The 61,296-nt window shown below is 41.9% G+C and overlaps 2 protein-coding genes across 5 annotated transcripts; both read right to left on the bottom strand.

The window, feature by feature from the left end:
- Window positions 1–8,685: 8,685 nt before the first annotated feature.
- Window positions 8,686–36,641, bottom strand: Exog (exo/endonuclease G). Of its 3 annotated transcripts, XM_015489477.2 has the most exons (7): window positions 36,428–36,641; window positions 36,272–36,304; window positions 34,847–34,996; window positions 31,008–31,147; window positions 28,989–29,065; window positions 26,943–27,057; window positions 8,686–10,915 (listed from the first exon to the last, which is right to left on the bottom strand). In XM_015489477.2, exons 1-7 carry the CDS (start codon window positions 36,624–36,626, stop codon window positions 10,454–10,456), a joined length of 1,176 nt encoding a protein of 391 aa, XP_015344963.2. In that variant the 5' UTR covers window positions 36,627–36,641; the 3' UTR covers window positions 8,686–10,453. The 3 variants fall into 3 exon arrangements, 2 of the variants coding, with proteins under 2 accessions (XP_015344963.2, XP_015344964.2); XM_015489478.2 differs by lacking the exon at window positions 36,272–36,304; XR_007344274.1 differs by lacking the exons at window positions 31,008–31,147; window positions 34,847–34,996; window positions 36,272–36,304; window positions 36,428–36,641 and adding an exon at window positions 14,998–15,150 and having other exon boundaries at window positions 10,778–10,915; window positions 26,943–29,691.
- A 2,922-nt stretch (window positions 36,642–39,563) lies between these two features.
- On the bottom strand, window positions 39,564–55,889 carry Acvr2b (activin A receptor type 2B). 2 transcript variants are annotated; one of them, XM_048794934.1, is made up of 10 exons: window positions 55,146–55,889; window positions 54,701–54,810; window positions 54,389–54,516; window positions 54,162–54,305; window positions 53,283–53,426; window positions 52,814–52,962; window positions 50,940–51,054; window positions 50,123–50,261; window positions 49,907–50,037; window positions 39,564–49,373 (listed from the first exon to the last, which is right to left on the bottom strand). In XM_048794934.1, the coding sequence occupies exons 1-10, from the start codon at window positions 55,379–55,381 to the stop codon at window positions 49,179–49,181; spliced, it is 1,491 nt and encodes a 496-aa protein (XP_048650891.1). In that variant the 5' UTR covers window positions 55,382–55,889; the 3' UTR covers window positions 39,564–49,178. The 2 variants fall into 2 exon arrangements, with proteins under 2 accessions (XP_048650891.1, XP_015344965.1); XM_015489479.2 differs by having other exon boundaries at window positions 54,389–54,540; window positions 55,146–55,887.
- Window positions 55,890–61,296: the final 5,407 nt, after the last annotated feature.

Raw genomic sequence — 61,296 nt, forward strand, 5'->3', positions numbered from 1 at the left:
CAGGGACCAGCTCTGCATACCCACGATCTCAGGGACAGGAAGCTTTGATTTGAAAATCAAAACAGTTAACTAAATGGGGAACAAGGCTACCCACTCACTCCACAGTTGCATGATTAAGCCATTTGACTGTACCTGTTACCTGTGCACAGAAGAGTGAGCTGGGCCAGCATTTAAATCCTCCTGACTGGTCCCTAGAACCTTGAGACTCAGTTGGACAGGAGACCTCCAACAGCAGCCCATCCCCAGCCTCCATGCAGACATTGGCCTGAGTGCTTTCATGCGAGAAGAAGGAACATTTCCAGGTGGAAATCTTCCAAATGTGTCTTCCCCAATCACCTTGTCACCAGATTGTTCTAAGCAAAAACTTTCTCGTAAATTATCTTTGCCTTTGGCTGTTCACACATAAAGGTCACATAGTTGTCTGCCTCTGATAACACACATGTGGCTGGGGAAACGGCCTCAGAGATTCCCACACTGGAACCTCTAGAGGAATTCTGACCAAGAAAGGGGAGATGAGGTCATGACGGAGAGAGAAAGAAAGGAAAGAGAAATCAGGAAGGACCCGGAGAGCTGGAGAAGGGGGCTCTCTATCTTGCTCATCTTGCTCCTTTGCGCTATTTCCATCCCTAAGCTAATATTTTCTTCAGTACCCCCCCCCATTTACATATAAGTAAAGAGATTTTTTAAATGGTCAACAAGAAGCAATAGCACATCAGTATTGATGAACACACCAGCAGCCAAAGCTTGGTTTCTAATTCCATCCTCCATTAAAAAGGAACCAAGACTCATTGGTGAAATGGTTAATTCAGAGCTAGACCAGAGAAAATATCAGATGAGCTTGGAACATCTTGTTGTTCCAGAAAGTGAAGAAAGTGCTCAGGGACTGATGCAGGTATGACAAAGGACACAGGAACTAGTTTGGGCCAACTAGTAAGTTTAGAAGGAAATGATGGAGCAGAAAACCATCAATGGGTGAAAAACATGGTAAAAGTTTGATGAGGAACAATCTTGAAGTGTCCTTCCACAATTATGTATTAGTTACAAAGACAGTTCTTCTCAGCGTGGGATTCTGCAGGTGCTACTAAAAATCAAGCGATTTAAAGGTAACATATCTACCAAGTAGAAAAATCGACATTGCTTGCCTCCTGATGTAATACTCAAAAACAGACATAATCTTTGTAGTAATCTTGCTGGAAATGCATAACCTGAAATTGTAATGTAGAAACATGCAACAGAATTTGAGAGTATCATTCTACAAACTAACTGACCTACACTCTTCAAGAAACACCAAGAAAGGCTGATGAACTTTTTCAGAATGAAAAGGCTAAAGGTATATGACAATGAAATGCAATAGGTAACCCTGAGATTACCTAAAAGAAGACATAAAAGAGGTAAGAGGGATACAACTAATGAAATGTGGATATGTACTGCGAACTAGCCAAAAGTACTAGGTCATGAAGCTGAGATTGTGGCTCAGTGGTAGAGCACTCGCCTAGGACGTGTGAGGCCCCGGGTTTGATCCTCAGCACCACATAAAAATAAATAAATAAAGGTATTGTGTCCGACTACAACTAAAAAAAAAAAGGTACTAGGTCAATCTTACCTTTTTTAATAATGACTGTGGTTCTGTAAGAGATCCTTGTCTTCACCAGTGGACAATGACATATTTCGGGGTTTAAAAAGGCATTTATTCTTAAGTAATTCAGAAAAAAAAATGTGTGCATATGTGTATGGGGACATGGTTTAGTAGTACAGAGCTTGCCTCACACTGCATGAAGCCCTGGGTTCAATCTCTGGCAACACACACACACACAGACACACACACACAAAATGTGTGCATATGTATATGTTGATGTGTGCATATGTATATGTTGATGTGTTATGTTTAGTATAAGCAAAATATAGAGTACACTACTGACATATGTATATGAGGAAAAAGAGAAAATGATAAATGATCAAAATATAAACAATTGGTAAATGTGCATAGAAGATATGTGGGGATTTCTTGCAACATTCTGTAACTTTATCATTATATTAAAATGAAATTTACAAAAATATTAATAAAAAACAAAAGTTAATGGTACTTTTTAGTAGCAGGCACTATTCAAAACCCTTCACAACAATTCTGCTGTTTTATAGATGGGCAAACCGAGGCACACAGCAGTTAAACTACTTGCCCAACTTCCCACATGGTGAGATAGCAGAGCTAGGATTTGATCTCAGGTCAATCCATCTGGCTCTGAAGTCTGTCTCATAGCCAGTGTGATCTGATGCTCTGCGGATGTGGAGAATGGAAACCCCAGACAGAAATGCACAGGGGAAGACAAGCACTCTTCTCTCTCCCCCTCTCTCCTTCTCCCACCCGCCTCTCTCTCTCTCTCTCTCTCTCTCTCTCTCTCTCTCTCTCTCTCTCACACACACACACACACACACACACACACAACTGGTATAGAATGGTTACGGCCTACAAACTCCCCCAAAATCTTCAGATCTGAACAGAGAAGAGAGTCATTCAGAAAGTGAAAGAAGTTCAGAGTTAAGTGCCTTAAGGTTTAGGGACTTGGACTGCAGGGTGATAGGGCCCTGAGCAGACCCTCCATACCAGAGAGTTTCCTGTGGCCTCTGGTTCAGTACCATTTGTCTTCCTTTTCCTTCCCTAGAGTTTCAAGCTTTTTTCCTTTCTTTAAGACTTCTCTGAGCTGGGCACAGTGGCGCAAACCTGTAATCCCAGCAGCTTGGGAGGCTGATATGGGAGGATCATGAGTTCAAAGCCAGCCTCAGCAACAGCAAGGCACTGAAGCAACTCAGTGAGATCCTGTCTCTAAATAAAATACAAAATAGGGCTGGGGATATGGCTCAGTAGTCGAGTGCCCCTGAGTTCAATCCTCAGTACCAAAACAAAACAAAAATTATCTTTGTGCACCCCCCAGGCCACAAACCCAGAAATAAGGGGGCTTGGCCATCTGATGAATAGTAGTTGGGGCCTTCGAAGAAAAAGTGTGGGTAGGCCCAGTCAGAGGAGGAGCCCAAAAGCTGGAGCTGGGGGAGGATGGCTGGAAGCTGATGGCCACAGGGACTTGAGGAGATGGGTAAGGACAAAAGAAGACGAGCTATTGAGATTCATCAGTAATAAGAACAGGTCTGCCAGGAGCAGTGTAATATCAACAACTGGGGAGGCTGAAGCAGGAGGATTGAAAGTTAAGAGGTCAGCCTGGGCAAGTTGGCAGAGACCCTGTCTCAAAAGATAAAGAGACTGGGGATGTGGCTCAGTGGTAAAGCACCCCCGGGTAATTGATCCCTAGCACCAAAACAAAAAGCAGCAGCAGCAGAAGCAGCAGCAGTGGCTGCAGGAACAGGCCTGGGAGGGTGGGGACCATCCTGTTTGGCACTTTGCCAGAGAAGACTGGAGGAGTCCGTTCCCTACCAGATCTCATGGAGTAGGAACTAAGTCTCAGAGCCAGGGCTGAGTGTCAGGAAGGATGCCTAGTTGGTTGGCCCGTCTAATCTGGCAGGCAAATGGGGGTGAGGGGAGAAAGATGCTGACGTCTGAATTCAGAAGTGGAGTGGACCCCCGCCATCACCCTCCCTGCCGAAGGGCCTGTCACAAGGCGGCCGTGGCTCACACCCGCTTATCAGGGCTGGGGTGTGGAGAGGGTGTCTCAGACGGGAGATAGGGCCGGGACAGGCCTGTCCACACTGGCCCTGCTCTGCCTCCCTCATTCACACCTCCTCAGAGGCCCTCGGCCACTCTGCCCCTGTGGCCTCCCGCCTGCCCCACCACGCCTCCTATGCAAACCACCCCAGCAGGCTGCCTTTCTCCAGAGAAGGCTCTGCTCTACGCAATTAAGACACCAAATAGGGAGGGACCCCAGAGATGGTCTAGCCCAACACTTCTCTTTACAGGTAGGGAACTGAGGACTAAGGAGATGCTGCTTACCTCAAATCATGTCACAAGTACCCTTAAGAGCAAGAGCCAGAAGATAGGCTCTGACCCCAGACCAGAAGAACATGCAAGGATCCGAGCCTGGGGACAAGAGTAGAGTCCCAAAGGACATAGTGAAGAAGGATGGCAGGTACATTTATCCCTGAGCAGTGATAGTCTATTTAAGTTTTAGCCTCACGTAGGGAGAAAAGGCACAATCAGGTCATGTTGTCCTGGGCTCCACTCACCTGAGTAAGATCCCCCAGGCCAGGGCTCTTCCATCTCTGCTCCAGACCAGGCCTTCTCCACCTGTGTCTGAATCACAATGGCCGGCAAAGGAATCCAAGGCTCTCTCTGAAGTAAGGTGAGTGAGGGCACAGAGCACATCAATTGGGAGACCAGCAGAAGTCAGCGACCTTTCATGGGTGGTGACATCAAGTGCCCAATCTAATGTTTACCCTCTACCCCTGAAGGGTGTTCTGTTATTTCAACTGACTTTATAATTAGGTCATTTGTGTATATGCTCAGCCCTGCAATGCACTGCTTGGCCTTCCTGGTGGTCTAACAAGAAGACAGCTATACCCAGGTCTCAGAAGTGTGGCAAGGCTCAGCAAACTCAAGGATACTGCCTGCCACTGTTCCCACCCCCATAGCCTTAGAGGACATTTGGGTAGAAGGGATCCCTGACATTACCAGAAACAGAACTTTCATCTTGTGCCTGTGGAGTAACTTGGGCTGGAAGAGAGAGAGGACATACATTCTGAAATTATGGCTGGGGGTGAGGGAGAGGGTGGGGTTTCACACCTGCACACAGTTGGAAGATCTAATTTTAGCTCTGCTTCCCCTAGGCTCAAGCATACAGAAACCCCTGCTCAGCACACTGTCACCTCCTCACTCGCATCCTCCCATAGGGTAGGCTGCCTCAGACCAGACTAGACTACACAGACCGCAGAGCTGATGTAGGAGACACAGGGCAAAGTCCCCTGGAAACCCAGGTATGCTGTCAGCAAAGCTCAGTACCTGGTGTTATCAATCCAAGACACAGACCTGCTGTTCTGCTGCACTCACAGATCTGCCCTCAACCACAGAGCCAGGCCCTGGTCCCCACCATCTCTGGTCCCCCCATAGGGAAAATGAATAGTTAGGACAGGATACACTCCACTTTTCTGACTTGTTGGGTAACTCTAAGACATTTGATCACCTACTATTTGCAGAACCCTATGGAGCCCCAGAGAAGCGCACTGCAGGACTGAGTAACTGCATGAATGACTGAATCATAAAGCAAATTGAAATAACGAGTATCCTTCGGGGGTAGAGGGTAAACATTAAGATTTTTGCTTGAAAACCCTGACAAATTCCTTGAGTTTTCATTTCCTCGCTTGTGAAGTAGAATGAACAGCACCTATCCAAGAGGTGGAATATTACTGGGAAAGTGCTTTACAAACTATAAATGGCTGATATGGTCAATGGAGTGGTAGCAGCATATCAAAGTCTTCGGATTTGGGAAAAGACAGAACTGCTTCAAACTGGTCCATAGCTTAACACCATACTGAGGTCAGGCCCTGTCCTTCAGCCTCTAAGGACAGCATAACCTTCATCAACCACCTGATAATCAACCTCAAGAATGTTTAGTAACTGGCTACCACTTATTAAGAGCTCAGTAAACTGCATATGTTATCTATTCAATCCCCAACCAATCCTTCAGGTCATCTAAACCTGTTCCTGGATGAGGAACCTGATGGAGGAGGAGGAAGTCACTGCCCAAGGCTGCCCCACTGAAGAGGATGATGAGACAGGCACCCAATCCAAGTGTGCCTCCTTACCTGCTGCATGTGTCTAAAGCATTGGCCCAGTCATGCCATGTCGACCTAGAGACGTAGCAGGCACTCTCCCTGTCCTAGAGTGACTCAAGGGCAAATTGTCATGAAGATCCATTTCTATACTCTGTAGTCAACATAGTGTTTTTAAAGAAACAAATTAATTTGGCAGAAATGATCAGAGCACATCATCACATGAAGCTTCTTGGGTGTGGGATGTGGGCTGCCATGTAAGATGAATGTTTTACCAAAGGGATCTTCTTGGGTTCTGTCTCATTCAATGTTTTTAACAAACACACTGGAAGCCTATTTATACAATCTGCAATCTCAAAGCTGAGAGGCACAGCTAACATGTCAGATGGCCAAATCAGGATCATCAAGAATGTGAACTTACTCGAAGATGGGTAGAAAATGCAATAGGAGGACATCTCAACAGTTGGGCATAAGTAATATCCCACATTTGTGTTCCAAAACCTGACTATGTAAGTGCATAATGGGGAATTGATTTGACAGTAGATGCTGTGAAAACGACCTTGAGCAGTTAGCTGGAGTGAATCCCACATGAACCAATGGTATAGTGAGGAGAGCAGAATGTCCCTAAGAAGAGAACTCAATCCTGACCCAATTGCTATCTCCCATCCTGAATGTTTTGCCCAGATGTGACGGCTACATCATGAGGGGACATAAAATCCATGAGCACTTGAGCATGAAGAGAGATGCCCTGACAGCTTCATGAGTTTCCTGTCTCTAAAGAACTATCAGGTGAAGGCAGGTGCCAGCCACTCTGTCAGGCAGTTTAGGCCTGCCATTGATGAGCAGGAGTTAAGTTTTGGCTCAATTTTATGCTCTACTACAGAGAAAATATGGCAGCTTGGGCCCAAAGGGATGAAAAAGTTCTCCCTCAGAGACATTCAGGAGCCCAAAGACCACTTGTCTGACAGGGCCCCTAGTACGGACTGCAGGTGGGGGCAGAGTAGTGAAGAGGCTGGCTCCAAACCCCAGGTGACCATCTGAATCACCAGCGTCACTTGTTTAAAAAATAAATTCTAGCCTCACATCAGATCTTATCAATCAACATCTCAAAAGCATGCTTGGACAATCTGTATTCTTTTGACACCAACCAGGTAGATGGTTCTAGATTAAGAGATGAGTCATGACAATAGAAACTTTGATCAAAACCTACATTTTAAAGAGTCTAAAAGATATTTTGGAACCCAACAGCAAATTTTAATGGCAACTATTTATTAGATGATATTGAATCCTTGGTAATTTTCCTAGATTCGATAATATACTTTAGGAAAATAGGGGAATATTCTTGTTCTTAGGTTAATATAAGGTGAAGTATTAAGAAGTGAAGTGTTAAGCCAGGCACGGTGGCGCATGCCTATAATCCCAGCGGCTTGGGAGGCTGAGACAGGAGGATGGCGAGTTCAAAGGCAGCCTCAGCAAAAGCGAGGCAATAAGCAACTCAGTGAAACCCTGTCTCTAAGTAAAATACAAAATAGGGCTGGGGATGTGGCTCAGTGATCACGCGCCCAAGTTCAATCCCCAAGGGGGGGGAAAATGAACTGTTAAGTCTACAAATTACTTAAAAAAAAAAAACAAACCACAAATTACTTTGAAATGGTTCAAGAAAAAAAAGGAAATAAATGAAACAAAATATTAGGGGAAGGAACAATTGCTGTACTTTTCTTCCAATTTTTCTATATGCTTGAAATTTCTCAAAATAAAGTTGGGGAAAATTAAACTACTTCTAGCTATTCTGGTGTAAGTCAAGCAAAAAATCACTGGAGGAGATAACCCCTGTCTTCCATCTGGCCTGAGAGCCTGCCTACAGGTTGGCGTCTGAAGCTGGCCGTGTACTTTGGGGCTTGTAGAGCTACAGGTTCTATATTGGAGCTGGGCCACAGCCAAAACTGTCTTGCAGTATGCCATTAGGCCACAGTGACCCCTAGAGGTACTCTGGGCACTAAGGGGCAAACCAGTCCCTAGGACACAGTGTTATGTTCAGGACTTCCCAAGAGAACCCAATTCACCACCACAACCCTACATCCCGTAACTACCTGGCGGTTCACTTCAAAATGCAATTCCTTCTGCTTGACTGACCCTCTCTAATAACCTAAGCGTTGATTCCTGAAGATGGGGGTGATGTAGACAAATCTCCAATGATGACATCAAGAAAAGCAGTCCAGATGGAGAGGCAGGGCATGAAGGCTGGCAGGAGCACCCAACGTGAGGCCAGCCCCTCTCAGCTCCACCAGAATGAACCAGAATGAGGGAGAAAGGTAGAGGTGGACCAGAAGGACCTAGAGCAGGAAGGGCCCACCCTGTGAAGGTATAAGAGTGAGCAGGGAACAGAACAATAGGCTCCAGGCACAGAGAGATTTATGGATGGGCTGCTAACAGGAAGTCTGTTTCATGAAGTTGATGTCAGTGACACACATGCACAAGGATAGAGCCAGGGGACACAGGTGACACACATGGCAATGCTCAGGATCATTCCAAGTGTAGGACTGCAAGCTGAGCCCAGCTCTGCAGGAAGCCATTCCCTCCAGATCAGACTGTCTTTCCTGCTGGGCTCTAATCAAAGGCCTAAAGGAGGAACACAAGTTTTCAGTTGTTTTAAGGTGCAGGTGCAGAAATGTTAACAGGTATTCAAGAGGCAGACACACCTGCTCTCCTAACCTTTGCAGCTTGTTGTATAAAATCTACTTTAGGTCAAACAGCGTTCATCCAGAGACCAAAGAGTGTGAAGGTGTCACTGTGAAGGTGATGGAGAAAGATAGGGAGTGAATCCCCTCACCCACAGAGGGAACTTCCTGCAGAAGGGCCTGCCCAGCCTCACAGTTCCTCCACAGCAGCATTCCCCTCTGACCAGGGTCTCTGAGGGTAAAGGGGACAGGAGGCAGAGACCTTAGCTTCATTCTTCACAATGATCAAGTAGCATTTTTCATAGGAAATAAAAACCTAAGACATTAGTTTATTGAGCTAAAATATCAGCATTGTTCACTATCCCAATAGGAGCACAGGAGGTAACTCCAAGGCTGCTGAAGGTCAGGGCAGCACAGAGCAAGGCACAGTGATGGGGAAAGGGAGTCGGGCTCAACTGCAAAGAATCACAACAGGTAGCCAGGACTTATCCCACAGAACTGCCCCTTGGGCTCCTGGAGAAACACCCAGGCCCCACCATCACCTCTCCACTGAGGAGAGAAAGTAACAGAATTTTTTGGTCATAGTGACATTTTGGCTATATATCCTTAAGAAAAGGACTGGCACAAGCTAATGGGGAACAGTGTGATAAAATAAAATGGAATCAATCAGGCTACTGTGTTCTACCCCCCAACTTTTCCTTTTTACTCAAATAAAGGAGCAGAACAAGGCCATTCATTATCTTCTTATCTTTATCTTAAAGCCTTGGCATTTCTATTAGAGACAAACACAAAACACCAAAAATTGTTCTAATACTACTTGGAAAGGCATCAGCAATATGACAGATAAGTTCTTGTTCCCTCAAGATATTTTACTATCTATAACTTATGATAGCCCATAAAAGGATGCTGGGTAAACCCAAATCTAGAGATCTGACTCAGAGTAACAGCCACCCTTCCCTCCAGGGGTAACTGTCTTTGGAGCTTTGCCCCCAAGCTCCACCTGCCCTGTGCCGCTCAGGTCTAGACAAGCAGGCACAGAGGCCAGCACTGGTGATTCAGCACACACTCTTGTTAGGTCCCTTAGTCTTGAGAACAAAAGCTCACCTGGGAAACAAGGAACACATGGACCCAGCTCCACCTGAGCACTAGGAGAGAAGAATGGCATGTCTGGAGCAAGCAAGAGCTTTCAAATACCTACTTTTTCTGTTCCAAAGAGCTAAGGACTATTCACATTAGAGGACATTAAAGTCCCTTTGGCTCATGTAGCATACAAAAACTAGACCCTTCTTACCAAGCAGGCTTTAGGACAAATATCCATGGGAGTGGGCAATGCATTTTTTTTAGTCAAAAAGTCTCCATGTTGGGAAGACTTAAATCCACCAGTCTTCACTTAGCTCTGTGTGGTGATATCTCTGGAAAGGTGAAAACAAGGGTAAGATATGAAGCTCTGTAAGCCTAAATTTCCCCAGATATAAAATGAGGGTAGTGGGGTTTACCCCAGAGGATCACTGTGACACAATATAAGTAAAACACTGAGCTTAGCACAAAGAAGACAGAGGTGGAGGAATATGGGGCATAAGAAAAGAAACAATAAAATTATATATTTGGACAGGATAATAGAGGGTTTCTAAAAGTCTTCTTTAAGACCAACTCAGATCCTTGGGAAAGACAACATACAATACTGAGTTCCAAGATAGCAAAGCAGATATATCAAAGACAATGTATGATTTGGATACATAAAAAAAAAAAAAAAACAATGCCTTCCTTCACACACTGTTCTTCCAGAGAGACATGAATGCAGTATTAACTAGTGGACACAGTCCTGATAACATGACACATGACCAGTTCTCGATCTGGAGATATGACAATGCTCTTAGTAATTAGTTCACAAGTCAAAAAGACAATGACAAAAAAAATTGTAGATTTTTCATCCTTCAGAGGAATTTTCAGTTGTAAATTTAGGATTCCATCATTTCTTTAAAGGAAAGCCACGAAATACATCAGCCTGAAGAATGCATGCCTGCCTCATTTCAGCTGATTAGCACGTCTTCTGAGATTAAAAACTAGGATGGCTTTCCCGTCTGGGTTCCTGACTGCTCCTTCGCTTTGAGTTCTTTTAGCTTCTTCTCATAGCGACTCATGAAGTAATTATCTGGTTCAATTCCTGCATTCTTCAAGTTTTCCATGACCTTTTCCAGTCTGAGCACTGAACGGGCTCCCTCAATCTTTCTTGTGCTCAGGTACAGAGTGAACTCTTGGAAATCCAGAAGCTTACAGGTGTCCACAGAACAGATATTCCTGATATCACTGCTTCTATCCAAACGAGGGAAAAACACCAGTCCCGACAACTTCTCTAGGTCCTGGAGGCTCACTTGGAATTCAGTTAACTGGGGTTGGAAACCAATGGCTTCATTGGGCACCACAAAGGCCCCCAGTGCCAGCGGTTCAGTAGACTCTGGGCTTCTGCGAGCCAGTATCACCTTATAAAGGTGTGAGGGAACTGCCACATTGTCCTCACCAATCACCTAAAAATAAAGTGACCATATTAATGATGCTGATTTGTACTAACAGTTCACAATTTTTTTCTCAATTGGCCTTATAAGCCAATCTAATCACCCCATCCCAATGAATTCATATTCAAGGCAGACATAATAAGTGGCAATAGAGATCCATCAGAGAAAAGAGGAATATGTAACAGATCAATTCTGATCACATTCTTTAAAATAATGCAAACTCAAACATCAGGGGTCACTGTCTTCTCTGAATGTGGGACAAAGGACAAAGACATGCCATGAGTGAGGTCTGAGTTTTTAATGGACAAGAAAAGTCCTCATTTTCTCTTCATCCCATAGAACTTCTGTTGCTCTAAACATTCAAAAGTCAAAACTGTTAGACTGGGTACTCCCAGCACTAGAAATAAAAATGTGGCCTTGGTTTCTCAAACTCATCAGGAAACTAAATAAACCATCTTCAAAAAACAGCCAGACACATCATCTTCAGTATTTCTAGTGTCACCTAGACTGTGGCTCATTTTTCTAATTAAGTAAATTTAAATGCTTTTTCTCTGACTTCTGCACATCTTGGACCATCAAACATGGAACTTCTCCCATACGTTGTTAAACCAAACCCTTGGGAAAGGTATTCACGCAGTGAAAAAGCAAGAGCCAGGATCAGGAGGAGAAAACAACTAGCTATCTGTGGAGGTTGGCCGTATTAATGAAATAACATTATCATGAAACCTTTTCAAATTTCCTTCCAATAGGCTTAAAAGCCTTATCTGTTGTCTAAAAAAGAAAAATTGAACCATCCATTTACTTAATGGTCTCCAATAACATGACATAATCCAACTAAAATATGTTCATGGCATTTCCGCCCCTCCCAGGTCCTTCTCCTTGGTAAGAGTAGTTTTTCCTTCCTGATCAGATATCTCTGCTGGGTATAGGATTCCCTGTTGGGAGCCCAAATACTGCAGAGAGATGAGAACCACAAAGGAGGATTGTTTACTGATTTTCCCAAACTCCTACCTACAAGACACACAGCCTAGGAACTCCAGGACCATCTGCTGTCACATGTGGAGGTCCCATAGCCATGACCTATGGAAGGGTTGAGGGGAACACCCATCCACAGGAATGACTTCTAAAAGCAACTGTCTGAACTTCCTGAAAGTGGTTAGTCAGGCTTCAATGTAGACTGAGGTTTATGAAACTACACAATCTATAGGCACAAAAACCTTTACTCCAAAAAGTAAACTCATGTAGCTGGGAACATAAGCACATATCAAAGCAAAAAATATTCTGAAAATAAACCACAAAGGTTCAAAACCAGCCCACAGATTACCAACACATGCTAATTCAACAATGTCACTCAGAAGCCCTGAGCCTGAAACTGCTGGAGATACAGAAAGAAATAAGATGCAAGTCAATGCAGCTGGCCTGCTCTTAAGAAGTCTACCATTGCCAGGCATGGTGACATATGCCTATAATCCCAGGGATTTGGGAGGCTGAAGCAGGAAGATTATAAATTTGAGGCCAGCCTTGGCAACTCAGTGAGGCCCTAAAAGGGCTGGGGATATGGCTCAGTGGTAAAGTGCCTCTGGGTTCAATCCCCAGTACAAAAAAAAAAAAAAAATGCAGCAGGCTTCCATCTGGACTAGGTGGGGGAAGGGGGGAGGGCACAATATTTGCAGCTTTCCCTGCAACAGAATGTGGCTAGTTGCCAATACTCTGAGGGAGCTCAGGGGAAGCTGGGGACCAGAACTGAGGGCATAGCTACAGCTGAGCCACACTGTTTGCAAGGAGGAAGAAGCTGAAATGGGCTTCAAAAGTTCTGGCCACTACTGGGGATCCAACAGTTAAGCAAATTCTTGGTGCCACCTCGTGGGCATTCCATACCACTGCAGCACAGTTCTCAGACCAAATTAAGAATCCTTCAACACCACCCCCCTTGGCTGTTTCGTGGCCTCATGGACTTCTTGTCTACAAATGGCAATCTTCAAAACAGATTAGCTGATCATGCCTATTTGCTGCCAATAGAGCTTCTATTTAGGTTCATTAAATTCCAGGCAAAAGTAAAGATGTTTGGCATTTTTATGTTTGACAGTTTTACTTCTCTGACAGTTTGCTTCTCTTTCCTTCCCTTCCTTTTTTTCTGTCCTTCCTTTCTTTTTCTGGTGCTGAGGATGGAACCCAGGGCCTCAAGCATACTAAACACACACTGTACCACTGAGATATACCCCCAATCCACTATTACTTTTGAGAATCCTTCTGGACACAGGAATTCCTCCTAGGAACGAGATGTGATCCTTCTAGCCATGACCTTCTCACAATATTCCAAGAGGAATAAAATATTATCCCTAGAAACAAGTAGGAAAATGAAAACTTACCCACTTATTATCTCTTCTATGATTCAATCTGCTGTATTCTCAGAAAACATACATCCTTAAAGCTGTCTAAAACAGGAACTGGTTTAATTTAGAAATCTTTAAAACCCACTGTTTGAATTTAAGATCTTTTAAAAAATCTTAAGATACTTTATCTTTTTTGTACACAACTCAACCTGCATTATTTTTCCCATTTTGGGAAAAATTGGAAAACTTCCAGAAAACATTTCTAGACACTATATGGGTACTGAAGCAAAGGGTTCAGTGGACTGGAAGCCCAGATGTCTGGTCAATTCCTGGGGTTGCCACTAAGCTGCAAGTGATATTCACCTTTTTCTTGTTTCTTCATTTACAAAACAGGCTCACAAGATTGTTGCCATCTTCAAGATCGTTGTGGAGACATACTGACATGTTAGTTAAGAAAAGACTTCAAAACATGCCAGGCCTATGTTAAAAGCTATCTGGCAGTGAATGGCATTCAAAAAATAGGATATCAACAGGGGAAAAAAAAATGTTTTTGCAAGTGGGATAGTGAGAAAACAGGATCAAGCAAAATTAGACCAGTTAAAGGTCAACAGTGGGTTATAGAAAAAGAAATCAAGTTGGGCACAAATGATGCCCCAAACAAAGGACTTCTAGGGCTTACCATGAACCAAGTCTTTAATATCAGTAAATCAGCAACAACCCTTTTCATAAAAGATTTAGGTATAAAAATACTCCACACACACACAAAAAAAAACCCTTTACTGCTATTCAATTACTCAAAAGCACTGAACTCTTGTCAAGACTACAACAAAAATTTGAAATCACCTGGGACTGAATAGAAAATACAATATAATACAACAAACAGCCATAAGCTGGCACTCATTCGTGACCCTAAGTTAGTTTTCTTATATGCTGGCCTGAGCTTGATTTTGTCCAACCAAGAGACAGAAATAACAATTATCACTGCTATCACCAAAACCTCCACTCCAGCCCCCAGAAGAGGACAAAAAGAAACAAAACCCAAACAAAGCCTGCCATATATAAAATTACTGTGCCTTTAATAAAATATTAAGCAGTATCTTGAGAAAAAAATGGTTTTGCTAGAATCAGAAATATTTGGTGATATTCCCCTAGTAAGACAAAAAAAGAAATTCCAAAAATAAAACTGCTAGGACATATCAAGAGACCAGGCCCTTAAAAAGTTATGCCAGTCAAGTGAAAGAAACAAACCATGGTAGTTTGATAAATAGGGAATTCATACCTAAGAGGACAGAAAGAACAAGAAAAGCGAGGCAGTCACAGGAGGCGGAAGGAGGTCACCCCTCTGTTATCTGCAAAGCCTCAGCAGATGCTAGTGAGGCAGCACAAACCCTACAAGACAGAGCACCCCACACTGGGGCACCTGCTCCAGGCAAGGAGGTGGATGGGAGCCTGCTAAATCACAGCAAAACAAGCACCTTTCCCCAGACTGTCAACTGTCCTTGAAGGCTTAGGGTGGGAGTAAGGAAATAACCAGTAAAATAATTTATTTTTGAACTAAAACAAATAGACAAGGAAATGAACAAATGTTTTCCTGAAATATAAAACAGGAGACTTAAAAAAGACTCCTTTATCCCATCATGTGATGGCTTGGGATTCCTGGGGGCATGTTTTCAATTTCCTCCCCCTCTCAACGTTGTTGGTGGACATCTGGGAAGTGCTGCTTGTTACAGTATAGAGATTGTTAAATACTTCTAACATTACCACCACCATCGAGTTGTAAAATCTGCATGCAGCTCACTCTCTTGTCAGGTCATTTATAATGTCCAAGCCAGAATCTTCAGGTATGTTTCACTTGTCTGGAATCAATCTCTTCTTGAAACAGGCACATCAGAGAAAGCACACGGATGACCTCAGCTATAATAAAGGGGGTGATTCTGATTAGAGCCGTCAGATGACTCACTTCAGATAAAATCACTGCTACCAATCTTCCCTTAGGCTCACATTTACTCAAGTTCTGCAATGCTGTGATCCTCTCCTACATATTCCAACAGACATTTCTGCCTGGCTATAAGGAATCCTCCTCATGGCCCATTTTCTGTTCTTATTTTTGCATGTTAGCAAATATTACTTGTAACTGCTCTCCATCTGCACATTTTTTATTACCTGCTGGCCTTAAGTGTTTGTACATGAAGAGCATAGCAGTCCCTGTGGTGTAAACTTTTGAGAGCCTCAAAGAACAATGCTATAAATGATTGGCAACAGTTGTAAAAGTCAGACCTATATTTGAATCCCTTCCCTTTTGTTTTTGGTACCAGGGATCGAACCCAGGGGCAGGCACTTAACCACTAAACCATATCCCCAGATCTTTAGTTTTTATGTTGAGATAGGGTCTTGCTAAATTGCTAAGGGCCTAAGTTGCTGAGGCTGGCCTCAAACTTTCAATCCTGCTGCCTCAGCCTCCTAAGTCACTGGGATTAAAGGCATGCCTCACCACACCAGGCTTGGATCTCCCCTTTACTAGCAATCTTGACTTGGACTTGAACCCTCCTAGCCTCAATTTCCTTATCTATAAAGGATAGCCACTAATTTTTTGTAAGGGTTACAATAAGGACTGAATGAGATTAGCACATATAAAGCTATTTATATACCACCTGGAATACAGGCCCTCGATAAATATCAGTTCTTTTGCTTCACTTCCTTCTAACACATATATGATATATTGCCTGGACAGAAAACAAATCAACACCCCATTTTCATTGGGTTACATTCTTCTAAATTAAGGTTCAGAGGATAGCTATAAGCAAGCAATAAAAACTGAATGGTTAAATAAGAAAACAAAACACTTTCCGAGCATTCTGAACTGCCATACATAATTGCAAGGCATTCTCTTGGAGATAGGAATTCACGAGTCAAATCACAGACTGATTTAGGGCTGTGCAATGCTATGTCACCTTTCCCAGCATTGCTAAAGGACTTTTAAAAGACTCTGCTTATTAAAGAGTAGCCTGAATTTTTTACCTGGGCATTCAGGTCTCTACCAACAGGCCCAACCTTTCATTTTTGTCTCCTGTAAATCAACATTCTTAGTATTTCTCAGCACACACCCTACCTCTTAGTCTCCTCCCCTTTCCTAATCTTCCCTCCTATGCGGGTTTTCCTTAACCAAATTCTCCCAAGTTTATATGATTTGTGTGTGCATACATATAAAATTTGAGCCAAATTATTATTCTTAAAATGACAAAAATTTCAAGACAATTTTCCCAATTAATAACAGACCATATTTTGCTCTCATGCTAACAGATACACTAAGGATACATTAAATTTTTTTAGGTTTAAAATCAGGTTTGGCCAGCCACAATAGCACATACCTGTAATCCCAGCAGCTCAGGAGGCTGAGGCAGGAAGATCAAAAGTTCAAAGCCAACCTCAGCAATTTAGAAAGGCCCTAAACAATTCAGTGAGACCCTGTCTCTAAAAAAATAATGTAAATTTTCACAAAAGCTATATTATTACAGAAAATTTTGTCAATTAAAAAAAACATAAATACATCAAATTATAAGTTGCTTTGATATGCTTCTGAGAAAGATGAAAAACTATGACTCTCTGGGGACATAGATTGTCAACATTAAACTTTATGTATGAAAAAAAAAAAAAAAAAAAAAGAACCCATCTCAATGCAGTTATTTGCTTTCTTAGTGACCAGGGTCTATACATCCTCTTCTCAAAAAACACAGGAACAGGGCTGGGGTTGTGTTTCAGTGGTAGAACGCTTGCCTAGTATGCATGAGGCACCGAGTTCAATTCTCAGCACCATATATAAAATAAATAAAGGTACATCACTGACTGAAAAAATATTTTTAAAAAAAACCACAGGAACACAGAAGACAGGGAAGAAAGACCTTCTTGACAGCCACTAAAGACAAGAGAATTCATGTACTATGCTCTTTGGGGCTCTCTCCACCCACCGTAAAAAAAAAAAAAAAAAACAGGCTAAAAATAAATGTGGTGAACACATATGACAAGCCAAACAGCAGAACGAGCACTCAAGAATCAATTTGTCATTCGAATCTTGGTTTCTAAATATCAATCCCACTAGAAGGAATCAGGGCTCCTTGGAGAAATGGCTGACACCAGAGTTTGGCCAAGATGGGGCTGAAACATAGCCCTAAGCCAAAGGCAGGAAATGCTCTTTTGTGTGTGTGTGTGGTACTGGGCGTGAAATCCAGGGGCACACTACCACTGAGCTACATCTTCAGGAGTTGTTTTCTTTTTTATTTTGAAACAGGGTCTTGCTTACTTGCTGAGGCTGGCCTTAAACTTGGTGATCCTTTTGCCTTAGCCTCTGGAGTTGCTGGTATCACAGGCATGTGGCACACTTAATGTGTCCAGCTCAGAAATAAGAAATGCTTTTGAAAAATGATGAAGCCAAAAAACAAAGGAGACAACTTGAAGGGGCACCTAATGGCCAAATCTGGGCCACCTGAGCACCAAAATCAATAATCACAGCCAAGTGATTAAACTCACTGAATAAAATAAAGAATCCATGCATTCACATTGATAATAAATTAGAAAAGTTCTGATGGTGGAATAGTAATTAATAAATGTAGAATAAATAAGAATTAGGAAATCATCATTTAGGGAATATTTATAGTTAACAACTAATTCAAGCAATAATCATCAATGGATGATAAAACTACTGCGTGAGAGTTTAAAGAGGACTCCCATGGCCTCCAAGTATTCCCACAGATTACTTACTAATTTCAAAGGGGAAAATGGTGTAGAACCCTGATAGATGCCTCTTTACCCAAGTAATTAAAGTTAGCATCATCAATAATAGGACTAACGATATCAGATGCCTTTTCATGTAATGCAATCAGCAGGACACAAGATCACTTCTGTGATATTTGGCCAAAACCATAACTATCATGTGAATACAACTAACAAACCCAAATTGAAGGATATTCTACAAAACATCTCGTCTATGTTCTTAAAAAATGTTCATTAAAAACAGCAGAGTAAGAAACTATTTCAGATTAAAAAAGACTATAAGAGATATAACAACTAAATGGAATGTACAATCTTGGACTGGATTCTAGATCAGAAAAAAAGACTGCATAAAAGAAATTATTGATGCAACTGGTAAAATTTGAATACAGACTATGTATGAGATAATATTCTTACATGTTGAATTTCATGAATTTGATAATTATTCTAAGGTTATGCGAGAAAACAGAATATTTAGGAGCAAAGGGACAAGATATTCATAAGCAATTCTTAAATGTTTCAGAAAATAATAAAAACAGGTAAATGCATATTCATATGGGGAAGGGAAGGACAAATATGTTGAAATGTTAACAACCACAGAATCTAGGTGACAGATACAGGAGAGTTCTTTGTACTGTTCTTACAACACTTCTATAAATATGAAATTATTCCAAATAAAATGTTGAAAATATTAACCTGCTTGTCAAAAAACAAATGAAAAGATTCAAGTGGGTTTCTAAGTTAAGCAACCTGAGCACAGGTTTTTGTGCTTCCTTCTTCCAATTTAAAAATTAACACCCCCCCCCAACACACACACACACAATGGCCACAATGAGGCACAAAATAGAATACACGCATGAAAATGCTAAGTATGGCAGTAGTGTGTTAACAGACTAAGTAAGAACCACCAGTAACTTTGGGAAGATGAAAGTTGGATGTGATGAGACCATTAGATAAAACAAAGAGGAAGGAGCCAAAGCTCAAATTTTTACTGCTCCTGAAGTTAAGTAGCGTTCCACTGCATAAAGGTGTCAAAATCAAGGTGTGTGACTGAAAATTTCATCTGCAGAATTACTGTACAACAAAAGCAATAGCCAGATGGTGCACTTAAAACTTTCCTAGAGAGCGTATCATACCTGCAGATTCCAAAGTCCTGTTGCCAGGATTTTGGAACATTTTCAGACAACCAAGAACTTAGAAAAGTTTACCATCCAGACTTCCAGACAGAATTTGAGGATATACTCTCCCACCACCACCATCACCTGCCTGCCACCACACACACCACTATAAATAAGAAAGAGGAGGAAGAGGAGATTAAGATAAAGTGGACCTAAATAGTGTCACAAAAACAAATGACAAATGTATAGCTGACTTAAAACCAAGACCACCAATGGGCAGGCTTCTGGGACATAACTCTCCCTTGGTTTTCCTCCCACATTCAAAGGTTGTTCCTGCGATTCTCTTACTGGATTCCACTTTTCTTGACTTCTAATGTCCTAGTATTCCAGGGTGCCAATGACCTCAGTCTGTTCTCTCCTACCTATCCTCACTTATTTTCTCATCCTGGCTTTAAATACCATCTGTTGCTGGATGTGGTGTGCACGCCTGTAATCCCAGCAGCTCGGGAGACTAAGGCAGGAGGATCTCGAGTTCAAAGCCAGCCTCAGCGAGGGTGAGGCGCTAAGCAACTCTGTGAGACCCTATAAAATACAAAATAGGGCTGGGGATGTGGTTCAGTGGTTGAGTGCCCTTGAAATCAATCCCCGGTACCAAAAAAAACCCATCTGTGTGCTAACCACTCCTAAGACAAATTCCACTCCCAACCTGAACATCTAAATCTCAAATTTAATTATTTAATATTTTATTTGGTACTGGAAACTGAACCCAGGGCACTTTACCACTAAGCCACATTCCTCAGCTCTTTTCATTTTTTATTTTGAGACAGGGTCTTGTTAAGTTGCATAAGGGACAACTAAACTGCTGAGGCTGGCCTTCCATTTGTGATCCTCCTGCCTCAGCCATCCAAGTCACTGGGATTACAGGTGTGTACCACCACACCCCTCAAATACTCTCAAATTTACATAGCCAAAACACAACCCTTAATTTCTAGCTTATAACCCTGATCCTCTCTAGTCTTCCCCCATCTCAAACTCTTTTCCTCCCATTCTACCACCAACCCACCAGGAAGTTCCTTCAGTTCTAGCTTCAAAGCATATACTAAATCAGTGCATTCCTCACCATTTCTACCACATTATCCCATTCAAGTTATGATTTCTCACCTAAGAAAACTCCATTAGCAGGCTGGGGTTACAGTTCAGAGGTAGAGCACTTGTCTAGCATGTGTGAGGCACTGGGTTCAATTCTCAGCACCACATATAAATAAATAAAATAAAGATTCATTGACAACTAAAAAAATATGAAAAAAAATCCACCATTATCTTTTTAACTGCCACTCTCCCCACTTCCACCTATTATATTCTTCACAAGCAACCAGCCTGGGCTTTAAAATGTAAACCAGCTGGGCAGAAGAGTACACACCAGTAATTCTAGGTACTTGGAGGCTAAAGAAGGAGGATCACAAACTTGAAGTCAGCCTTAGCAACTCAAGAGCACCATGTTTCAAAACAAAATTTTAAAAAGGTCTAGGGGTGTAGCTCAGTGATAGAGTGCTTGCCTAGCATGCATCAGGCCCCAAGTATTGCAGGGGGAAGGGTGAAGTAAACTAGATTATGTCACTATCCTGATCAAAATGCTGCAAGAGCATTTCATCTCAATCAGTCCAGACTCCTTCCCATTGCTGCCTCCTATGATCTACCTCCTTCTCAATGGTGCTTCTGCTCTCACCACTTTGAGCAGAACACTGTTCCTTGAACATGTCAAACTCAGTCTCACCCATCTGTCTTTGTAGCTGCGTATCCGCTAGATGGAAAACTCTTTGTGTGGCTTGCACCCTACTTAGGATTCTGCTTGATCTTATTTCCCCTCACTAGCCTGGCCTTTCTTTCCTACCCCCTCTACAATCCTTTGCTATTCTTTATTTTTCTACATGGCTTTTTGTTTACATCTTATTCACTATAAAAAAAAAAAAAAAGGCTCCATGAGGGCACGCATTGTCTGTCTTATGGCTATAACACAAGTACCCACAATAGTGCTAGGTACATAACAGAAACCTAATAAAAATTTGCTGTACAGTCAGGCACAGTGTCTCAAAATATAACAAGGGCTAGGGATGTGGCTCAACAGCTGAACACCCTGGTTCAATCTCCAATACTTTAAAAAAATAATAATAATAAAAGCATATTATTACATTTTTACAAATAGCAAGTATAATATACATTGCCAACTTTACCTTCCACTTCTATTTTTCATTTGTCATAGTATCTCTCAAGTGGCACAGACTTAATGATATAGAATTACATCTACTTCTTTACAGGTCCAAACATACTACTTATAAAATCACTAATACTATAAATTCTAGTTTTATATTTAATAGATCTAGGATTACAAACTCAAGAACCAATAATGTTCTTATTCAAGTTATGATTGTAAATAAGTGAAATGGGTCAGGGGACCACTAATGCACTAAAGAACATGTGCTCAATTTAAAGAGAATGCTGAGACTCTTATCTAATTAACTGGTGTTTATGAGAATATAAGCCAAATGCGACTGATACATCTGACTTTTTTTAAAAGAGAACCTAAAATCTGGATTTATATGAGCTCTCCTAATCATTAAACATTACCAACTAATCCAAAAAACAACCTACTAATTCCAGTAAAATACCTCTACAGTCTGGCATCAGTTTACAACCTGTGCTAATAGGCAAAGCTCAGACTAAATTATAGTTAGCAAACAAATGGAAATGCTGTGAACCTTGACAATATTTAAGTGATAGATTCTGAGTAAAGATTTAAGTATATCATGTAAAGTCAATGATGTAAAGTTTACTGAAAAAATAAAACTATGTGACTGGTGGAGACTGGAACAATACAAAAAATGAACTAAATAAACAATATATTTCATAGAGAAGAATCAACTATTAACAAATGGTGAATCAATGCTTAAAAATAGTTTTAGCTATCATTATTCTAAGAAATAGAAATTACCACCACAAGAACTAGAAAATGAACAGTGGGGTTCACACCAGAAGTGGGAGACTTTACCTTTTCATCTTATACCTTCTGTAACTGGTGGAAAGCCATTATGGGATAAATTTCAAGTAAGACAAAAAGAAATTTCTCTTGTGCTCTGCTACAGGAATTCCTAATTTCCGTACTAATGCCAGCACCCTGTCCCATGCTTTGATAAGAGGAGACATGTCAAAACATAATATCTTTTAATCATTTGGTCCAAACTGTATGCTACAGATATTATTTGAAATTCTTTGATATTGGACTGTTGATATTCCCTGATTTCAGGTGACTGTGATAGCTGCAAAGTGATTTTTATAATCTTTCATTTATACTGATTTTAATATAAATGAAGTTTCCTTTTCTGTTCATTTGGTATTGCTCATTTTTTGATGGTTCTGAGGATAAGAAAAGCAAATATGTATACTTTCTGTCATGATTTCTGGACTCCAGATAGACTGCTGGCCAATAAAACTGAAGACAAAGAAACTTAATAGAACCTGTTGCAATACTGTAGGTGTTCAGAAAGATAATTAAGTCAGGTGTGGTGGCTACTCAGCTACTCAGGAGAGTAAGGAAGGAAGATAGCAAGTTCAAGGCCAGTCTAAGCAACTTAATGAGACTGTCTCAAAATAAAATTTTAAAAAAGGCTGGGGGTATACCACTGGAATAAAGTGCTCCTGGGTTCAATCCCCAGGACACCCCCCACCCCCCAAAAAAGGGAGAGAGAACAAGAATTAATAAAAGTTTTGAGTCATGGGCAGGGGCTGTGGCTCAGCAACAGAGCACTTGTCTAGCATGTGAGAGGCCCTGGGTTCGATCCTCAGCACCACATAAAAATAAATAAAATAAAGATATTGTGTCCAACTATAACTAAAAAATAAATACTAAAAAAAAGATTTTGTTGAGTCAAAGAAATTAAGAGATGACTCCAGTTGCAAAATGCAGGAAAGAATGGAGAAACTAATCAAGAATACAGTTTAGATGGGGGGCTAGGGTTGTGGCTCAGCAGTAGAGCGCTTGCCTAGTATGTGCGAGGCCCTGGGTTTGATCCTTAGCACCACATGAAATAAATAAATAAAATAAAGATATTGTGTTCAACTACAACTAAAAAATAAATATTAAAAAAAAGAATACAGTTTAGAAATGCCATTTAGCTTCTGCATGCAATTCTGTACACCTTTCCCCCACACATTTGTTGAACTAAAGATCTGCCAGTGTGAACATGGATAAGTCCTATAAATTAACAGAGACATGGAAAACTAATGATACTGGCTCAAAGGCCAAAAATCTGAAAGAAATGAAAGACTTAAGACCAGAAAGGCTTTAAAATAAAAACAAAAAAATAATAGTATTACTCAAAGCATACTTTTCAGGAAGCTAATCCTGACTGACATCACACATTTGAGCATTATAATGCCAAATAAGACTGAGGAAAGCTGACAGGTCTCTTCTGAAACTCTTCAAGGCTACTTGAACATGCTTGAATATCATTCACTGATAAACTATTCAAGAGAACCAAGTTGTCTATTTGATAGTTTCAATAAGTTTTTGGTGTAATAAGAATTATAATACAAAAAATGTATTTTTAAAATTCTGAACTAAGACTTAAAATTTGCAAGAACAGCACAATGAACTCCTTTCTTCTCTCTGATTCACCCCAAGTTTTACTATTTTGTTTGATTTGCTTTATCACTCTCATTTTCCCTAAACTTTTGAAAATAAGTCACAGACACCCCCCTTGGGCCCCTAACACTTCAGGATACACTTCCTAAGAACAAAGACAGAGGGGCTGGGGATGTGGCTCAAGTGGTAGCGTGCTCGCCTGGCATGCATGCGACCAGGGTTCGATCCTCAGCACCACATACAAACAAAGATGTTGTGTCCACCGAAAACTAAAAAAAAAANTCCGGCACATGCTAAGCAGTCATTCTACCTTTACTGACCAAATTACATCCCTAGCTCTAAGTAGAGAATTTTTTTTTAAAAGTAAATTTGTTTATAATATTATCTATAACTTCTTTATTTTTATGTGGTGCTGAGGATCGAACCCAGGGCCTCTCACATGCTAGACAAGTGCTCTGTTGCTGAGCCACAGCCCCTGCCCATGACTCAAAACTTTTATTAATTCTTGTTCTCTCTCCCTTTTTTGGGGGGGGGGGGTACCAGGGATTGAAGTGGTACCTAACCACTGAGCAACATCTCTAGCCCTTTTTCATATATATATTTTTTTAGAGACAAAGTTTCACTGAGTTGCTTAGGGCCTCGCTAAGTTGCTGCGGCTGGCTATGAATTCACAATCCTCCTGCCTCAGTCTCCTGAGCTGCTGGAATCACAGGCATGCACCACAGCACTAAACAGAAACTTTTCTTTATATCCCATGTATTTATTTACTCATTAAATTATGGATTCTTGTTTAATTCAACAAGTTTATAATCCATTTGCATTTATTTATTAAAATATTCCCAGATATGGTGACTGAGAATTGTTTCAAGCAGACCTCTAAGTCCTTCTGACATGTCCCCACCACATGCCTGAGTAGTCCCTTGCTTCCTGGCACAAGATGTTCCATTTTGAATTTTCCCTGTGCCAGCCCTGGAATCAGCCATTTCTCTACAGGGCTGGGTCCTTGTAGAAAGAGATGACTTTTTAGAAACCAAGGTTTGTCTCAAGATACACTCATTGCTAATAGCATATCATTGCTTCTAGGCCCTCTCAACAGGAAGAATTAGGAGATATATATATATATATATATATATATAAGTTATATTTTTAAAAACTGTATCTGGTATAAGAAAAACAAATCATTTTCCACTGCAGCATTTAAGCAACACAGTTAACAGAAATGTCCATAAACAAACTGTGAAGTACTCTTAATTATTGGTTAATATTTCCTTTGAAACCTTGGGTAAACTGTTCTACTGCACAGTAAGCTAGTCAAATAAATCTTTCAATTTTATGAATACACAACATTCATAAAACCGTAACTTGATCATTTCAGGTTTACAGTCAAAATTAAAAGAACCTTTTTTCTGGTGATAAGAGTACAAAGAAGATTTAACAAAGCCCCAAATAGTTAGTATTTGACAAGAGAATAAAGAGAGTTTTATGCCATTTTGAGAAATTAATCAGAGAAGAAAAGTTTAAAATAATAAATTTTGAAACACTAATTCATTTGCCATGCCTCACTCCGATAAGAATTACCGGGATTCTCTGACAGTGTGACAGTCATTGGAAACAACTTTTCTACTATTTTCAGCCAACAAACAGATGTAGTTGAACCAGTAACTTCAAGTGAGAAAAAGGAAGCAGGCTATTCATAAAGACCTATGTGATGTGCTGGATGTAGTCACTGGGTATTTGGTCCACACTGGCTGATCAAAAGCACGCCAAGCAGGATGGAAAATACTCCACAGTTTCTGTGTTTGTTTTCCTAAATCTGTTCCTCAAGTTATGCAATCTTGTCACAGATTTTCTTGAGTAATCATTGAATCTAACCACCTTTATTAAAGACCTACTTTATTCCCAGAACTGAGCAGGTGTTCCCTCGAAGAACATCTCTCTGACTTCACCAACAAGACCAGCAATCCCTCTTTTTACTTACTCTACCATCTCCTCCTCACTCCACCTCATTCCCTGCCTGAACAGACCCCAAAGTAATAGTGTATCACTTCAGCCCTGCTCTTGGCAGAACCCTCTCCATGATGAAATTCAGAGTTACACATTTTTTGGTAAAAACACTGGCTCTTCATGTGCTACTCTGTAAACTGCCTAAGAATTCCCCAGCGACATCAGAAGCTCTCACATCACTAAGTATACTCTCTCACACCTTTTATATGTCTTTCCTTCAGTCTATAAAGGTACTCAAATAACTTGCATATATTAAAAAAATTATCAAAAATCCAAGCTTCTAAAAGAAAAACTCTTCCCCATTTTTTCAATTCATTGCAGTCTGGTTGTTATCCTGGACTCTTCCTTCTTCCTCACCCAAAAAAGTTAATGATGGTTACTCTCCCTGGATTCCTCTACTCTTCCCCACTCCAACCACCTGCGCTCAGCCCCCATCTCTCTTCTCACGTGGACTACCACAGCAGTGAACTAACTTATCTTCTGGCCTCTGAGTCTTCACTAATGCCCCCTTTCCTCTACCTCTGTGTTCACTGCCACTGGAACACTCTTAGTAAGACTCAAAACAAATCACATTTGACCACACATAAAGCAAATTCATGGTTTTATAGTACCTAAAAATTAAAACCCAAGTCTTCACCACAGAATACAAAGTCATCTATCAGTTGGCTCCTGACTTACCTGATGCAGAAATTCCCATTGCCCTTGAGTCATCCGTACTTTTTGGTACGTAAGCTCTAGTCTCTATGAATGACATGTACAGCCTTAAAACCAAGCTGCCAAATGCCCTATGTTCACACTGCGCCACCTTATGGAATTCCCATGATCTCCTCCTGACTCAGTTTACTCTTTACCTACCTGTCAAGCTCTAGTTCAGGTATCTCCCCTGTTAAGCCTTTGAGATTCACATGAATTTGAGGGCTTTTGTGACAGCACTGTATCTATGTATTAATCTCTACTAAGCATACTACACTTTAAAGTGGTTCATTGTTAATGCATTTATCTCCTACTGTGAGCTCCTTGAAGTCAAAGGTTGCTTTTTATCCTTTACTACCTCCTCTATGCCTATAACCCCAATAGATGTTCAATAAATGCTACTGAATAAATGAAACTAAAAAGTACAACACAAAATAAGATTATAATTTCATACAAATAACATAAGCCTGAATGTTATAAGTTCCTACCTGGTAACTAACTGTTTTTTTCCCATCACTTCTAGTCTGAGGTAAGGTTAAAGGTCCAGACACTACCCAAACATCTTCAAACCTCTCTGTCAGTTCACGACAGTACATTTCTATTCTGAAAAACAAACCAAAAAAACTGACAAACATGCGGAAAAGCACATCACCACATCAGTTCCTAGGAAAGATAATAAAAATACTGCATTTGTGTCAACTTAAATGCAACCATGGCACAAAATATTATAAGCATATAGGCAATGATGTTCTCAAAGTTTTATTGCAAAAAAAGTTTTTTTTAAATCACACATGTAAACTTAACTATCTACAATCTTCCCTGTATACACTTAGCACACATTTTAGAATTGAAATTGTTAACATTTGTCAGGGCTTAGAGTGTCACACTCAGTGGTAGAGCTAACATGCACAAGGCCATTGGTTAGATCCCCCAGCATGGCACACACACAAAAAATCTAAGCCATAGTTTTCAAAAAAATATTTAGCCATTCCTATTGCAGGACAATTTGGTTTATCTTAACATGTCTTATTAATGCAATATTGTATTAAATCCTTAGCATAAATGTCAAGGGCTAGAATAACTGAATAAATATTTTAATGAGGGCTGGGGTTGTGGCCCAGTGGTAGAGCTCTCGTCTAGCGCTTGCGAGGCCCTGGGTTCAATCCTCAGCACCACATAAAAATAAATAAATAAAATAAAGGTACTGTGTCTGATTACAACTACAAAATTAATATTTAAAAATGTTTTAATGACTTGATTATATGAAAAACTTAAAACTGATTTTTAATGGAATTCTACGAATTCACTCTAAGTTCCAAAATATGACAAAGCAGTTTCACAACAACAAAAAAAATTATTTATTTCAAACTTACCAGATAAAAATGGCAAATGTTAGTTTTAATCTGCACTTACACTATAGTTGGAAGAGATCTCTAAATGAGATAACAGTACTTGTCATCATTCCTGTTTATCTAAAATGTAAAATTAAATTATTTTTATAGCATATATGTCCAATTACAAGGTAAAGTTTTCCTCCTAAAAATTTATCCAGTGGGAAAAGAAAATGTTAAATGTTCTCACAAGTATGTAATCAGCAAATCCAGAACATAGGAAGGAAATATAGGACAAACATCCTAGATCTTCAACAAAGAATTTATAAGAAAAAAGGGAAACCTACAGATTACAAGGAACTGAAGACATACATATATCAACCAAATCTAGGTACAGATCTTATTATAATCCTGATTAAACTAGCCAACAAAAATAAAATAAAAGACAACTAGGGAAAGTTGAACCTGGTAATAAAGAACTGCTGTTATATATTTTAGGGGCAAATTTAGGGTATTTTAAAAGAATTTTTATCTTCTAAAAATATACATTGAAATGCCTGCAAATAAAACAATATATCTGCAATCTGAATGGGGAGAAGTATGGTCATGCAGATGAAATGCATGTGGCCACGACTGGTAACTGTTGGAGTCTTCTTTTAGTGTGGTGTGCTCTTAATTCTTTTAAATCATAAAATACTATATGAGGAAAACAGTTTTAATGCTTAAAGAGACCATCTGAGAGAACTTAATGTCAGAAAAATGCAGACGGTCCAAAGAATTTTATATTTAAGTTTCATCAAAAACTGCTTAATGGTTATGTTGAGCAGTACCAACCTTTTTCTTTAAAAAACAGAAGCACTGGTATACAAGAAAAGAAAAAGAAAAAGTGCCCTCTTTGGACACACTAAAAAAAAAAAAAAAACAAACAAGAGATGTTACTGCCTCAGTTATTGACAGAAATATCATTAAGTTTCTTTCAAAATTTGACTTTTAAACAATGGCAAATATATCAAAAAGGCAGGCTAAGTTTTGAAGTATATTTATCCACAGAAGGCTCTACACACAAAATATAGCAAAGAAAATGGTCCAAGTCTCTAACTTTGGTGGGGTTACTTCTGAAAAACAAAGACAGACAGTACTATACATTCTCCTGTTACACCATTCATCTTCCACAGAATGTATTTTATAAACTTTCCACCTCACCTGTTCCAATATCCAGAATTATTATCAAAATTCTGAGGCACAATATTAGAAAGGTAAAAGGTTTCAGCCATGGCTTTCTGTGAAAAGAAATTAAAACAGTAACTTACACTGAAATATTTTACAAATCAGACATAGAAAAACCAGTTCTTATTAATCATTAGCTCTAGGGAATTAGTGACTACAGTTCTTGTTTAGATAAAGGAAAGCCATAGGTATTTGAGGACAGAAAACTCTATTCAAAATAAGCACTATAACAAATAAGTAGTTAAGTGTGCTTAGCTTTGCTTATCATTTACAAAATCAAAACTTATTACGTAAACTTTAAGAACTAAAGGTTTCCAATATAAAGCTTAAAAGTGTTAATTTTGGTTTTAAGCATGTGGCTGAGAATTTCTCAAAACTGGTCAACTTTGAGGAATTTAAAAAGTATAGCACAGTTCAAAACTGGCAGAGAAAAATTCCCTTTGCTCCTGGCCACAATAGGTTTACTCACTTCACACCTCTCACTCACATACACAAGGCTCTCCCTCACTGTATTCCTTTTCAAATATCTATACTGTCAATGTCACAATTACCATCTTTTCTTCAAGCAGAGGCTCTCAACCTTAGATGCACAATGGAATAAACCAGGAAGCTTAAAAAACATTGATGCCTACATCCAACAACCAAGATTTCTGATTTAGCAAGTCTAGGGATTTTTGAAACCACTATCTTTTTTTTTTTTTTTTTTTTAATATTTACTTATTTATTTATTTTAGTTTTAGGCGGACACAACATCTTTGTTTGTATGTGGTGCTGAGGATCGAACCCGGGCCACACGCACGCCAGGCGAGCACGCTACCACTTGAGCCACATCCCCAGCCCCTGAAACCACTATCTTAACGATAGTAATCATCAACAATTCACATAATAAAATGCCAGTGTCATGAAAGATACTTCTCCCTTTCTGCAAGGGGTGGGAGACAGGAAACTATTCAAAATTAAAGGGGACTTGAGAAATTGGACAACAGCCAGGTGCAGTGATTGCACACCTGTAATTTCAGCAGCTCAGAAGGCTGAGGCAGGAGGATCCCGAGTTCAAAGCCAGCCTCAGCAGAAGTGAGGTACTAAGCAACTCAATGAGACCCTGGGTCTAAATAAAATATACAAAATAGGGCAGGGGGATGTGGCTCAGTGGTTGGGTACTCGTGAGTTCAATCCCTGGTCCCAGCCCCTCCAAAAAAAAGAAATAGGAAAACAGAATGTAATGTATGATTCATGATTAGATACTGGATCCCAAAAAACTATTATAGACATAACTGGGAGCATTCAGGAAACTTGACCATCAATTGTTTTTTAAATAAGACTCTACAAATATACAGAAATTCATTTGTACACACTTTTTGGTGTGATACTCTGGCCATAATATATTCTCATTCTTAGATGACTCATGGCCCTGAACAATCTTTTTAGGAAAAAATTGCAATTTTCTTTTGATGGCTTTAAAACTTCTCAGATACATAAAAAGCGTGGCTACTAGATAAACACATACATTACACACATACACATGCACACACACATACATACTTATATCCATATAAAGTCCATGTACCAAAGTGTGATTGTAGTACTATCTTTTCAACTTTTCAAAATAAAAAGGAGTGAGTTGGGAGCTGGAAGTGTAGCTCAGGGGTAAAGCACTTGCCTAGCATAGTTGAAGTCCTGGATTTGGATTTCCTAGACACCCCCCCGCCACACACTCATGCATGTGGCACACATACAAGGATGAGTGAGAAGCTTTAGTCTCCAGTAGTTTTTCAGTTTCTTTTTATGTGGCATTTAGTTTTCCTCATTCACCCTGCTTAAAAATGTCTTGGCATATGATTTAAAAGAGAGAGAGAGAGAGAGAGAGAGAAGAAAAATAAGAAACAGAGAATGGAAGTTCTCAAATTTTAAGATTGTGGCCCGTAGACTTTTAACCTCTAAGTCCCGTGGTACACATAACACTCCATATCCCTATCCTGCCCCAAATACGCCTACACTAGAAAATTTGTTATTTCCTGCTGGAGCCATGTGTCCTCGTGACCAGCCACTTCCAACATAGTCTTCATTGAAGGCACTGAAGGCTGGAGGGATGTTGGGATCAGGCTTGAATTTACAATGTCTTCTGTCGGCATCACCTAAGAAAAACACACAAAATGGTTAAGTTGTCAGTGGACAAATATCCCTCGAAGTTCTCTAAACACAGCAAGCTGGCTGCTACTGGCTGGCATCTCTTCAAGCAGCTAGTACTGGAGACTGCATGCACGTCTCGAGTTCCTGGGATAGTTCAGATACTTCATCTGAATTTAGAAAGGACTGACCCAGGAAAGAATCCTTTCATACAGGGTAGCTCTCTCATGATTTTGATTCTAGCCTTCCCAGTTCAAGGAAGACGATCCTGGATAGTGTTTAAGTAAAACAATGATCAATCAAATAACTCAAATACATAAAAAGCTTGGCTACTAGATAAACTCCTGTTTAAAAGAAAAGAAAACAAAAAAACCGTGTGTTTTATACAATCATATTTTGACAAGTTTATTTGTACTGAAATAATGGATAAATATAGAAACAAAACAATTTGTTCTGGGCAGGCACAGCATGGAGGAGGGGGTGTCTCTGACATATTGCTCATTGCCTCTTAAAGCCATGACAACACAAATGTTTAAGTTATGAGCTCCACTCAGGAATTTTTAAAACACAACATTTTAGCATCACAAAGGAAAAAAAGAAATTTCACTTTTGCTTATTTTCTGAAGCCTCCAAAATGGTTTGCCACAGAGGACATGAGCAGATTCTAATACTATATTTTCCACTGTCATCAGCTCAGAACTTGTTGAACTACAAGAACTATAAGGGCTACAGAATATACTCAATTGTTACTCAAACAAGTGTAAAATGAAGATCAATGAAGTCACTGATTACAGTGTCATTTTTTTGATCCAAGAAAATTTTAGAGGGCTGAGGTTGTGGCTCAGCGGTAAAGTGCTCGCCTAGCATGAGCAGGACCCGGGTTAGATTCTCAGCACCACATAAAAATAAAGACATTGTATTTCTGTCTACACCTAAAAATAAATAAATAAATATTTTTTAAAAAACTTTAAAATGATCAGATCCCAAGGTTCATAGAAAAGTACCTAATACCTAGCTTTCTGGAATCACTTCATAAAGAAAAAAAAAAAACTGATAATACAGAATTATCACAAATAAACTTCTAAGTGTTAGTAACTTTGGAATTGCCTTCTTTCATGTCAACTTATCTTTGCCTGGCCCTCACTGCCCTTAAACCTCATTTGTGGAAATTTCCAAAGATGCAATAAGATGATCCCTTCCTTGAGGGAAGAGGTAAATTTACTCCTATCAGGCATCCAGCAGCATTACCAGTAGTGACCATATTAAACCAAGTTCAGGAATTAAGGTTCTCTCATCTGCACAGGTTTGGGATACCAGTCTGCAGATGGGACAGTTTGTAGCCTCTGCCTCTCTGAAACAAGTTTCCCATTTGATGCCTCTGCTAATGCCAAGACAACTTTCCATATAGTACCCTACAGCATATAGGCAGGTTAGTTCTGATTTACTCTTCCCCAAGAGTATAGCCCTTTGGAGTTCCAGGTTAATAGGGGAGAAGGGTTTCCTATAAGACAACTTACCCTGGGTGAGCCCTAGGTCTTTCCTTTAATACTTCTCACCCTATAAGGATGTGAAATCCAAGGCAAATTTGCAGGGACTGACCTTGTCTCTCTGTCTTTGCCCCAGATTTTGCCTGGCAATTCTCCTATATCCTGTTGGCTCTTCATTTTCTAAAAGTGATTTTTAAAAATTCTTTTATATACTGCTAATAACATTATAATTTTCAGAAAGAGAGTTAGTCTTAATAACTTAGTCTGTCAATACTGAAAACAGAAGACTCTTTACACCAAAGACAAGTAAAATCCAGGTGTACTGCTTTCTTTTTTCAAATATTAATTGGTTCTATTTTACTACTTTGAAACTACTTTGAAACTATTAATTGGTTCTATTTTACTACTTTGAAACTCAAGGGATTTACAATATAAAATGCACTGCTTTTCTTATATGCTTCTGAAAAATGATAATTAATAGGAAAAAAATTAGTAAAGTTGAAATTCCTTCTACATTGGGAACTTTTTGCTATAAAAATTTATTATAAAATCAAACGGGCTTCTCTTGACATAAATTTATAATCAACTTTCAGTTTCTGTGATAAGGTTTTCAACTATATCAGCTTCCCTCTAGCAGCAAGTACATTCCAAGCCTCCTGCCATGCTGTGGGCTATATACCCTATAAAAGTACACATTCTTTTTAATATTAGCATTTTAATATTCAGATATAGCACAGATTTTAAAGCAAAATAAAAGTAACATATGTACTACATAGCAAATTCAAATGCAAATAACAAAATAGGAACAAAACAACTGTAATGAAAGGAATACCCTTAATACGTAACAGAAATACTAAAAAAAAAAAAAAAAAAAAGCTATCCAAACTGAAAATAGATAGAGAACAATTTACAGAAAAGAACAATTCACAAAAATGTTATCCTTCCCTGATAATCAATAAGCACAACTATAATCAGCTATTAAACTGATAAAAGTTTAAAAATGCTCATACAGATATGGATGGGGAGGAAGGACAAACAATAATGGTAGGAGAGTAAACTGGAAGGATCTACCTTGAAACAAATTTGATACTCATCGTCAAATTCTGATAATCTTGATAGAATGAGAGACATTATTACCTTATATACATGTATGATTACACTATTGGAAGGACTCTGCACCATGTACAACCAAAGGAATGAGAAGTTGTGCTCCATTTGTGTACAATATGTCAAAATGCATTCTACAGACATATATAACTAATTAGAACAAATTTAAAAAAAAAAAAAAAAAGATTTGATAAATCTTTTTTTTGGGTACCAGCGATTGAACTCAGACGCACTTAACCACTAAGCCACATCCCTGAGTTGCTCAGGGCCTTGCTGCATTGGAGGCTGGCTCTAAACTCATAATCCTCCTGCCTCGGCCACCCAAACTGCAAGGTCTCATAATCTTAATTAAAGAAATCATGTAAAGACACACAATCAGACCTGCCTACCTCTCCAGTCTCACTTAACATCACATTCTCCCTTCTGGCCTTCTTTTAATTTCCTAAAGGAACAAACTCACCTCTACACTGAGGTCTTCACAGATAAAAAATGTGCTTCTTTGCACCAAGAATGTTCTTTTCCACATTCCATGGCCAGCCAATCTCTATTGTCTAGGTAACATCCGTCTACCCTTTAGTCTACTTTATCAGAGAAGTCTCACTAATCAAAATTATGTTCTCTAGTTATAATCTCTCATCATACTCTTTACTGTTCCTTAATTATACTACCTTAACTTGTAATCACTTCCTTTAGAGAAGTTACCAATTATAATTACATATTCACGATAATTTAATAGGTCAATCTATTCCCCCAACTACTCTGGTCACTGCTATATCTCCAAGAGTTAACACAGTGCCCAACACACAGTAGGCACTTGAGGTTAAAAAAAAAAAAAAAATGAAGGATGCTCCTTACAGCAACAACAAGACAGAGCACCCCATCTCAAGTGTCGCGATTTGGATTCTGTCAGCCTCTGAAACAATTGGGAAGGATCTGGGGGCTCCCTGGCTGCCAAACAGGGTCCATTTAATTAGTAAGCCATATAAGTATCATTTCCTACATGTGCTGTGAGGTTAAAAAAAAAAAAAGGTAGAGAATATTGAATAACTTTGTTCAAAATTTAGAAACATCTTTCCCTGATACCTTTACTTCAATTTCTTTTCAACCACTTACCCATGATCTTACTTCTGGATATATGTTCGAGAACCCATCTAGGCACCCGCTTTGTCTGATCATAAGACAAGGCATGATTAGTATAACACCTAGTCTCTGTTCCAGTTAAAGGAAATCCAAATTGTTCCAATACAGCCTTTTCTGCAGATTCTAAAAATTATAAAAGAGAGAGAGAGAGGACAAAAACAGCAAATAATTAGTGACTCTAATTAAGAACAAAAGATTATAAGAACAGGTGTGACATTTACAAAGAATTAGCTCAGAATTCTACTCAACCATCCTTTGTTCACCATATGTCTAGTAACTGACATTCAAGAAGTATGGATGGAAGAGGTACTTAGTATCTCTTCTACCCAGTCATCATTTAGGGCAAACAGTTGCAATCAGTTTGTTTCTGCTTTATTTGCAATGTCCTTTGTAGTATATTCTGTCAATGGCAACAGAAAACCCCTATTAAAAGTTATGTATAATATTTTTAAAATATATTTTAAAATAAATGTTTCAGGTGATCAGCCAAATGGTAACATAAGTTATTACATTCTGTAGGTCCTATTTTCACTCCATGTCATTACTGGTAATGAATCATTCCCGTGATTGAAGGGGAAAGAGCCTGCCTCTTTATTTTTAAGACTGAGCGTGGAGTTTAAGAGTGAAAGTGGATTAAGTGTGGAGACAAAATCACAGTCTTAGTTTAAGTTTTTTAAAAGACTATCATTCAGGAGCTGGGGATATAGCTCAGTTGGTAGAGTGCTTGCCTTGCATGCACAAGGCCCTAGGTTCCATCCCCAGCAACACACACACACACACACACACACACACACACAGACTATCATTCACTGACAGTCTCCTACTAAGGATAGAGATGTGCCTTGTAGCAAGACAGTAAAATGGGGTACTGTTTTTTCCTAGGGGAAGAAACCAAGCACACTCTTTAGTGGCGAATCTTTCGGATGACTTCTTCGGTCTTCAACCACCAGATCAGTTCTGCTCAAAAGGAGCAAGTTAGGGATAGGGATAGGGATATGGCTCAGTGGTAGAGCCCTTGCCTAGCATGTGGGACTGGGGGCATACGTTCAACCCCAACTCTCAAAAAAAAAAAAAAAAAAAGGAGGTAACAAATTAAATTAGCATGCCTGGGAAAGAGCAAGAAACAAGACTTTGGTCATTTTTTGGCAATAGATAAGACACCTGGTAATTTGAGGAAAGGCTAGCGTATTATTCATTGGAACAGTGAAAATAAGGGCGGTTAGCTAATCTGCCAAAACTATGAGTTCATCTCCTTTTCCATCCATACTTCTTGAATGCCAATTCTGTACCGTGCTAGGCATATGGTGAACAAAAAAAGACAGTCTCAACGCTGAAGGGGCTAACGATCTAGTGAAGGACACAGGAATTTAAAAAAAAAAAAACAAAAAACCAAAAAACCCTGGTGAATTCTTCGGGGACGAAGGGAGAGATCTGCAGAAAAAATTAAGGTCGGGAAAGGGGGCAGGGAGGCCGACCGCGCCAAGGCTGCGCGGGGCGCGCAGGGTTTCGAGCTGCCACCTGGACCGGGCCCGGAGGGCGGGTCCACAGACTTACCGTCCGGCTCCCTCGCTGCCAACGCTGCCCCAGCGCCCCGGCTCCGAAAAAACTGCAGGGCCGTCAGCCCTGCTCCTGCTGCGCCCACTACAGCCCCGGCCAGGAAACCACTCAGAAATCGCCGGGAGCCTTTAAGTCTGGAAGCAAAACTCTTCGCAGCCATCTCTCCCGTGGTTCCAATCTTTTTGCCACTGCGCATGTGCACAGTGGGTCCGAAGCCCGACGACCAATCGTAGCCGCAGGATCAAGAGACGCATGCGCGATTCGCAGTACTGTGTTTCGAGCTTCCCAGAGATGCTAGATCCTGAGCGCAGACACGCCCTCGCAGCTTAAGTCCTCGCGCGCCCCCTGGTGACAAACCTGAAGAACCAGGAGCTACCCCCATCTATATCTGGCCGACCCACCTGGTAGTGTGGTAGAGTATGACGTCTTGAAGGTGGTGGAGGTGGTGTTACTGGAGATTGAACCCAGGGCCTCGTGCAAGGCAAGCGGCCTACCACGGACCCACATCCCACGTCTTAAGATCTTAATAGTGTGCATACACAGTCCGAATACCTTTACTCTCATTGACTAGGTGAATAAACACTTGCACATGGTCTACTAAGATACTCAGAATTGAGACTTAAATTCGAAATCTGGTTCCAAAATCTACGCCACACTGGCTTCTTTATGACACCTGGCTTCAAAGTCATATGGTTTCGAAATTATAACTTCTAAAAATAGCTTTGTACATCCTATAGAGTTTCTTGGCAAGCCAGTTCTCCGTGGTGGCTCAAGGCCTTGGACCAGAGTGCAAAAGTTTGGATTCCCCCTTCAATTGCTTTCCACCTTGGGTTTGTTGCTTCACCTTTTTAGGCTTCTGTTTCCTTTTTTAAGCCAGAGTACTACAACTACTTAGACCCTAGGGTTCTTGTAAGGATTAAAGGAGAGGACACATTAGGGCATGTAGAGAAGTGCCCAGGGCATATCTTTAAGCCTTCTATAAATATTAGTGATTTTTGAGCCACTTTGTCTTGATAGAATTTAAAATTTAGATTGCTGAATGCCTGTTGACAATATATTATGTGTATGTGTGTTGTATGTATACACACAATGTATTTTTTTTCATAAATCCCCACTTAAAAAAAAACTCACTGCAACAGAATCTCCAGCTTTCCATGTGGACTTAGTTCTTTGCAGAACTTCATGTTTCCCGTTTCTTAGACAACTAGTAGCAATATCTTTCATCTGATCTCAGTGATGATCACTTAACTGTAGTACAGGCTGTTTTTGCCAGTCTCAAACAGGAGGCTGCCCCTCCCTAGCAGTACCTCTTCTGAAATCATATTATATAATCCTGTGGGTCTCTGGCTCTGATTGTGTAAAAGTTAGGTCAACTAGAGTCATTTCTAGGGACTTTGGATCAGGCAACAAAGCTGTGACTCAAACTACCAGTCTGCAGCATTGTTTTCTGCCAAGACAAATGAACAGATGTATCTGGTCCCATACTGAGCAATAATGGAAGAAATGCTGAGACACAGGTAAGGTCTACAATGCTGTGTCGTTGGCTTTCCTGAAGCCCAACCTGCCTTTCCCAAGGCTTAGCTTTTTCCCCTAGGATCTTCTATTGGATCCCCTTTTTGCCTAGTGGTTTCCGTCACTTGCAACCAAGAATCCTGAAAATTCAACCAAATACTACTATCTGTAGATTTCAAGGCTACTTTGGCAGCTTCTACCAGAATGTTATTAAATACAGTCACTTTAGAATCATTTTTCAAGGCCTTCACTAAATGCTGGGCACTGTGCTAAATTCTAGAAAGACATAATGGTAGATCATTTTCCTCATCCAGATCCTGCACTTGGAAGAAATGGTAAATCCATACTTTGATCCCAAGAGGAATTGGTTGGGCTACTTGACATTGGGTAGTCAAACTTTCTCTGAGCCAGTTTGCTCACCTATAAAATGAGGGGACTATGCCAGTTTTTAAAGTGTTGATGGAAATGGAGGAACCCTAAGTGCTCCTTAGGTGTGCTTGAGACCAAATGGTCTGAGCCCTCCCATACTTGCTCTCAGACAAACCTGTTTTTATAAACCACCTCCTATGTAAAATATCTTTTGGGGAAGGTTTCCTTTGCTGAAGGAAATATATGATCAGATGGGCCCTGAGGTTCAGCCTTTCAGCTTTTCTACCCCCAGGATCCTTTATCAAAAATGTCAGCCTTTTGCCTTCCTGTCATTCATTCTCCAGCTCCTCAGGGGCAATCGCTAACAAAAGGTGAGCTTTCTAAATCTGAAAGAACAGAAAAAGCCAAAGATTTACAAGCGGTCCCTAAATAAAAAGCCCCTTGATCAAAAATTCCTCCAGAAGTTATCATGCAGGTTGCTTAATCCTAATAAAAGACAAATTAAAAGGGGGACATTAAGCCCACTGGAAAGATTCAAAGGGTCTTTTCTGCACTTTGAGCCCTGCAAAATACATTTTTATTGCAGAAAGCAGGTACTTTGAGGCTTTCCTGTTTTCTTGGTTAGGTTGTAGAGGCCATAATTATTTTATTACCAAGGAACCAACCATGTTTCAGTTTAGTGAGACTTAAGTTAGGATCTCCAAAACACGAGATTTGGTTTACTGATTCAGATCTAGGGGCTCATGCCTTTTTTTTTTTTTTTTTTAAGTAGCTCGCTAGTGACTGGGGTACTTAGCCAAGTTTGGCAATGGCAGGACTTGTATTCTGCAAGTTCTGAATACAACTTTCCTTCAAGGCTTCTCTGTTCCACTTATAAAAATATTGCTCAGGGTCATTTGCAAAGTATAGGAATGGGTGGGAGGGTGGGATCTTGATGATCTGGAAAACACACCCCTGCTCTGCAGGAACTTACCCAGAGTCCCAGATCAGTTCATTCATGAGAAGCCTGCAGTGTTCCTAAGTAGGCCCTGGACTTCTAAATTACAGAAATGAAGAACTGTGCTTGGCTCCAGCCCCACCACAGACTAGGTCTGCAGCCACCAACAACAGCATGTGAATCAAGCAGAACTCACAGGCACACTTACAGGCACCAGTCCTGTAAGCAGGGGAATGCCATTATTTTTTTTTTTTCTAATTCCCGTGAAAAGAAATTTCAATCCCCTGCCCCATGATTAAAAGAGACAACAAAGTGTTTATTATTATTATTATTTTATTTTCATATACAAAAAGATAAAACTTGAAATAGTTCTAGATTTTTCCTCCTATTCTGTTGGGGTGTGGCTGCTGCTTCACACAGGGGGGAAAAAACTACATTCACATCGGTTTATTTGAGGACCCAGTGCAGAGTTCAAGCAGCAAAACCCCAATTTAGCAGATCTAATTTCAAACTTGACACTCATTTCTAAAAGTACCACAGTAAAAAGGAACAAAGATCCACTGCAAATGAATGAACTATGATACAATGTTCTTTCCAAAGTGTTTTCATTTCACAACTGTAATTACATGGATGTCTGCTTCAGGCCATTTTAGGGGTGTGTGTGTGTGTGTGTAATATATATATGTATGTGTATATGTATGTATGTGTATGTATGTATGTATATATATATATATATATATAAATCAGCACACTTTTCAAATCCAGACAGGGTAACAGCAACAAGCTTAACTCTGTATATATATATATATTTTAAAACATGATACTTTAGTATAACTTTTGTTAATTCAGTAGTACAAGCTATTTCTGTTCTACAAAATTTTTATTGTATAGCTACAAGGGTGAAAAGTGACCTACTACATTTACATCTCACATATCCTGGTATACAAACAGTACTTATTGAATTTGAGCCAAAAACTATAAGTTTTTAGTTTTAGCACTTGAAAGAGCTTCCTTGCTTCTACAGTCTTAAATCATACACTAGTCACAATTCCAGAGTTTGTGATTACTTGTCGTTTTAAACTGTGAGAAACAGGTGAATCCAAACTTTTAATTACAATTTGTATATACAAGTTAGATAACACAGCTCAATAAGACTTAGCTACCATCCTAAGCCCAACACACACATTCTCCACTAGGTTAGACAAGTCTTAGGGTGTTCCTCCTTTTCCTTACAAATAATGTACAAATTCAGAAGTAGCTGGTAAAACTGATATATAAGATGGTAAATAAAAGGTGACATTTTCTGTTGGTTCCAAAACTGTTCCTGAAAACTTTGTACTCTGCTGTGTTCTTTAACTGTATGTCTATTATATGCAGAAAGCTCTTTTCACAAGAATTGACATCAAACTCAATGTAAGTTAAATTTATAGTACTGTATAAAGTTATTTAGATTCAAGGACAAATGTGGGAAAGTATTAACAAGTGAAAATTTGGCCTTTGACATTACCATTACAATTATGTCAGATTCAAAAGCAGATTCTTCTGTACAGTTGAAAAATGGCATCATGTGGATTTGTGGCATGGAAATGAAATCTAGAAATGTTTCTAATCTGCGGTAACTCTCTCCTTCAACTCTAAAGTACCACTCAATTTTCTTTGCATTTTTACAGAATTCTCAAAAAAAAATGAGAGGGAAAAGCCGCTGGTATTTTAACACTTGTTCCCCTCACTGGTGGTCTTAGTATTTCAGATGGGGTCTCCCAAAGAATCTCTAATGAATCATTCGCTCCTAGATGGCCTGACAATGACTTGGACACTTTTCAAATTAAAACTCAGATGTTGCCTAATCTTTCCTACTCGCATCTCTGTCATTGTTGTAAAATTTGGATGACTGCATTTTTCCCTTACCGAGAAATTATTTGGCTAAACATACACTTAACTCATGGCAGTGCTCTGAGAAAACCCCACTTGGGCTAAAGCACTTGCAGGGACTGAAGTCAACAGTCCACTGAAAGGGGCAAAAATCAAACACTCAGAGGGCTGAGCCTGGACCCACTGGGAACACAATGACCTTGGTGTCCCATGGTCAGCAGGGCAGCAGGACAGCCCAGGCAGGCAGATGGCATCACTGAGTTACCACTTTTAATCTTGGTCTGCCATCTATGCCCCAGAAGACAAAATTCAGATGTGGTGACTGCTGGTTAATTAAGCTTCTTGAACTGGTAAAAAAGGCTCTTTAAAAATATATATATATATATATATTTATTTATTTATTTAAAATACATCATAATGACAAACAGCCATATCCCAACAAGGCCTAATTTCACAGCAACATATGCTACAGACATCTTCCCAAAAATGCACTGTGGTGGATGGTGGGTTTTTATCCTGCCATTTAAAGGAATGTTCTACATGTGAGCTTTTAGAGACTGGAAATGTGTTACAAAGAGCTCATCTTTGGAACTAGTTTGCATGCAAGACCAGCCAGTTAAGTTGCTTCACTTAATCAGACACACAAGAATACTGAAAACGGCAGAATGCAGAGGAGCGCAGGAAGCACCTTCAGATGACACTCCAGACCAACCCCACCACAGCCAGGATGAAATCACCAGAAGCCCTTCTCAGTCCTTGTTTCACTAAAACAAGTTTAAGTGCCCACACTCAGCAGGGTTCCTGCGTGTGTATGTTAAGTCTGCAGTATCAAGAGGACCCAGATGGTGACACCATTCAACATGAGGTCTGAGGTAACTGGTTCTTAAAAGACCTGGATCACACAAGTGCATCCAGAAATTAGAGCTGGGAAAAAGGAAAAAGGCAAGGGATTTGGGGATAGAAAAGACAAGTAGAAAAAAGCTTACAGCAGTTGCTTTTGGAGGAGGAGGGTGACAAAAACAAAGGCACAACAAAATTACATTCCAAGACAGGTGGCTGGAGAGCAGAGAAATGTCCTTTTATGGGAACAGAGAAAGGAGTGCGGGTTAGTTCCTGTAGTGCTACTGGATCTGCTGGAACTACATTTGTTGTAAGTATAAAAGGGTGAAGTGTAAACTACACTCTAAACCAGAAGGAACAGAAAGCACAGCTGGCTTTAAATGACACATCAACTACCTCCAGTGTACCTCTGGAAGCCATGGCCCGAAGCCAGTAGGCAGAGTGTGGGGGTCAGGCCTTTACCTGGGCCTCAAAGCTAGCCATTATGAACACTAGGATTTAGCTTAATTATTCAGTTTCCCTAGATCCCCATCAAAAGTTGCACTCAAATAACCATCCACTCTCTACCCAAAATTAAAAAGGTTAAAATGAAACCCCCTTCCACTTGATGGCAGTGATGCTGACCTTTGTGGGGAAAGTGGAAAAAACCTCTGTGGACATGTGAAAGATGCCCTGCTATTACTGGGTTTCTAGTTTCCTCAGTAGGCTCCTGGCTGATTCAACAGATTAAAGCAGTGAGCCAACCACTCACTCTAATCTTCAAAGGCCCTGACCACCGGGGACAAGATATGCCGGTAGCTCTTCATTTAATCTAATCACTATGTCCACGTGCCCTACCCAATTCTGACCATATCCAAGAATTATTCAACTCAATAATTTAGTCCTAGGTAATTCAGTTTAGTGGAACTCAAACCAATAAATCCCCATTTTAAAGTTTTTGTAGCCTAAATCTTTTTCTTGTGCATCCTGCCCCCATCTGTGCCCCATAAAATTTCCATTCCCCAAATACCCTCAACACAACTATATTTTGTGTCAGGAGCTTACAACCGAATGTTTAACTTCAGAACCCTCTGTTCAGAAATCTCAGGAGGAAGCATAAATGTCAAACACACTGCAGGCCCCCCCTCCTTCAGGTCTGTAAGGAGCCTAGCTGAAGCATCTGTCCTTCACAGCCACAAGTGGGAATTTTGGCCAGGAGAATCATAAATTGACTCTAGGCTGCCAGTGTATACAAGAATCTGTGTGAGTGCTAAGTAAAAATTCACACCCCTCATGCTCCAGTGTACATTTATCCTGAAAGGTAAAGCTCAGTAGCTCTGATTACAAAAGCATTCTTATTCAAACTCACTAGACTTTATAAAAATAATCTGTGGTATAAAACAATCTCCACACTGTGTAGAAGAAATCTGTCAGGTGATATAACTAAATATATATGTAGAGCTATAGATTTTTTTGAAGTAAAATTTCAAGTGTTATGTCTCTATTAGATAACCTATTCTTTTATTTACAATGCTATCTAACAGTACTGATGCAAACATGATTAGGAGAGTCAGGGAATGGGTCCATACCCAACCCAACAGTGGAAGTTCCCAGAACTCAAGACACAACTCATTCATTCAAAAAGACCCATCGTCACTGACTGGGGGCGAGGGGGTAAGCCAACTGACTAATGGGTCACAATTTTCTTAACTGTGAGCTCAACAACATAAACTTTGCAAACGAATGTCACACTTCTGTAGGCATCCAAAATAGCCCTCCTTTAAATAACATACTGCATACATCCATACAGCTACATGTATGTTTCTTTAGTGTCCTGTGACTGCCTAAACTCTAGACTATCAGAAGATACTGCCCCAGAGGAAAAAAGGTCAGCGCAGAGCCCATCACCCACTCAGGTGTTTAGAGAATATGCATTTTAATTCTTAAGGAAAAACCACTTCAGTTATCTCTACAAGCTGCCATAGGAGCAAATAAAGTATCACTGTTTTGGCACTACAGGATATACATGGAGTATCACAACTGAAGTCTTGCTTCATTCATACCTGGAAGATACCGTCATGAAAACATTAAAACTTGATAAAAACTTAAACAGTGGTAAATACTTTACATTCAAATTCTTGTCCAAACCAAGTTTATAGTGGACCCCCAAACAGGTGTGAAACGTGCACATTCAAAATATCCCACTAAATAACTTGGACTTTTGTTGACAGCTGCTAGGCCTTTTGAACTTACTGTCTTAAAAAATGTGATTGGATCAACTGGATTAAGGGTATTTTAAACTTCAATTTCTTTTTTCCTACAAAACTAAATTATTATCTAAAAAAACTATTCCAAGCCTTCTAAAGGTTTGGGATACATTCATAGGTAGACTGCTGGTTACAAATCAACTACCTGGAATCTTACTTAAAGAACTATGAATATAACCCTGAATGCATTAAATGTTTAAAATATAGACTGAGAAAATAACACAGTTCATCAAGTGAATTACTGGGCCTAAAACATATTGATCAAGTCTTAAATTCCTTATTACTAGGCTGAACACATTAGCTGCCGAGTATTTTATCAGTTTAGCTTTTGCAAACAGCCATTGATCAAGAAGAAGTCATGTCACCCAAGTGTGAAGGAAAGTCCATATTGTCCCCTTTCTGGATGCTCCCCTACCAAGTAAATAATAGATGTACTGCACTTCTTGAAAAGGTGTGGTCTAATGCCCCTGAAATGTGTACCAGGCCTAGTCATCTGTCCAAAAGTACACCACTGAAAACCCAACAGGCTGCAATAAAGACAAAATCAAACTGAACTACTGGACACCTTTCCAATTTAGTTAAGTTTCTAGTGAGCCAAGTTCTTGAGAATAATGATTATTTAACTTCTAGTTCCAATCCTAAAAACTCATATGCTTACTATATTACTTAGCAAAAAACAAGCAAACAAACAAACAACAACAGCAAATCCTCATTATTACCAGTAGGTACTAGGAACTTTACATACTAAAAAAGGTAAAATTCTATTTGTAAGAGGGCCACCTAGTCCTCCCATTTTGGATGGGACTATCATTTCCCTGCCTTTGTGGCTCAACCATAGGGGCCACATGACAGGCTTTTCTGAGACACACAGAGCACATGAAGAACATTCAATACACAGATCAGGTTCCCAAGGAAAAAAACCACATATAGCCCAAGCCCAGGGCATAGTTAGCAGGACAGAGAGAATATGAATGTGATCAAATGGAAAGAAAGGCCATAAAGCAGAACTACAGGATCGAGTGCTATGCTTCCTAAAGCATCAAGCATGTCAGGAGTGCTGACCTAGCCTCTTGAGGCAAGTTTGGTAGCCTGGAGAGGATAACCCCTTCCCTTTGCTCAGAATATGTGAGCAGAAGATGATATTCAAGGTTAGGCAATGTGCTTCTTATTCTGCACAAATGGCCCCAACTGGGGACAGGATAAATTCAGACTCAAGCAGCTGGCACCACTTTGCCTTGTAGCCAGATTTTCCCCTTTCTCCCCAGAACACCCCATCTGCAGTTCTTGTTCCCTCCTGCTAAGGACCAATGGTCCCAGGAGAAAATCCAGCTCATGCCAGCCCAGTATGCTCTGATGATATGTCCATGGCCTCCCCTGCTCACCCTATCACTGAGGACCCTCTGTAGGACACTGTGACACAGTGGCCTCTGTCTTTACTTGCTTCCTCCTTCTCTGGTTCATTTCCGGATCTCTAGCTAAGGATAAAATCCCAGTTACTACAGGGGTTTTCAACCAGGACATTATCTATGGAAGCCCATCCCCAAAGCCAGGGGCTGCTTAGATGACAGAACACTGGAAAGGAAAGAGCAAGGATCCTTGGCTACTTCTCTTCCCTGATTTGGCCCCCTGTAAACCTACAGGGCTGGGACAGTGCCTCTCATGGGCAGGGACAATGAGACCAGGCCTTATTTACAAGTCTTCCACAAAGCTTGGAGCAAAAAAGTAAAATAAAAATAGCAGTTCTATGGATGCCCCAAAAGTGGATGTTACATGAAATCTGTGGACAGAAACACAGGCAAAGGCCCTGTGATCCAATCACCACCATCACAGATGCATATCAGGACTCTAGGAGTCTCCCAACTCACAGAGCACGTGATAGCAGCAAATGAAACCTTTACCCAGTGGCAAAAGGCCCACCCAAGCTCCCAGAAGGTGGTGGATAGAAATCACCCACCTTCCAGCCAGTAGCAACCAAATGTGCCACCTGGAGCTAAAGGAAGCACCTTGCAGCACAGAGTAGGGGTAGTAGTGGGGGCAGTCTGAAGCCCTGAGAACTGCACAAACCCCCAAACTCTCCCTGTTCCCAGCCACACCAAACAGATACCACTCCTTACACTCCATTCTGATGTCAAGGCCCCACAGGGCCACTGCAGGGCCTGGGTGAGGGGTCAGCAAAGAAAAGCCACTCAGAGAAAAGGTATGCCTGCCCTCCTGTTCTGCACCCCAACCAGAAGGTCCCACAGAGCCAGGGCTCAACGCTCCTTTGGCCAGGCCAAAAGAATTAAGCCAGTGCACAAAAGAAAACCAACCACCCAGAGGAAATGAAAAACCAAACAGGGAAGTTGGGGTTTAGTGTTTGGCACTGGGTAGAATTAGTGATCTGATTATTCCTGCAGTGAATTAGCTACATTAGTGGTTTATTTGTTTCTTCTGAGGGTGAAAAGTGGAGATGCCCCCACTGCCTGAGGAAAAAGCTAAAAAAAGTAGATATGGCACTTTTCAATAAATATTTTAAAGCTTCTTAAAGAAATAAGTGGAAAAGAAAAGCAACTGCTGTAAGGCCTGTTTGCTGTTAAAAATTATTCCAAGGGAAAAAAATTACCACAGCACAAAATAAAACAGGGAAAAAAAAAAAAAAAAAAAAAAAGACATAGCTTACCAAAACAAAAAGAAAACCATCTGTCCCAGTGACCACTTGGCCAATCCACATTTTGACCCATGAAGCAAAAACTGAGCTTGGACAGGGAAGTAAATTGGCCTCCCACAGCATCCCGTACCCACTCAGAGAAAAGGACACCCACAAGCAGAAGGCCCAGATGCCACACACAGCAACTGAGTGGAGCAGCCACCCAAGTGTGAGCTGGTCCATCACACTCAGACTCCCACACCCTCTACCCCAGACAAGCAGCTCTGGCAACTGCCCTCAGGGCATAGTGTGTGGCCACTGGTGCTATTAATCCCCTCCAGTATTACTACTGCTCATCTACTGAAGGAATTAAATCTCAGGTAAAATTACCTCATGTGGGTATAAGGGTCACAGTTTTACAAGTTAAAGTGGGGTCATAGGTTATTCTGAACATCAATTAATCAAGTTATGGGAAACATCTGACCTTCCAAATAACCCAGGAGGTAGCAGCCCTCTTCAGTCTACCCAGGTCAACCTCTCTCCATCACCTGCCAACTCGCCTACTCTTGAGATTAAGAGACACACTGTTTTAAAATAAAATGATCTAAGGAAACCAGGAGGAGCCTTCACCAACAATAGTGATGAACGCCCAGACTCAGCCCAGCCAGCCAACCTATACTCGATGACAATTATTTACAAGGGGGCTTTATCAAACAAAAATGGTAGTACTCCCTAGAAGACAAACTTTTTTTCTTTTTCCTCTATTTCTTTTAAACATCCTTGTCATAAAAGTCAACTTACATTAAAATGTACTTACTACAAGACAACACAACTAACAAAATATATAATAAAACTTACACAAGTAGAAAATTCTGAGGTATTTCTGGTTTGAGGTGGTCTGTGGTCGTGAAGTTTTAATTCTTTTACTTTTTTTAAAATTTAAACCTCGGAAGCCACATAGCAAAGCATGTGTGTATATGTGGATGTGTGTTTTGTCTGAAAAAAAAATTTAGCATGTTTTATAAATTAAAAATTTTCAAATGTTGAAACAGCAGCATTAGGAACATTCACTGATTAGAGCAAGGTTATGGCATAATAGAAAACGTTTTTTAGAATATGCACCACTTTAAGGGGTCTGGAGAAAGCCATGTCCACAAGCCACAGAATGGGGTCAGTAATGTTACCACATGGGGCTGAGCCAGAGCTGCAGGGCTTGCAAGGTCCCCAGAGAGACAGGCCGTCTTTGTGGGGCCCATGCAGGAATTCTCTTGCCCTAGCTGTGCAGGGCGCCCCCTAAGGGCATTTTCCTAAACTGCCCCAGGAGGAAACAATTTCAATATTTCCTCCATTAGAGATACTTACAAGCATCATATCGCATGAAGAATGTTCACTGAACTGTGATGATTTCTGCCTTCCACATAATCTTAAAATTGGGGCAGAAAAAATGTTTCATCTTAGGCCAAGCCCAGGTCAACAGAAAGAAACTGGTGGGACCAGCAGGTGGGTCAGAGCTGCCCCTGCTCTCAGACTTTCTCCAAACCCCGCACTTGCCCTTAATGTTCGGCCTCCACAAGGTCCTTGCCCTCAATTCCTGGTTACCTGAGAAGTAGCCTCCACAGCAAAGGATGTTGCTCCGAATGTGCCCAAGTCCAGTGTAGCTCTGTTCCAAACCCTACCCTAGCACCATCCTCCCCTTCCAACCCCAGTCCAAACTCCTCGTCCTCATCCCAGTTTTTACTTGATCAGGACAACACCCGTTAAATCCGTGAAAGACACATCTGCTGTTTCTTAAGCTCATTGCCTAAAAAGGGAGAAACAACAACAAAAAAATAATAAAGTGGTGGGGAGGAGGGGGTGAGGGCCAAGGAGAGAGGAAATGCCTCTTCTGAGGAAGGTATGTTCTTATGTAACAGTCTTCAAAGGTTCCTCGAGTAGAGTTTGCAGCATTAAGTTTCCTAAGACAGGAGATGGGTTTCTTTGTGTCACAGATTCTGAGACAACAAACAAAGAGAAAATGGGAAAAATGAATCCCAAAGGACAGGAGGTGGCTGAGGCTCTTCAGCATGGCGCTGGTTCTGCATTCACAGCTCAGCACCTCAACGCCTGCTGACGTGTCCGCTGTTTGCAATACAGTAGAGCAATATGCTGGTAAAAACTGATCCAATCCAAAAAATAATATTAATAATAATAATTATAATAATTATAATAATAATAAAAAGTCAAGGTAAAATAGCAGCTGCATTTTATGTGTTTGTTGGTTTTATGGGATTTCCAAAACAAAACACAACTTTTTTTTCCTTTTTTCTTCAGATCCAATGAGTCTGGAGAGACACTCATGTCCTGGGCTTAGATGCTGGACTCCTTAGGGGGCAGGTCCACATTAGTGACAGAGGTCACCAGTGAGACAAGACAGTCCGAGGTAGTGCCGTTGACCGACCTCCGGATCAGGGACACTCGCTCCTCCACGCAGCCTGCAGATAGGCGAGCTTCTGCATCATGGTCCCAGCACTCCTCAATGGTCACACAGAGCTGGGCCAGGCCCTGTACAACAGTGGGAGAATGAGAAAAGACACCTTGTTAAGACCTCTAAGTAAGGACAAGCATGGAAGACACCAAACTTGATGATGATCCCAAGGATCAGTCAAAGCCTATTGGCCAAACCACACCAGCAGGTCAATTAACAGGTGCCTAGTGGAAACTGCAGCAATCACCATGCTTGCCTTTCTGATAGCCACTACCCTGAGCCCACTGGCTTCCGTCAGCCCCAGAACATTGCTACTCCTCAGCTTATGAAGGGGAGGGATCCAGACCCCTCCTAGAGGAGATACAGCTGCTTACCTTGGAGCAGTGGTATTAAATCATATTTTATGCAAAGCCCAAACACAAAGGCCCAAAGTATAACATATGAGTCATAGTGAGAACCAAGAAGAGGGCATCATTCTAGCTTACCCCGCACAGTCCCTGGAGCACCTTTCTAGGATCTAAAAAATGGACAAGCTTCCTCTTTGTCCCTTTCTCCCTTGATCTCAGGCTCCTGCTATGCCCCATGGAATCCCTGCACTCAGACCCCTCACCGGGTGCTTTAGCCAGTGATCCTTAATGGTGGGTCGCATCTTCTTGTGAACAACCACCTCCTGCAGCTCTTCCAGCGAAGGGTGCTGGCCAATCTCCTCCTCAAAAGGCAGCATATACTCATCCACGGGTCCTGAAGGCAAGAGAGAACCTGGTTGGATGACATGGAGGCCCCTCAGCTCCCAACTCAGGATGCCCAAAGTTGCTATCCCACTCACCATCTGCAGCCTTGCAGCGAGACACAAGCTCCCACAGCACCAGCCCCATAGCATACATGTCAATGCGCAGGAAGGCGTCTCGCTGGAAGTTGATGGCTCCCTCAAGCACCTCAGGGGCCATGTACCGTCTGGTGCCTACCTGCATGAGAACAGAAGAGTGCAGGGTCTCCAGACACTAATCAAGCATAAATGCACACTCAGCCAGGGCACAGAAACCATAGCCTGTGTGCACCACAGCAGGATACCAAAGATAGCAAGCCCTGACTCACTGCATTCACAGCAGGGTCATGAACTGTACCTGCGGATGATTTTAAAATATAACACACTGGAGTCAGCAGTGGTAGAAAATGGAATTGCTTTCAAATTCCAACAGCAAGACCACAAGACATTTATATCAATGATGTGTACTTTCTGAGGTTTGAAACAAAAATAAAGCAAGAAGAGAATACTTAAGATCAAAATGGACTGCTATGGGATGATTTGCTAGGTTTAATTTTTTGGCTACTTTTTCTAGGTTCTTGGCTTAGAGTCTTAATACTTTTCTATTTTGTTTTTTGATTGATAATTATGACTGGGGGGAAAAAAAGATTGAGACCACAAGGACAAGTGGCCAAAACCTGAACAGGGAATCTAGGTTTCTTAGCTGACTGGCCTGGGGAAGCTTCACAAGCCACCAGGCCTTGGCTTCTTTATTGCTAACACAAGCTCTGTTCCCTGAGTTCTTAGCTCCAAAGTCATGCCCCTAGAAGTTGTCAGCTCAATCCCAGAGTATCCACCCTGGTTCAGCCCCCCCACTTCCCAGGCCCAGGCTCATTACCTGCCCATGGGTGTCCCCTGGAGGTTTCCCTGGCTCAAACCGAACAGCCAGGCCAAAGTCAGCCAGGACAGCTGTGAGGTCACTCTTCAGCAATACATTCTTGCTTTTAAAATCCCTGTGGAGACAATTGGGCCCCAATGAAGTAGAACATCATGATCCAACATCCCTTGTGCTTGAACATTATGATCTAACTCCCACCTTGGCTCTTAAGATATTTGAGTCTGTGCCCCAGAGCCCCTAGATTAGATCATCCCACCCTATCTGGGGTGCAGGGTCTGTGCCTGGGTGCAGAGGTAAGGCAGCTTCAGGAGCCCAAACAGGTGTGGGAATCCCTCACTGCCTTTGATAAAAGACTTCTGTCAATGTTGGCAAAGCAATTCCTACCCCAATGGCTGGTCAGACCTTGTCCCAGTCCCCACAGCATCAAAGGCCAGCCCACACATCCTCAGAGGGGTTGGGAGACAGGTACACTGGCCTGGGATGCACATTTTCTGGGAAGAAATATTTGGAATGTGAGTGAAAACAGGAATTTAAAATTAGCTTGCCAAAGATCCTGACAGGCCACAAAGGCAGAGTGGAACAGGGTCCTGGAGTGTGCGTTCATTTTCACTCCTTAATAAGAACCACTTTGGTCCTCAATTTCCCCAGCACCTGTCCCAGCATTGCTATGAGGATAAAACTGAGTGAGCAGCAAACAAAATGCTTTGGGCCACCCCTGGCAAACTTACTATGCATTACTGTTAAGTGGAACCATATCCAAGAGTCTACATTCAACCTTTTGACCTACAAAAATGGCAAGTCTACACAACCTCTATGTCACTACTGTTAACACCCTTAGGGACCTTTCAGCTTAGAAACCTGGACTTCTGAGTCTCATTCCCCTCCCTCATAGTTATGGAGACAGACTAACTAGTTATACGGGACCTTGTCTAAGGCACTCAACCTCTCTGCACTACTGTTCCTTCACCTTTAAGATAAGGAGAAGAAACAGTTTCTACCTTACAAGGTGGTAACTGAGGAGTCAATAGGTTGGTATTTCTCAAGCATTCAGGTATTTCTCAAGCATTACTGCCTGCAATTCAGTAAAGCACAATGGTGACAAGTTAAAAATGGTTCTTAACGTATGGTTCAAGGGCCTGGTGCAGTGGCGTATCCTATATTCCTAGCAGCTTGGGAGGCTGAGGCAGGAGGATCATGAGTTCAAAGCCAGATTCATCAATTTACTAAGGCACTAAGCAACTCAGTGAGACCTTGTCTCTAAATAAAATACAACACATGGCTTGGGATGTGGCTCAGGGGTCAAGTGCCCCTGAGTTCAATCCCCAATACTCCCCTCCACAAAAAGTATGGTTCAAAGACCCCAAAAGATTCCCAAAATTGTTTCAGGAGCTCTCAAGGTCAAAATTTTTCTTTAATTATCTAGCATTTGCCTTTTTAAGTTTTTCCTCTCAGAAATATAGAAAAGAGTTTTCCAAGGACTATATGATAGATGATGTCCTCACTCTAAAAAGATAAGAGTGTGTGTGCTCTACTCTAGGAAATATCAACAGACAAACCCCACATATACAAAAATTCCTTTTAAGGGTTAAAGGGTTCTAACCATAAAGTTCAAGAATTGCTGAGCCAACTCTTCAAAGTAACGCAGTCGGCACTTCCTCACATAGCCATTAGAGGGCACCAGAAAACCAGTTTAGGAGGCCAAGCCATCCAAAGGACACAGGTAAAGGCCTCGTTCTGTACCCAGTCATTACAATACAACACAGGGAGACTAGGCATGTATAGAAAATTGAGACACACCTTACACCCTCCTCTCACCCACCAACCCTCTCCAGTTCCAGGCCAAGCACAGAGAGAGCACCTGCTAGCCCAGGTACCTGTGGGCAATAGACGGCTTGTGGCCCTCACCACGGCACCAGGGTACATCCTCGTGCAGGTACGAAAGGCCTCGTGACATCGTTTCTGCCACATGACACAGTTCGTTCCATGTGATGATGTTCCCCTTGAGGTAATCCGTGAGGGAGCCCTAAGTCAAGGAAGCACAAATCTTAGACACAGGCTCTAGGTGAATGGCAAGACCCAACCCAACCAACCCAACCCAGCCCAGCCCTAGGAGAGATGTCTTTGAAGGCCAATGGTTGGGCTCCTCTCCTGGGAGTCTATAATGAACAGGAAAGGCAAATGAGACCAGGATAGAAAGTCCAGGGGTAATCATCAAGTCACTACTCTTATTATAGATGTAACCTCAGGGTCAGAGGCTCTTATAGGGACAACCTGGTCCACACCTATGGCAGAATCACCTCATGGGAACCTTTCCATCGCGTATAGATTGACAGCATGGCCCACCTTGTCATGGAAGGCCGTGATGAGCCACAGCTCCACCTCAAGGTTGGAGCCTCGTTTCTCAGCAGCAATGAACTGCAGCAGGTTCTCATGCTTCATGCCAGGCGTGCTGAAGATCTCCCTTTCACTCTGCCACGACTGCTTGTCCTGGAGCATGGAGGCAGCTCAGTCAGGCTATAGCCACACAACCCCACAGCAAGGCGGTTGCACTTTCATCCATCCCCTTCCCACTAGCCTCTCAGTTTCAGCATCCATAAGGGGCCTAGGAGACCAGGACTGAGCCACACAACATCAGGCCAGCAGCAACCTCTTAGATCACTTAACATCAGCCATGATTTAAAAATGAAACCATTGCGGGTCCAGAGATGGGAAGCGAGTTGCCCCACATCACCCAACAAGTGAAAGGCACGCCAGGCCAGGCTTTGTTAAGTGTCCTAGGCAAATGCATGGGGTGGCCTGGTGTCCAGAGTTGCTGAGCAGAACATGACAGCAAGAACAAAAACCCAGGGGCTGGGGCTGTAGCTCAGTGGCTGAGCGCTCACCTCACATGCGTGAGGCACTGGGTTGGATCCTCAGCACCACATACAAAAATAAATAAGACAAAGATTGTGTCCATCTACAACTAAAAAAAAATTTTAAAAAAGAACAAAAACCCATATACCATAGAAGATCAAGGTATAGCAAAGCCCTGCCCTGGTTCTTCAATGCAATTTAACTGCTAAATGCAGTCCCCATATAGCTGAGAGTAACGTAAATGGCAACTTCAATGCAGCTATTTCTTCCTCATCCCACCAGTGTCCAGGGTTTGGACTGCCCTTGCGTAGAAGAGTCTCAGCTCAGGCCACAATGAGGGAAGATGACTTGGAGCCCCCACTCACTCACCTGGAGTGGGAAGATCTTGACAGCCACAAAGTCATTCATGAGCTGGGCCTTCCAGACACAGCCAAAGCGGCCACGAGCCTTGATCTCCAACAGCTGCAGTGGCTTCAGACCCACCAGGGGGGATGGGGGTGGAGGCCCAGGGTCCTAGCAGAAAGCAAAGTCTTAACCAGTTCTGGCCTAGCCTCATGCCCCCTCCTCACGCCTGCCCCAAGACTGCACTGTCTTACCTCGTGGATGTCCACATGGCCATAGGGAGGCTTACGATGCCGATACATCCAGAAGGCCAGCAGGACGATGAGGGAGAGGCCCCCAATGGGCAGCAGCGAGTAGGCCAGCACCGTGAGCAGGGTAGGGGCTGTCGGGGGTGGCTCGTACGTGACTGGGGGACACACGGAGCCCTGCGTCACATAGCCCGCCCACTCCCACACCTTCACAGGGCCCTGCAGCCATTCCCCATCCAGCTCCAGAGCTGAGCACTCTGGGCCAAGGAGAGGCCCAAGTCTGCTAGGTCAGATGCCCTCTTCCCACTGGCCCCTCACCTTCTGGGCCCCCAGCCTCCGGCAAGTGGGTGAAGCGCTCGTTGCAGAAGTTGCCTTCGCAGCAGCAGAAGTACACCTGCGGGTTCTCCTCGGTGGCCACACACTCCTGCCTGAAAGCAGAGAGCTTTCCTTACACAGGCAGGGGATGCAAGACTCTCCCAGGCCTGCCCAGCCAAACCCCTCCCTATAAACAGAGCATCTTCTGGGCAACATCAGCAGGACAGGTGAAGCCATCCAAAGTTGGGGAGAGACCACTAGGAGTCAACACACCCTGAAACCCCTCCTCAGAGCTGGAGCAGGGCAAACACGGTTGCGGAAGAGCGTGGGAGCCTGCTTATCACCTGAAGAGCCCCTTTCTTGCTCAGTTATCCTGAGAGCCACAGGGCCAAGCGGGAAGTGCAAGTATAGGCAGGCTTCAGTAGAGGAAGGGCAAGCCTTGTGGTACCTGTCGTAGCAGTTGAAATCATCCAGCCAGCAGCCCTTCTTGACGAGCTCGATGGTGCCTGAGCTGTTGCGCCAGGAGGCGTAGCAGTGCAGCCTCTTGTCTTGCTCACCCTCACAGCGCTCCAAGCCACTCTGATTGGTGCGTTCCAGCTCCCAGTTGGCGTTGTAGTAGATGCACTCCCGTGTCTCAGCCTCCCCACGCCCTGAACCTGTGCCCAGAGAAGAGACACTGAGCATGCCCCACAGGGCTACTGTCCCAAACCACTCTACTGGGCACCATGCTCCCCCTGTATCCAACACCTCAGCTTACTGTGTGTCAGCCTGCACCATCCCCAGCTCACTTTTCCCACTATAGCTGCCCTAAGCCCAAGCAAGGGGGAAAGGAAGGAAACCTAATACCATGCAGGATGGACAAGCAGCCAGCCACTGGCACAAAAGGTGGCATTAATAGTGCCTGAAGCTGGGTGATGGCAGGCTGCTTCCCTGCAGTACCAGGATTAATGAAGAAGCCCTCAAAAGCCCCAGTGCAAAATCTCTATAAGTGCAGGGGTGGGGCTATAGTATTTAATAAAAACAAACACTCTCAGGCATAGTCCAGATCTATCCAATAGGAATAAGGGCAGGATCTCCATTTTTAACCTTCCTGTCTATCTCAGGAGATATTGATGGAAACCTTTAGGACTACATCTGGAGGAACTATAAGGAGAAGCGGCTTCCTACTGCCCCCTCTCTCCTTGGTCACCACGGTGCTCCGCCCCCAGATGAGCTGGAATGTCCTCCACAAGAGAACAAGGACCCTCCAGTGTCCCTTCTACACCCAGCATCCATACCTGGTGCTGCAGAATTCTGAAGATAATGAGGCCTGCACAGGTAAACCTCCCAGAATCACCAGCAGTGATATGTGCCTCTAGCAGGAGAAGAGCTGGCTAGTGGCTAAGTTGTAAACACAGATCAATCTCCCAGCTGGGCTTGGCCCCTGATGATGACCCCCAGGCAGGCATTCCACTCCTGAACTTCTTTCTATCTCCGGAAGAAATGCCACCCAGGTGGTCAACTGCTTTAACCTTCAACTGCCTTCAAATGCTTTCCTTTAAACATGGCATCAAACATTTACCAAATCCACCTTCTTTACTATCCCTACAAGATGACCCCCAGACCCAGTCCTAGCTTGTTCCCAATTCCCCCATGAACTCTTTTGCCCTGGGATGGAAAAGAATATGCAGATGGCAAAAGAGATTTTGCCTGGGAGTAGTCAGCTATGGCCCCTTCACCAGGCATCCACACGAAGGACTCACTGACAGAACTCCATGAAGATATCTGAGAGGAAACCAGCAGTAAACATTCACCAGTCTTTCCACACTCCTTGAGCCTACTGTGGGGCAGTGCCTATCAACACCCCTGGCTGGGCTCCCCGAGTCTCCCCCGACAACTGTGCCCACCATAGGAGGAGAAGGAGCCAAAGTCAATCCCAAAAAACCACCAGCCAGCCCATGCGCAGCCTGACTTCACTGACAGCAGGAAAGGCAGGCAAGGAGAAGGAAGCCTACCTGATCCTGGGGAAGGCAGTGCCCTGAGTTCTAGCACAGCCCACGGCTTGATTCCCAAGGCCTATTCATCGAGGAAAATACTGACTGGTAGAGGGAGGAGCCCCTCTACCACAAGGAGGAACACACTCTGCTCAGACTCACCCTTGCTCTACCTCCCTGCAGTGATAAAAGGTCCTTCCAGGGGGGCCTGGCCAAGGCCAAGCATCAAATTCCAAGGCTCCAGGTAGGACCAAATCATCCAGGTAGGTTCAAATTATCACCCAACTAGAATGAAAACATCCAACCATAGCTCTGGCCATCCAAGGCCATGTGGCCTAGACCCTGACACTTGTAAAAGGAAAAAGTGGCCTTGTGACAAGCCAAGCAGCTGGGACTCAGCCTGGCCCTCAAAAAAGGGCCTCAGGGTCTACATGGGTACTCACACAGGGGCGTACACTGACTTCCCCCAGTCAGACCCTTCCTCAAATACAGGCTTATAGTGTAGGGGGAGAAGCTGAGGGGATCCAATGCAGGTAGGAGCCAAAGACTGAGCAAGTACAAGGGCCCCTGCCCACTCGCAACAACATCCAGTAGCTTAGCTATGCAAAGCCCCTAGTCCACACAGTGCATGCCAACTCTCCCCAACCTGAGGCCCCACTGCCTCCACAACAGCAATTCTAGCGGGGGAAGACTTGAGACTTGCGGGAAAGCCTCCAAGTTGGGTTGCAGACAGAGGAGATATGCACTCCCTCATCTACTTCCCTCTCTGCAGCCATACCTCACTGCCAGGTTCTTGAATGTGCTGGGCTTCTAGGCTTAGTACCCATTACCACCTCTGGCTGTAAGATGTTCCCCACTTTATCCCTAGGATTTCAGCCTGCCTCTCCCCTAAAACCAGGCACACTCTACTTCCATTGGCCTTATATTTCCTCTAGCACCTAATTTACCACCCTTGGTTAATCACCTGTTCTTATTTAAAGGACTATTTCAGACACCCAAAAACTGTATGCTTAACATAACCAAAAATAATTCCCAAGAAGAAATAACAATATTAACATAATGAACACTTGCATAAGAAATAAAATATTACAAATGTGCTCAACAGTTGCATTACAAATGCCAGCTTCCACATAGAGACAAACCCATATAAATACAGCTATCTCATACTAGACAAAGGCAACATAAACATACATTGGAGAAAAGATGGCCTAGACAACAAATGGTGCTGGGAAAACTGGAAATCGTATGTAGCAAAATGAAATTAAACCTGTACCTCTCACCCTACACAAAAATCAACTCAAAATAGGCACTAGAACACAGACACTACGCCTAATAGAAAAAAAAAAAAGCAGGCCCAAATCTTCATCATGTCACCTTAGGACCTAGCTTCCTTAACAAGACTCCTAAAGCACAAGAAGTAAAATTAAGAATCAATAAATGGGGTGGATTCAAACTAAAATGTTTTCTTCCTAGCAAAGGAAATAAACAATAACGTGAAGAACCTACAGAATTGGAAGAAATCTTTACCACACACACGAGACAGAGCACTAATCTCCAGGATATATAAAGAACTCAAAAAACTTAACACCAAAAAAACAAATAACCCAAACAATAAATGGGCTAAGGAACTGAACAGACACTTCACAGAAAAAATATAATTGATCAAAAAACATATGGAAAAATGTTCATTATCTCTAGCAATTAGAGAAATGCAAATCAAAACTACTACTCTAAGATTTTATCTCACTCCAGTCAGAATGGCAATTATCAAAAATACAAACAATAATAAGTGTTGGAGAGGATGTGGGGGAGAAAGGCACACTCATACATTGCTGGTGGGACTGCAAATTGGTGCAACCACTCTGGAAAGCAGTTTGAAGATTGGGTCAGAAAACGTGGAAAAGACCCATCATTTGATCCAGCTATCCCACCCTCAGTTAATACCCAAAAGACTGAAAATCAGCATACTACAGAGATGCAGACATACCAAGGTTTATAGCAGCTCAATTCATAATAGCTAAACGGTGGAATCAACCTAGATGCCCTTCAACAGATGAATGGATAAAGAAAATGTGGTATACATACACAATGGAATGTTACTCAGCCTCAAAGAAAAATGAAATTATGGCATTTGCAGGTAAATGAATAGAACTACAGAACATCATGTTAAGTGAAATAAGCCAATCCCAAAAAAATCAAAGGCCAAATGTTTTTTCTCATAAATGGATGCTTATTCATCGTGGAGAGGGGGTGGGTAAGAAAGAATGAAGGAACTTTGGATTGTGCAGAGGAGAGTGAGAGGAGGAGTGGGGCTGAGGGGATGGGAAGGACAATAGAATGAGACAGACATTATTACCCTACATATATGTATGATTGCACTACTGGTGTGACTATGCACCACATAAAGTCAGAGGAATGAGAAGTTGTGCTTCATTTGTGTACAATGTGTCAAAATGCAAAAAATGCAATGTGTCAAAATATATATGTGACATATATCTAAATAGGACAAATTAAAAAAAAAATAGAAGGGAGACCAGTAGAAAAGAAGAAGGGGATCAGGGGAAAAGAGGAGAGGGAAAGGGGAACTAACTGGGGAGTAAAATTGAACAAATTATACTGTTTTATTGTATGCACATATGAATATAATAACAAATCCCACTGTTATGTATAATTATAACGCATCAATAAAAAGGGGGGAAAATGCCAGCTTCCTCTACAAGACACATGAAAACAGGACCCTTGCCCATCTTGAGTATTAGAACCAGTTCCAGACATATAGATGGATGGATGGATACATGGAAAGAAAGAAGGGTGTAGGATGTGTGGCTAGAGCAAGACTTCAAAAGAAGGGGACAAGAAAGAAGGATAGTTTTAGCCTGAAGCCCCTACATTTTTTATTTTTCTTGCTAGAAATGAGAATCAAACCCAGAGCCTCATACACGTTAGGCAAGGGTTCTACCACTAATCTACACTCCTAGAGCAAGAATTTGGTCAACAAACAACAAGCTCCCTGTTCAGTGTTAGGAGTTCCAACAAAGGAGACCAACAGAGAGTGGCCTAAGGCTGGCCCAGTTCCTCTCACCAAGCCATCATCAGGCAAGGACCCCTCTGGCCACTACCATGGGCAGAACCTAAGTGGAAAGGGCTGGGAGCTCCAAATCAAGCTCCAGGAAGGACCCAAAGTTTAAGGATGTCACCTGAGCCCCATATGACCAGATCCTCCCACAAGCAATCCAACAAAATAACAGCCTTGAGCCGCCAGACTTTAAATCCTGCTTTGACACTTCACCACTGTGTGCCCTGGGCACTTTACAGAATCAGTTACTCTTTGAGAGGGGTTCATAATAAATCCTAGGGTTGTCACAAAAAATAAATGACCACATTTCAAGAGTGGTCAGAAAGGGCCTGGCATGCCACTCATTGTATCAGAGCCATACCCTTCGTTGTTGCCTGTAATAATCCCTTACAGCCAATTCCCCTCAAGCCCCCAGCCCATCAAGTCATACTAGACCCATGAGAGCTTTGTTCTCAGAGCTGAAGTGACATTCCATGCCCCTCCCACCCCACACCCAGGCTTTGCTGCCAGCTGGAGATCCAGAGGTCTCCAAGCTTCCTGGCCTCTCCCAGGCTCTGTTTCTTTACACACTTAGCTATTTATAGCCTCTGGCAATACTCCAACCACACACCTCTGCTTTTGAATAGATGAAGGCCTTCTGCCCACACTCATGAGCCAGGGCACTCATGCACAGGAGGCTTCCCTACCCTAGTCTACTATCCCCTTCTGGCAGAAGAGGAAGCAGTCCTCCCAAGATGCGGGGCACTAACCCCCCTCACATTTGCTGTCTTATAGTACTGAAGAGAGTATCCCCCCCAGATACCTGGACAAAGGACTTGCTACATCCCTGAGCCACAGCCATCTCAATTGCTGCTCTCCAAGGGAACCAAGTAACTCAAGTCTGATTATCCCTAAGAGGCAGTCCTTATGCCCAAGTCCTGGCAGTTTAAAAAGAAAAAAGAAAAAAAAATCTAGGCTCTCCAAACCAAATCCTCTATGCAGGCAGGGAAGGAAAAACCTCAGTCCCAGAAACCACACACATACACACACACACACACACACACACACACACACACACAATCAGCTAACATGCAGGTTCTGCTCTGAACTGACATTCCATGTAATGGGACATCAAGGGATCAGTTTCAACGCTCAAGGACAAGAACTGGGAGGCTCCTTCCCCTCTGAAGCAACTCAGTCCACTGGTCTTTGGACACATCTCACTATGCCCTGGGGAAAACAGAGGGAAATATCACCAAGGTCCAGCCTGTGAGGGGCTCAAAGTGCAACAGAGAAGGGGGAAGGAATGGGAAATAGGGAAGGTGGCTCAGAACAGGAATGACCATGCCTCCTGTGGGGTTCCCCCAGCTCTGGCTTGGGGTATCCCCAGTCAACTAACATCTCTCAGAACTATGAACTCCAGTTGGGCACAGTGGCACACTCTGTAATCCCAGCAGCTTGGGAGACTGAGACAGGAGGACCATAGGTTCAAAGCCAGCCTCAGCAAAAGTGAGGCACTAAGCAACTCAGTGAGACCCTAACTCTAAATTAAAAAAAAAAAAAAAAAAAAA

Source organism: Marmota marmota, unplaced genomic scaffold (genome assembly GCF_001458135.2).
Source record: "Marmota marmota marmota unplaced genomic scaffold, marMar, whole genome shotgun sequence".
NCBI classification, from domain to species: Eukaryota; Metazoa; Chordata; class Mammalia; order Rodentia; family Sciuridae; genus Marmota; species Marmota marmota.

What these genes read in the sequence shown, in the direction of transcription:
- Exog (XM_015489477.2), bottom strand. Translation starts at nt 36,626, where the DNA reads ATGCGCAGTGGCAAAAAGATTGGAACCACGGGAGAGATGGCTGCGAAG. An exon ending in GGCAGCGAGGGAGCCGGACG is followed by an intron (nt 36,305 to 36,427) that starts GTAAGTCTGTGG and finishes TTTTTTCTGCAG; the next exon opens with ATCTCTCCCTTCGTCCCCGA. An exon ending in AATTCTGGATATTGGAACAG is followed by an intron (nt 27,058 to 28,988) that starts GTGAGGTGGAAA and finishes TTTGTTTTTCAG; the next exon opens with AATAGAAATGTACTGTCGTG.
- Acvr2b (XM_015489479.2), bottom strand. Translation starts at nt 55,381, where the DNA reads ATGCTCAGTGTCTCTTCTCTGGGCACAGGTTCAGGGCGTGGGGAGGCT. An exon ending in GCCATGTGGACATCCACGAG is followed by an intron (nt 54,306 to 54,388) that starts GTAAGACAGTGC and finishes GCTTTCTGCTAG; the next exon opens with GACCCTGGGCCTCCACCCCC. An exon ending in TCGCTGCAAGGCTGCAGATG is followed by an intron (nt 50,038 to 50,122) that starts GTGAGTGGGATA and finishes TCTTGCCTTCAG; the next exon opens with GACCCGTGGATGAGTATATG.